Source organism: Leptodactylus fuscus, chromosome 9 (genome assembly GCF_031893055.1).
Source record: "Leptodactylus fuscus isolate aLepFus1 chromosome 9, aLepFus1.hap2, whole genome shotgun sequence".
Lineage (NCBI taxonomy): Eukaryota > Metazoa > Chordata > Amphibia > Anura > Leptodactylidae > Leptodactylus > Leptodactylus fuscus.
In genome coordinates, this window is record NC_134273.1 from 54,013,448 (window position 1) to 54,082,518 (window position 69,071).

Sequence of the window (69,071 nt, forward strand, 5' to 3'; positions counted from 1 at the left end):
ATATTTATTAAGACTGGTGTATGGCATGGCTGATTTATGAAGAGGCCCAGGCCTTAGTTAATCAGGAGCTTTACCAATTCGCCAGATTAGAGACCTATGCCAGTTAGGAACTAGCGTAGATTTCAATGATAATTTTATATATAAAAACTTTAATAAAGTCCATCCATTTAAATTATGCTGTATACATAGTTCAGTGAGCTGGTGCCTGAGATAGTATATGCAGAAGGAGCTAAAACTTTTGACTTAATGTACATCAGTGTCAGTTTTTTTATACACATGGTGTTCCCCAATGACATAAGTGAGGGTGTGTTTACTGTTTGACCCTTTTCATGACTTTTATTCTTCAGTGAGAAGACAAGTGTTGCCAATCTGCCAAAATCACACAGAATAAATATGGCTCTAGGGAAGCTGAAGTAATTGGAAATCGACAGTATAGTCAGTTGATTGTTTAGCAGAAAACTCTGCCAACTAACCTGTCCTGTTTTCAGAGGGATTCTGCTGCTGGAAATTTCAGGAATTCCTGTACAGTACACAACAGTTTACAATGAATGAAGTTAATACAATGTATAATTGAATACTTGAGACTCTTAGACCCTGTGCACTATTAGAAATGCATAAAATACAGCACACTATGGCCCCATACACACAACACATTTTCACGGTGTATAGGTCAGTGAGCAAATCTCTAGACAGGTCCTATTACTGTCAGTTTTGTGGCCCAGGAACACTGACCTCACTAAATGGAGCCAAGGCGGCACGGGCGGCAAACAGAAGTCATCTATGTGCCACCCGTGCCGTTTAATTACAGCCTGACGAAACGCCTTACTATGTGTTTATTGTGATCTAATCAGATACATATCTGTAAGAGAGAATGAAAGATGTCAATCAAAATTGGAATATTTACAGTACTTTATTAAATCTTTACAATCAAGTCAAATACACAATTATATGTACACAAGTATTATATACACACTTTAAAACCAGGCTCTTACAGTACATAACAGAATATTGTGCCACTGTACATTTTTTGCCAAACAAATGCCTGTTTATAAAATAGAGGTGAAAATTAAAAATGAATTTATAATCAAATGTGTAAAATATTGCTTTACACAAACGTGGACTTGGCGAGCTTTAGAAGGTAAGGGACTGATAGTGTCTCAATATACATCTTATGTAACTTGAGTTTAGGTCCAATGTGAGTGAATATAAATGTATTCTCAAGAATAAAGTATAGACAATGCTAAAACGCAAACTTCAAAGAGTCCACTTAGGGTAACTCCCTATTAAAGAAATGGAGCAAAGAGTTGCCAAGCTATATACTGAATGAGAGGGTAAAGAATCATTAAAAGGCACAGCAAAACTATCCAGAATCTGATGTAATACAAAACCTATGCGACATCTACACTGTCTGGGTCCATCATAAGAGATGCGGCAGTCTGTTCTATTTCTATTTATTATGCTTATTTATATAGCGCTATCATATTCCACAGCGCTTTACAGATCTTGTCAGTCACTGTCCCATACAGGGCTCACAATCTACATATAGGGCTCACAATTTATAGGATTCAATATTGAATCTTACAGTATATGTTTACCTGCGATGTCCTTTAAGGTGAATGCCAACCAGCACCTACTTTTACAGAGAAATGTTAAATGACTGGAGATAGAAGCTTGGTCAATACATTGCCAAAATGTATCAAATAGCTGCAATAAATGTAGATCTCTAGCTACATAGTCCATTAACGACCACTGGGAGTAAACCAAAAACAGAACTGGACCTGGTAGATACAGACGCCGAACAAAACCTTCACCGAGGGGCTAGTTAACCCAAATTAATATTAATGGTCAGATGTTACCACTGAAAACAGTTAACTTGACCTAATGGGAAATGTTCTCTTCTGTTCAAAAGGCAGTGACCAGGGAATAAGACAGTCCGAGAGTTGGGCAGACCTTCTGAGATCTAGTAGGGCTTTGGGATCTACCGGGTCTGGCTTCAGTGGATGAAAAATGCAAAGTACATCTCTGCTGAAATGAATGGGCGTTTACAAAACCTTAAAAGGGGTTGTCCAGGCAAAACTTAAACCAAAAGTTAAATGTGCTGTGGGTAATGGGAAGAAAAAAAAAAAATTATATATATAGTATATATAATAATAATGCATAGTCACCTGTCCCCTTTGCTCCAGTGCTGTTCTGAGACTCCCAGTTTGTCTGCTGTCCTGTGTCCCTTCCCGTGTTGTGCTGAAGCCGCTGATTGGACTCTGCACGAGGACCCGTGAGGTCACAGGTAGTGACCTTCAGGCCCTTCGCTGATGGGCCTCAGCAACTTCAGCACAACACCAGACGATGCCACTGGAGTAGATGAAGCAGGAGGCGCGGGAGGACAATGGCGCAATGGAGACAGGAGAGTATGCTGCTTTTTTTTTTTTCACTGCCCCCAGCTTAAACTTGAAAAGGGTTGTCCATTTTTGCCTGGACAACCCCCCCTCCCCCCTTGAAAAAAAAAAAACCCACGCAAAAATCATAATTTTTTTTAATTAAATAATTTAACAGGCAACTAAATATTCTTAAATTTACATAGTTACAGAATATTTTTTTAAAAAAGTTTTTAAAGCCAGTTGGATTCTTTTAGTGTATTTCAGGGTAGCGATCTAATTTCCTGATGCAGTGCTTAACAAGGGCTGGCCCACCGGGGCAAACCCCTTTCCATAGACCCCAGAGGGATGTCTGCTCTTGAGGATCCCCTTGTATAGGGCAGAATAGGCAGATAGATTGAGCAGGTCTGGTGGACTATGCTCATCCGCGTATCTGAGTAGGTGCCAGAGAATGAGGAATTAGAGAAGCCGCTTGTGCACAATTGCCTGGCGGCTTTATTCTGAGAAGATATTGTCCAGGTAAAACAACCACATATTACTAACGGTGAAGAATAAAATAGAATGCTATTGTAAATCTAGATAGATAAAAATCTCACCTGCAAAACGGTTAACTTCCCATTGTCATAAAGTATAATGTAAACATCGATAGATCCGATTCCATATACACGTTAACCCTTTCTGGTACTGAACCAATTGAGGTAGACAAGAGTTTTCTTTACAACCTCAACTATGTAGATACTTCACCACTTCGACAGGACTTATGTACAAAATATCAAAAAGACAAAATTACTGAAGATTGCCTTTTGTGGCAGTAACAAGCTTTTGTACAAGATTTGCCTTTACGCTAATGTAATCTGTAGTATGAGAGAAATGAAAGGCATTGGATTAGTGCATGCTGATAAAGCCACTAACAGTGTAACCAAAACCTAGAATTAAGACAGATATTTGATTCCTACTACACATTGATATGATGTACAAATGTATGCCAGCGAACCTGCTGGCACAACTCAGGTCATGCTGAACGGGCACATTAGCTAAATGCAGGCAAAAGGGAACGCAAAGCCAATACCAAGACACTTGTGACTATTGCAAGTATAAATGCCAGGCTGCAGCCACTGAGCACTCGGTTACCTGTCAGAAATGAGAGTCAATAACAGTATGCAGCGGTTTAGGAACAGTTCAACAGCACCATGCAAGGCATTACCATCCTAATAAAAAGAAATGGTAAAAATATCACACACTGAACCTACAATGTACAGGGATAGTGATCAGTATAAACAGATTTAGAAAGGGACAATAGCATAGATACACAGTGTCAAAAAAGGAGGAGGACACCCAAAACTGGGCAAAGAAAGCGGAAGACATTAGATAAATTAAACAGAATACAAATCCCTTAATCTCTAATCCTACAGCCAATAGTCCAGCAACTGCTCGCAACACAGAACTTAACATTTAAGAATATGCAAGGTTAAGTGTAAATGCCAGACAGCAGATTCTCCGTAACACACAGTTTAGGCTCTGTACACATTGGGGAGAACATTATCAGTTTTCTGCCAGCTTCTGGCATAAAAAATGTTGCATAGACATGCCTAATGCCAGCTTTCTGTAAAGTGGGGGTATTTATTAGCAGGGGCCCAGCAGATTAGTCATAATTTATTACCAGAAACTGTTATACATAATGGTTTAAAGCCGTGTTTGAGTTCCTGGCACACAGAGGGTAGAAGATGCACCAAGTGTATTAGGAGGCACGCCTCTAATAAATTAGACATATCTAATATATCATATATTAGGACGTATACATATAACAAAGGCTTTGAGGCCATACAGTGCCACTCATAGGACCCCAGTCTGCTGCACTTTTCTATACAGTTGAAAAAACTGCATGCCAATGTAAACCAGCCAGATGGAGACCAAAGGACGGTATGAAAACATTAAAACCTGTGTTACGACACTGCGGCAATGCAATGTGCACGTCGTCTACGTACCGCACTGTTAGTGGGAGGTCAGAGTTTCTGCTGTCAGACACATGACTACTTACTAGGAATGTGAAGACACAGAGGAGAGCGGGGGTTCACTTACAAATGATACGAGTGAGGTAAATGGGAATGTATGTACTATGCAGACTGTCCTATCTGAACTTAAGTATATTCTGAATTACAGCAGGGGTAGCACAACTTTAAGAAGGTTACCTTCAACTATGACGCTACATTTCTGATATGCAAGAGAGTGGGATTTCCAGACTGACATGCAAGAAGAAACGTTTCTTGTGTAGCATCACCCTAGCCCATTCATGGCAAACATGAGCCACAGCAGCACTTTAAAGGTAATGCATCACCAGTGTTTTAGTTCTTAAAATCAGATCATGAAGAAGTCTTTTTTCAGATTTTTTACTCTATTTTCTGTACATGGTAGTTGCCATCTTTCTTGAGTTCTCCTCTGCTCTGTTATCAGCCACTTAGTGATATGCTTTACAACAATAGACTGGAGCCAACTCATTTACGTCTATAGGACAGTGACATCTAGTTACGAGTCTGTAACGATGAGTCAGTGGTATCCCGTCTATATTAATCCTTTTTATAATGTGATGACTGCCGCAAAGAAACTACAGAATTGGGAAGCGTCAGCCTATTAGGTTTAGTAGCCACAGCGATCACAAGACCTTTCCTGGTGATACATTCCCTGTAACTTTATGTTACGGTCGTTCACAGGGGTCAACAAAGTTGAAATATGGTTATATGTTGGCAGGTTCGCTCTGCAGACATCTGATGTTCAACTTGACTAGACAGACATTTTTAAAGAGAACCTTTCACCAACTCTATTCTTTCTCTAGCACTCCTGCTCCTGAGCAATAAGTGCTGTTAGTTTTGATGGATGATATGCTATTTAGATACTGAACTGCCGGATGTGTCAGGCAGGAGCAGGTGTGTGATTCTGGACTGACACTGGCTGCCCCTGATTGGAGCTCACATGTCCCCTTATCTTGCTCCTGCCTGAGCATCTAAACCGCATATATGGCACTTATTGCTCAGGAGTGGTGGGAACTACAGAAAGAATCCCAGAATCAGTGGAGCAGCAGTTATTAACAGTTGCTGAAAACTGGAGTTGGGGGAAGTGATGAGAGGTCTAAATAGGAGCGTGTCTCGAGCCATGGACACCACAGCAGACTCTGCTGCAAAATCCCTGGAAATATAGGTCATGTCGCTTCTTTTTTTCCACTACTAGCTAGCAGAAAAAAAGCAAGCAGCTCCCATTTTTGCTGGCAGATTTTGTGTCAAAAGCCACCTGCAAAAAAACTCCGTGTGTACATACCCTAAGTGTACCTTCAATTCTAAACAACTTTCTATTAGTCAACAGTACAAGGGCAGATAACATATTTTGTGATATATCTTACTAGAGAAAAGCCAAGCTCCCTCTCATACCACCCCTAACCTCTGTCCTGAATTCACTATACAAATCTTATTAAATGAAACAGCTTTATTAGGGTGACCTAAAGATAGAGAAGATGAGGTTCCCCTATGTGTGATGTGTATAGGCCATTATCCCTGCATGGGTGGCAATTGGAACTTGTTCAGCCACTGAATTCATAGATCACATCCATCTCCAGCATCAAAGTGACTGACCAGGGAGCTGATAGCATAAGATGCATCTCAAAGTTTGTTAGCTTCTCTTGGACTACTGATTTACTAAAAGTTGTTAACTGTAGGTTTCTAAGCCTTAAAGTGTATCCTCCAGAGTAATGAAAAGCCGCATCTCAACTAACTAGACTCCTGTGAGGTGGCTCGAGAACATGGAGGGAAGATATTGGAGCCAATTGCAGTAACAAATTGTTTCCAAGATTTATATGACGTTAGATTTAAAATTGCCGGTTACAAACACCAATATCAATAGTTCCAGAATTAGTATTAGAATTTAACTTGAAAAGTAAATATTAAAAATAAAAAAATCCATATACATTGGATTTCAAATTGCTAACAATATCACCTGCAAAGACGCTAAAAAGTGTAAAATCTGAGAAGTAGCCTGGCAACCTTTATATATAAAAAAAAAAAAACAGCAATGGATTCAATACATAGAGACTAGTTTACTAGCAGATAATCTGTGAATAACCTAACAAGCAGAAGAGTTCACATTTATGGGGGGCTTGGATGGCACCATCATTTTGTGCATACTAGATTGTCCACAAGAGAACCTGTAAAGGTATAAAGATGAACACTTGAAAAATAAATCCCCCTGCCCATACACAAGCATCTTGAATACTCTTGAATATTCTTATTGTTCTTCCCTCCTCTGGGTCTGACACTAAATATATTGCACAGAGACACCTACACAACAGGATGCATTTATTGGAGGTTAAATACCTTTAGAAACATGTATTAAAACCCTTGCCTCCTATGTGTGCTGCATGTTGATCAAAGCCAAATGGATTCTGACCGACCCATGGTAAGAAAAAAAAATATGGCTTCAAATGAACTGAAAAATACTGGTCCCTATAATCCACATCTAGAAGAGCTACTTGAGTTATTGCATGGATGTCTGAAGATTGCTTACCGGGCAATAGCAAAGATTGAATTTGCTGTAGTAATAAACAATTGTTTAGGTCCATATCTAATAAGAAAACCTGACTAAGCTGCTGTGAAATTCATATGCACAAAATTATTATAATAAATAATTCTACCCACATCGTGTACCCCACAATTTTAGTGAAGAGAATGGAGATTGTTCTCATTAAATGAGTATAGGCATTCGCTTCCTTACTAAAACAAAGCCCTTTGTAGATCTTCATAAAAATAGAAATTTTATCTTTACTCTTTTTTTTTCAGCTGAAGTCACAGGATCCGCCATGACATTAGAAATGGACAGGCCTGTGCATCCGGTGAAAAATCTACATAAGACAATGCCAAGTACTCTCCTTCACATTAGCTGTTCACAATGAGCTCGTTCCCTTAGGGAAGGCAAGTAATAACCTTTCCATTATATACACAGAAGTTCGAGAAATATTTTTGGTCATAGTTCATCTTTTTCCATCATTTCAAATGCCTCAATATCTTCTTTCCAATCTGCCAATATAGACTCTATTGGCTGCACTTTACTGTCCCACCTCTCACTCTTGGATTCTTCTGGAGTTTCTGATGGAGTCTGTGACTTCTCTACAGAATTCTGGCTAGCTTCATTAGAGGGCTGCTTAATTTCTGGTGAAAGATCTCCATCTGTAGGATTACGAGAATGGTCTCTATCTGAGGAATGGGGGGCATCCACTGGAGAGATTGGGGAGGAGTCACCTTCAGAGTCCTTTGCGTTCACCAGCTCCTCCTGAGGTATTGATTGTTCTTTTGAGATCTGTTTTTGCGAATCGTTTTCTAAAGATCTCTGCTCTCCACTTTCGCCTTCCAGATCTGGACAAAAATTAAACAAAAGAAAGGAAAAAAAAGTTTTAGGAAAGACAATAAAGATCTACATTAGTTCTTAAAAATTGTTATCCAGGGCTAGGCAAATAATTCTCATAAATGTGCTCACACTAGTAATACATAATGCTATTACACTATAGCTTTGGTGCAACCTGCTTAAAAATATATGGCTGATCTATGCCAGAAATTTGCTTAAAGGGAGTCCATCACAATAGTCACAGCAAATTGCTCAGCACCGTCGTATCTTTACAGATGCACGACTGCTATGAAAGTCATTTCAATTGATATGCAAATAATGTCCACAAGAAAAGAAAGGGGCACATCCGAGCACCTGACTGCATGTAAACCTCATTTGCAAGTTTGTAAAAATGGGCGTTTTAAAGGTAATGGTGCACCTATTTCACTTTCCAAAGGTATGACTGTCCTCAGCATAATGTCACCTACAATGCACTGTGGCTGGTGTGATACCAAGTTTCCCGGTCACAGGCTCCCTTTAAATAGACATACAATAAGGAATAGAACTGACATGTTTATACATTTATCAAATAGCTAATAAAGTTTATTTTAGAAAAAACAGTGTGTTCAGGAGGACCAGTGTATTTATGTGACATGCAGCTTTACATTGCATCTCCACCCCTTTTGTAAGGATCAAGAGGAAGAAACTGATCACAAGCAAAAGACCGGCCATAGAGGACAGGCGTGCCATACTCATTTACACCAAGCGTCACATCAGCCTTAAGTTTGTCTTTAAAGGGCAGTAATTCTGCGACTGTATAAACGGAAGTTACATTTATAGTCTGCTGAAGGCATCCAAGGCTGATTATTGTTAAATAACACAGAACAGGACTATAAAAATGCCCCCCATAGGTAGTAGCATCCTAATTACCTGCATCCTCACATGTAATAGTCCCCCATACGTAATGTGTCCTAATTATCCCCCTGCCTATAGGTAATAATCCCCTTATAGGTAATAGTGGTAACAGTGGGGCGTAGTTTTAAAAGCGGCATGAACTAAATAATTGACATTAATCGTAATCCAGGTAAAAATTCCTAATTATTTGAGATTTTGATTTAGATGTAGTGGATCATGTGGTGGGGAAGGCTGGAAAGCATCCGGCTGAAGACTGGACAAACTGAGTGATGTCATGTGACGCAGCTTAAGAAGTTCCTATGCAGTCAGCAAAACACGAGGCCTTGGGTTTGACACTTATTAGATAGGAATATATTGAAACTCTGCATTGAGATCCAGGGAAGAGAAGTTCTACGCCACAGAATTGTCACTTGCTGACCTGAGGGTTCAGAGGTCATGCAGTAATAATCAGATTCGGCTTCCCATGTCTCTGCATAGTCAGAAATATAACAGAAAATGTAAGGAACGCACAAATGTAGTCAAACCGGCATCTGCACATTCAGATCGATTTGCTGGGCAGTGCTGAATATTTTTGTGCATTTGCTGCATCGTGCAGTTTTGGGGAGATTGCTGATTCCTTTTTGAGGCCAAGGTCCAGAAAGAGAGAGGAGAATAACGGCATTGTATGTCAAGCATAATATGGCGGAAACACACTTGCCCCTAACTCAGTGCAGGACTAAGCCCAAAAAGAGGGTAGCCATTATAGTATACGGTCCCATCTAAAGTGGTTGTCTGGTCACTGGCAGGATTATACAGTCTGATATTACTAGTGATGTTCTTAGTGCTAGCAGAGTGCTATTGCAACTTTTTGTGCTCTCATTTAGAATGAGAAATGTAGGATACTTTAAAGAAGTTGTAGAAATTCTAAAATCTCCAATCTTTAGGGTAGGGGATATCTTCATGATTGGCTGGGATCCAACTTGCTCAGTCTCCTCCCTAAAACTATATTACACATTTCTTTAAAGCAGGTAAAAAAAAAAAACCCTGTACAATATACAATTAGGGCTCGTTCACACAGGGGGTGGATTTTGGCACCGAGAGCGATGCAGGGAGCCGTGTCACTCTCAGGTCAAAACCCGCCTGCCTCGACCGTCACGGTTTCCCCCTCCAGAGTCGGCTCAAATGAATGGGCCGACACCGGAGGTTGCTGCCGCCAGGCAGAAGCTGCGGCTCAGCGAGCAGCGGAATCCGCCTGAAGAAAGGGCAGCTCGCTTCTTTTTTCTGCTATCGGCAACATGCGGCTAGTGGAAAAAAGAACGCTAGTGGTCTCCATAGACCACCATTGTATGGAGGCGGATTTTGAGGCGAAATCCGCTGTCAAAATCCACCTCCTTGCCCCTGGGTGAACTAGCCCTTAAAAGGATTTTTCCTGCCATTTTAAGGCCGCAGTGAGTCAAGAGTAGCCACGTGTACTATGCTCTCCATTCACTTCAATGGGGCATCTGAGAGTAGCAGAGAGTCCCTGCTTTGCAAGTCTTGGAAGTCCCACAGAAGTGAAAGGAGGTAGAAGCATGAGACAAAGATGCCCGTTGTCAAGCTTGAGACCTGTTCAGAGGGGGCAATGCACACCGATAATACGTATGGAATAATCTGTGGGAAAGCGCCTTTAAAATAATGGCCACATTCTGCTTTCTCCAACAGATTTCAGGACTGAATATTAAATCCACATTTCTCTGGGATGATGCATTGTAGCTTGAAAAGACTCAATCTGAATTTACATGCTCAAATGTTCACAAATGTATCAAAAGAAATGCAAGTACTTACTGCTCTCCATAATGTAGTTTGGAACTATTTTACCTTTAAAAATAGTTGCTGAAATTCCCAATGCAGCAGGTAAAGAAAGAGGAAGAGACAAGATGATAAAAGTGATCTGTATACCTAGTAGATAATGAGTGACAGATACCTACTGAAGACACATACTTGTGTGGCAGTGATCTGTTAAGTCTATTAGTGTGTGTATGTACGTGTGTGTGTGTGCGTGTGCATATACATGTACTTTTGGGTACAAGTCTGGAAACGACAGATCTGAATTCCATTACTAGAAGACCAGATCATGCCACAGCTCGCAGAACATATTAATGGGTATTTTGTCATTGATGGCATGGCTGACACTATTGCACAGGTATGGGAGGACGGCAAATGTCAAGAAGAAGAGCCGCCCCCAGAAGTTAGTGAGGACCTGTGCATAGAAGATCTGGACAGGAAAACAGAAGTATAGTGGGGTGGCAGGGGTTAAGGATCAGTGATGTTTAGCCCCCAACGATGAAGGTAAATATACATTTTTTTGTAAACTACAGCTAGAAAGTAGGCGAGGGGAGGGGTTTTAAGTTTAGAGTAGAAATATCATTTTATCCTGGACAACCCCTATAAAGGATAAAATCATGGTCTGCAATAATAGCTGGATGTCAGGTTAAAACATTATGGGCTACAGGAAACAATGGGAAAGATTTATTGAACTGTCTAAAAGAAGAATTGGTCATACACTAGGTTAACCCTAGCGCTCGGCTTTCAGTCCTTTGGGTCCGCTTGGGGACCCAAAAATCGGAAAAAAACAACTTAAAAAGTAGGTAATTATACGCAAAAACCATAGACTATAATGAGGTCTGCCAGATTTCCGCTTGCAGGACTTTTCTCTCTGCTTTTAAGCGGGTTTGGGGATGGAAACCCTGAATGTATACCATGCGCTAGGGGAAATCCAGCCATAGCTGTTAATGGTAACCAATCATAATGCGGCTTTCACTTTTCAGAAGCAGAATAGATAATTAAAGCTGCTCTCTCATTAGTTGCAATGGGCAACCAAGACAGTTTTAAAAAATCTACCCAAATGCATTCAATATAAAAGTAAACTTTAAATGTAAAATTTGTCTTGTGCAAATGAGAATTTTGCCATCACTTTGGACTATTCTCTTAGGAAAACGGATGGTAAACTTATGTCAATGTGTTAAAGAAATACTAAGCAGGTTTGCCATCAGTTTCTGCAAAGCTAATTCAAATGGTGACTACCGATGTGGCCGCACTTCCTAATGTGAACTTAGTCTTCGTGCTCCTTCACACGAATGTGCCATGAACTTGGCAGTGAAAGAGTATTTGAGGGTAAGCAGTTTTTACAGATCCCTTATAGGACTTGAATCTATTGATCCGTGAAAACAACCCAGAAAATGCCGTGGTCTATTATTTAACGATCGGTCACACAGGGCGCTAAAAAAAATTGTCACATGAATAGATCCTAGTGTCTGAAAACCTATTTAATGACCAATGTAGACAGAGCACATCGGGCATCTATTATCATTCACTGGAAAGTGAACACACAAAAACACCACAATATTTTCTGTCTTTTTATTTACTTTTCAAGCAGAAGATAAAGTCAGATGTAGAGATGTGACACCCTGCACCTCTGCTGACCCTGTACTGATATCCATGTAAAACAAAACAAGGTTGCAGCTGTCCAAGTGTTGTGGAGTGCAGAAAGTAGGACTCCCCCAATCTGATATTGATGGTTTATCCTAATAAAAGGCCGATAGATTTTTTTTTTTTTATTATATATTGTAAAACCATAACGAATAATGAACAACAATTTTGGCCCTGTACAGCAGATCAGAGAGTCATGCACAATCCTAGCTCCCAACAGACAACATCCAGAAAGATTAGAACAACGAGTAATTAACTCCGTCCCGTCGTTGCTGTTAATTTATAGGGATTCTCTAATGACTGCTACAGTGCCAAGGAACAAACACAAGTCTAAGGTGGTGTCCATTTTCATAAAGGGCTATAGGTCTTCTCCAGGTTATTACAGACTGGCAAGTTTAACATCCACGGTTCAGAGGCTTTTAAGTGACTATATACAGAAGATGTGACTGTACATAATATGTAAAGGTGACAGACAGCATAGTATTACTAAGGACAGAAGCTGTCAGACTAAGTGGATTTGTTTTTATGAAGCAGTGAGTTGAGGTCTGGACATTGGGTAGGCTGGGGATATAGTGTTCCTGGACTTTGCAAACGCGTTTGACTCTGTCCCTTGAAGACGTTTATAGGTAAAATCAGGTCCATTGGTTTGGAAAATACAGTTTTTAATTGGATTGAAAACTGGTTAAAGGATTGTATCCAGAGTGTTGTGGCCAATGACTGCAGCTCAGACTGGCCCTCTGTTATAAGTGGTGTACCCCAAGGGTCAGGGCTGGGACTGCTGTTATATAACATATTTATTAATGATAGAGAAGACGGGATTAATAGCACTGTCTCTGTTTGCAAATAACACCAAGCCATGTAGTAGGGTTATAAGCAGACTTGAACAGACTAAGTGTCTCACCTTATACATGACAAATTAGGTTCAATGTGGACAAATTTAAAATTATGCATTTGGGTAAAAATCTGCATGAACAGATGTCCTAGGGGGAGTAAAGCTGGGAGAGTCACTGGAAGAAGGCCCTGGGTGTACTTGTAGATCATAAGTGAAATTACAGCATTCAATGTCAATCTAGGCCAGCAGGATACTGACTTGTATTAAAAAGGTTAAGGACTCTGGGGACAGGGATGTAATAGTACACACTCTATAAGTCATTGTTGCAGCCCCATCTGGAATATACAACTCAGTTAATAGAAAATATGTCCTAGAGTTAGTTGGAAAAGGTTCAATGGAGGACCACAAACTGATAAAGGGCATGAAGGACTCCGGCTGTCCAGAGCTTGCTAAGGGAAAACATACATCTCCCATATCCTTGGGTTCCCTACTAGGATAATTTCTCCTGGTCCTCACGAGAACTATATTTGAGCTAGATATATGTGGCAGCCATCATGCCTTCTTACTCAGATTCTACTTGCCAGAGGAATGGCTCTCGTAGCCCAAAACGTTGCTCTCACAATATCTACAACCTGTATATGATATATTGGTCTAAAATGGAATAAACTAAAACTAAAAAGCAAGCTCAACTACCTGGAGTGCAGTCCATCCTATCCGGACCGCCCATAGACTATAAACGTCCGGATACTGGTTGCCTAGTTCTGACAGGACGTACCTGTACGTCCAATCAGAACACCGCAGCTGCACGTAGATCGTGCAGCTGCTGAAGCTGGGAGCCGGCTATAACTTCAGCCGGAGCTCCCAGAGATGGCAGGGAAGGTTTATTTCCTTCCCTGCCTTCTCGATCACTGTGTATACAGTGCTCAATGAGGGCTGTGTACATGGCTATGGGCGCCGCCATGATGCGTCCTGCCTCTGACCCGGCGGTCACGTGATCCACCAGGAGCAGTGTCTTACAAGAGCTGCTGGGTCCTACAGGACCCAGATCAGCTCTGTGAGTGTAAAGAACAGTGTGCAGGAGGCTGGATTCCTCCTGCAACAGAGGCTAAATATAGCAACCTCAGTTATAGGGGAAATCAGCCTCCCTAACAAAAAAAAAAAAAAAAAAATTTAAAAAAATAAAAATAAATAAATAAAATACCCTAATAAAACGCCTTTATTAAAGAAAAAATAAAAGAAAAAAAATAAAGTGAAAACCAGACACAATTTCCCTTCTATTATGTTTATATTTTCCCAGATATATATAAAAAAAAAAAATTAAAAAAAAATTTAAAAACACATTCGAGACATACGAGAAAAATGTTACAGCCCTCAAAACCGCACAAAAAAAAAAACAAAAAAAAAAAAAACAGAAAATGTGTCTGGTCCTGGATCACAAATTGGCCCGGTACTGAAGTGGTTAAAACAGGCGTGAAGGACCTCAGTTATGAAGAGAGACTAAAGGAGTTAAGTCCATTTAGCCTGGAGAAGAGGCATTTAAGGGGAGATTCAATAAACTTGTATAAATATATATATAACCCACACAAGAAATAAGGGGAAAACATGTTCTATGTAAAATCTCCTCAAAAAGACAGCAGCTCTGTCTGGAGATAATAAAAAAATAAAAAAAATCTCCAGAGGAGATAAGGCTTCTTCATGGTAAGGACTGTGAATCTGTGGAATAGCCTACCCCAGGAACTGGTCACTGTATCAATAGCAACTGCTTCAAAAAAGGATTAGATCCCTTTTAGAGAAAAATAGCATTGATGGTTATGGAAATGTATAGAATACCATGCCCATTCCCTGCTTGAACTTGACAGACGTATGTCTTTTTCAACCTATTTTACTGAACGCTACAATACAGTGGAAAGCTATTTTTTTCCTTAGATTTCTGTACAGCGCCTACAGTAAAAACTACATTTCCCAGAACGCTAATCCACAGACCAAGCCCTGGGCGCACGCAAATAGCAAAAATAGATCATACACATTTTATTGATATAGCGCAAATATAAATAAGTGAATTGAGCCTGTTGAGTGACACAAATTACATCTAGAAACCATTTTCCTGCTGTGAACCAGGCTAGTAACTTAAATACAATGCTTGTAAATAGGGATTATTTATCAAACTAAATAAGAATGTTATGTGGTTGGTCCATTATCATCCGCATTTTCTGGTATGAGTGACTGGTGTGAATGGTCATCTATACACAAGTATCTAAACTCCAGTATAGACAAGGAGATACGCAGTTTCTGCAAAAATAAGGATGTCCAGACCACTTATTTTTCAGGTTTGGACTCTGGCAAGAACTCTCATTGACTTCACAGTTTGTCAGTTTGCAGCATGTTCTGCATAATCCTGACACACAATACTGCAGAGAACACAGAGGTTTTATCCTGCTGATCAGTCCATTTGGGGAGGTGGCTATAGGGGCACAGAGAGCACAGCAGGGATGATCCTACTACTGCCAGTTGTGTTAAGAGTCAGAAACAAGACAGTGAAGAGGATTAAAAGGAGTGGCAGAGATAAGGTTGATCTCCTGGGTTAGAGAAGATTTCTTTACAGGTTTCTAAGCTTTAATTCTAATATGAAATAAGAAAAGGCCAAGGGAAAGGAGGAATGAAGTGTTGGAATATTGTTTTATTTTTGCATTACTTGTGTTTAGTGCTTCAAGTGATCCTTATAATGGTAAGCAAGGACACTAATGTTCTATTTTATAAGAAAATACAATAAATCTTTAAAAACAATAGAGATATGAACATAACAGCCTATATGCTGACATGCATTGCTTATAGTGTTGGATGGGTTTTGAGAATCCCATTATGACTTCTAAAATCTTGAGTTTTGTAAAAAAAAAAAAAAAACAAAAAAAAAAAACCCACAAACAAAACAAACCAAATCGTCTGGCTAGGAGAATCTGTTAGCAGCGGTCTTTATTTTGCATGCAATATTATATTACCTCTGTCTTTGGCTTTGTCAGAGAGAAGAACCTCCACTTCTTGGTATTCACGAATTGCATCAAGAATTATATTTCCTTCCTTGCTGAATAAAAACAGCATGGGGATTGTTATATCATCTGTGTTTTTTCCATCCCCAGCCATTTGGAAGAGTGGCGCTGTATCACTGCTGCTCCCCTCATTGTCATCTGAAACCGTAGAGGAAAATATATAGTTAATGAACAGGAGGAGGGGGGGAGGCAAGATCCAGACATAAGACCACCCTAGGGTCAATCTGCATGGTTAATGGACAGATACTTTTTTTTTCTTTTTTTTTTTTTAATGTTTGGGACTGCAAAATTGATGTATGAAACAGTACCACTGCCAGTATTGCTTGTCTAGCTCCGTTTGAACTAGGATTAGACATTTTTGCTGTGGGTCTGTGCTTTTTTTTTTTTTTTTTTTTTTAAATGTAGATTGTGAACCCCACATAAAGCTCACAATGTACATTTTTCCCTATCAGTATGTCTTTTTTTTTTTTTTTTTTTTGTTTGAATATGGGATGGAAATCCATGCAAACACGGGGAGAACATACAAATTCCTTGCAAATGGTTTTATGCCCTTGGCGGGATTTGAACACCAGTACTCCAGCGCTGCAAGGCTGCAGTGCTAACCACTGAGCCACTTGGACACTTTGCTAAGCAGAGGGTGAAACTGGCAGCAAATGGGTTTGGTGCAGAGTACCAGTCAGAGGCAGCCAGTGTCAGAGCTCAGAATCACACCCCTTACCTGCTTCTGTCTGACAGTACAGAGCCTGAATATCAGGCACCAAAACTAATAACATTAATTCAGGCACCAAACCTAACAGCACTGATTGGTTGGAAACCAAAGAAAAAATTCCATTTGTGTCAGAATCAGTGGAGCAGAGCATGATGTAATGATCAAATTATGCAAAGCTGGACTTTTAAAGGGTGGCAAAAGGTGCAGTTTCAGAATCATGTGGATGGCAATATTAGCAAACAGCTGTAAAGGAGGCCGCCCACCAGAATGAACTTCACTGGTGGGATGTAGTTAACCTAATCTGAAACTAGAGGCGGGGTGTACCCCAAGTGTGACAAGTCCCTTCCCCTCAGGGATCCTTCTCTTTTACTCAGCAGTTTTGACTGCAGGATTAAAGGCAAAAGATAGATAAAATTTAGTCATATCAGGCTGAGGATTTTCTTTGGAATTTTAATCAAACCAATAAACAGAACTGAAAAAGCTTTACATTTCATAATCTAGATTTCCTCCGTATTCCATAAGTGTTTGAAAGTACCTACCTATAACAATTCCGCCGATCGCTCCAGACCTCTGTACATTCCTCGCCTTCTCCGCAAACATGCACTGGCCCCGCTGCATCAGGGCAATTTTCCCTTTAATGACTTCAGTGTTTGTTATCTCCGAGCAGCCACTGTATGGCTCGGTTTTGGCTACAAAACCACGACACTGTAACAAAGAAGATTTCTTCATTAGAGATGAGCAAGTACTGTTCGGATCAGCCGATCCGAACAGCACGCTCCATAGAAATGAATGGATGCACCTGGTACTTCCGCTTTGACGGTGGCCGGCCGCTTAACCCCCCACGTGCCGGCTACGTCCATTCATTTCTATGCGAGCGTGCTGTTCGGATCGGCTGATCTGAACAGTACTCGCTCATCTCTATTCTTCATCCATTACTCAGGATTACATTGGCATTCATCACAATTACACTACTTTTAAGCTGATTTAATTCTCAAGTTGATTTAGTACAATAAACAGCAATTCTGGAAGCAATGTCAGGAAATATTTCTCTGAAAGTAGTGGAGGCTTGGATTAAACTTCCAGCAGATGTGGCAGAAAAATCTACAGTAAGTGAATTTATTCATGCCTAGGATAAACGCGTCTATTCTAAGATAAAGTGGTAAGAAGATAAAGGCTAAGTTAGACACCATGTGGTCCTTGCAACTGGTAATCTATTTCTCTTCCTCAATATCAGCTCCAAGTTCTGGTCAGAATCTGGAACCCAATGTTTTCAATCGGATGCAGTGACAAATGCTGACAAAAGAAATGTCCTGCTTGATCATGCTGCAGGACAGCACACCGCTAGTTCGGCTGCAGAAACCATGGTGCTTAACCCCTTCCCGCCGATGGCACTTTTTGACTTCCTGACCAAGCTCGATTTTTCAAAACTGACATGTGTCACTTTATGTGGCAATAACTTTGGAACGCTTTAACTTACCAAAGTGATTTTAAGATTGTTTTATCGTAACACATTGTACTTCATGTTACTAGTAAATTTTGGTTGATATGTTTTGTGTTTAATTATGAAAAAATAGGAAATTTGGTGGAAATTTTGAAAAATATGCATTTTATAAAGTTTGAAATTATGTACATTACATACAGATAGTCAGACCGCCAAAATTATATCATAAATCTCATGTCCCAGATCTCTGCTTTATGTCGGCATCAAACTTTAGTCACCCTTTTAATTTTTACGGATATTAGAAGGTTTACAAGAGAAACAACAATATTCAAAATTTTCAAGAAATTTCCAAAACCCATTTTTAAGGGACTAATCCAGTTATGAAGGGGTTTTGAAAGACCCTTGTATTAAACCCCCCCATAAATCACCCCATTTTCAAAACTGCACCCCTTAAATAAGCCAAAACAACATATACCTAGTAATTTAACCCTAGAAGTGCTTAACAGGAATTAATACAAAATGGAGCTGAAATTTTCAAATTTGATTTTATTTTACTAATATTTTCGTTTAGCCCAAGAATTTGCACATTCACAAGGGGTTAAAGGAGAAAACGCATCCCACAATTTGTTATGCAAGTTCTCCGGACTACCATAGTACCCCACTTGTGAGTGTAAACTAATATATGGACGCACAGCGAGACGCAGGAGGGAAGGCGCGCCAAAGAGCTTTTAGAGGGCAGATCTGGCTGCGATCAGTTTCAGGAGCCATGTCGCATTTACAAAGCTCTTGAGGTGTCAAAACAGTGGAAACCTCTAGAAAGTGACCCCATTTTGAAAACCGCACCCCTCAAATAATTTATTAAGTGATGTAGTAGCATTAGTAACCCCGAAGTGAATATGTAAGCTGTGCGGAGTAAACTGGGCACACCAAATCCCATTATATTTTCCCACTAGCTCCCATGACACGGACGGGGAAGAGGAGCATTCTGGGGGATCAGCGCTGGTGTATTATCTCTCATAAGCTCTAAATATGGGGGGTCCCCTGAAAACGCTCGTACAGCTTATATATTTCCTTCTAGTCGCAGCCACTTACGTCCTAATGATTTGGCGACTTTTAGGGTTTTTGTCTTCACATTGTACAAGCTAGATTTTTATTTTCTGGAAATGTGGCCATATGAGGGCTTGGTGTTTGCGGTATTAGATGTACTTTTCAATGCCACCATTTTGGGGCCTGTAACTTATTGACTACATTTTATTAAGTCTTTCTGGGTGGGATGTAAAAGAAAACCAATTCTGGCATTGCTTTTTAGCATTTATTTTTTTTCCTGTGCAGCGTACAGCATAAGTAACATGTTACCTTTATTCTGCGGGTTGGTACGGTTACGGCGATACCTCATTTATATTATTTTTTAATGCGTTGCTATTTGTGCAGAATAAAATTCAATTTAGGGAAAAAAATCAATTATTTTTGCATCGCCATCTTCTGAAAAGCATAACGTTTTTATTTTTCGCTACACAGAGCCGGTTGAGGCTTCTTTTTATTGGTACCATTTTGGTTTTCATCTGACCATTTGATTACTTTTTATTGAATATTTTGTAAGGGAAAGGAGGTGAATAATCATTATTTTGTGCAGTTTTCTACTTTTTTTTTTACGCCGTTCGGGTTAAATAATGGTTTAACTTTATTGTTCAGGTTATTACAGACGCGGCGATACCAAATATGTAATTTTTTCTTCTTTTTTTCTTTATTTATTTTATATGGGGAAAAAGGGATTTTTGGGGCTTTATTTCTTATTTATTTTAAACTTAATCTTTTTTATTTTTTACTTTTTCTTTTACTTTTTTTTTCTGTCCCCATGGGGGATTGAAGCAGTGATCGGCTGATCACCGCTTCACTACATATACGCTGCAATACACGTGTATTGCAGAGTATAGGAAGCTGTCAGCCTGTGTAGACGCACAGGCTGACAGCTTCCTTTACGGCAGGATCAACCAGGTGCGTGAAGGGGGTAAGTGATGGGGCAGACCCAGGGTCACTGATCAGACCCCGGGCTGCCCCCTACGAACTCCGGCACCCCCCGAAACCGGCGCGGGGGGTGCCGATCGGCACCATATCATAGTGAAACCCCGGAGATGCCGGCGGTCATGTTGACCGCCGGCATTTCAGGGGTTAACACCCGCGATCGGACCCGGTTCCGACCGCAGGTGTTACGGGGCATTGTCAGCCGTAACATACGGCTGTCACCCGCAGCGCATGGTGCGCACACAGGTTCTGTGTGCGCACCATGCAGCCGCAGTAATAGTACGGTGGTTTGCGGGAAGCCCTTCCCGGCAGCACTGTACTATTACGGCGCATGTCGGGAAGGGGTTAATTCGGCTATCCAGCCAAATCGTGGCTGAGACTAACCCGTCAGTAAACCCACAACAGAAAGCCAGAGGCCTGCTTCAGCTGTCCAACACATGTCCCACAGGGATGAGACTTGGAGGGGAATCTGAGGCGGAAACTCCAGGGGTACATCAATCAACTGTACTGTACTCAGCAGCTCATACACAGAATGGAGCAAGAAGTAGAATAGCTCCACTCTGTGTGGTGGCTGGACCAGGTTACTGCAGTTATAGCGCCATGCACCTGAATGAAAGTTGGGGGTCCTTGGGAATATTTATTCATAAAATAATTTTAAAATAGAACCTTGATAATGGGACATTTCATTTATGTGATTATTTTGTGTGTATATATATATATATATATATATATATATATATATATATATATATATATATATATATATATACACACATATACATACACACACACACACACTTTATAAATCATGGTTATTTGGTTATTTAATTTTTCTCCATTATTTTTATTCACTGTTATGTATATTATATAAAAAGCGGATTTATATTACTTTGGTGAACATAGATTTCCAGTTTACACCTTTTTTTTTTCTTCTCCCTTTTCTAAACATTTTATCATTTTTAAAATGTTGCCGGCGTCCAGATTTACAGGATCTAACCCTGCAGTTCTCAACAGTTTCCCCTCCCCCTACACCAAATACCTTTACTTTGGTATATACAGATTTTTTAACCTTAAAGAATTTGTTCTGGGCATATTATCTGCTCATACCATGAAAAGGTTACACTATAGGATAACGGTATACTGGAAATATATAAAATCTTCCTATTCCCATTTCTGCACCTTACATTGTACATGTATAACAGAAAAAGATTAACAGACCAAGATTAATAATAGCAACAAATATTAAATCCGTAAGCAACTGTAGTTTGTAAATACTTACTCCTGCAACATTCTTGGAAAGATCCATTCCAAACTGTGCAGGTCCTGCAGTTAGTACCACTCTCCCATAAAACGGGTGAGACACGATTTGCACAGCACGTGGAGGTAACTGCTGCTCCTTCTGTTGCTGGCTAGAAAGTTCAATCATCTCTTGCATAAAACGCAAACCATCTTCTGCATCTATGGAGCTTGCAGCCTGGAAGAAACCACTTATTACATCAGAGATTTTCTGTTATGTGCGTTTAGATGGACCAAAGCACAATGAAAACATGTGACATACAATATATACAAAAACAAAGCTAAATTTTGTATATTCTATGGCAAGGCAACACTCATCGAGAGTTAGTCTGTATTCTAAACCAGAGCTGCATTCATTTAGAGTAGGGGTAGGGAATCTTCGGCTGCTGTGAAACGAACACTGCCAACATGCTCCATTCACTTCCATGGGAGTTCCAAGAACAGCAGAGCAAGTGTGCATGCTGGGAGTTGTAGTTTTGCAACAGCTGAAGAACCAAGGTTCCCGACAAGCTCTGTGCAAGACACTAAAGACAACGACAACGCTGAACTCAGCAGCTCAGAAGAATTTTATAACTTCGTTCATTCGCCTGCATTGCACGGATCTAAGCTTTAGGCCTGATAAAAAGATAATTACCCTACTGAAATTGTACAGGGCTGATCTATTTTCACAATTGAGTAGCAGTGTACTGCCGATTCATTTTGGATCTGGATCTTTAAAGAGGTTAACCCCTTTATCTCTGCCTTTCCAAACGTGCTGGAAATGGCACATAGGATGAAAGAATTTGGTACAGATAGTCTATCATCATTACATTAGTGACTTTAGTGCAGTAAGTCAGACGTCACTGACTGTATGTGTACTTTATAAAGGCCATTGGCATTTTAACATTGCCCTCCCTCTCCACTTTCCAAAAAGGCACCGTAGAGAAGGCATGCAGCAAGAAGGACCAGTGGCACTGCAAGATTTATCATTACGTATGTCAGTTTCTGGTGTCAACGATGACTAAAATTTACTCCTGCTCATGTTTCGTCATTAGAGTTTTTATTGAAAATGTTTAATTAACACGTGAGAAAATACCAATAAAAGGAAAGGAAGGGGGGGGGGCAAACCTGGAACAAGAAATACAGGAGGGGCATCAGTATAAGGATATCAGGAACAAAAAAAAAAGGGGGGGGGGAGGGGGATGACAAAGTACTCTGACGCAGCAGAGTCAAGTTACAATCATGTACAGAACAAACTAAATCAGGTGAGTAGAACCACAGAAGGAGAGCAGATACCAAGAGGAGAAACAAAATTAGGACACAGAAGGGAAGAAGGAACGAAAATCGGCAGAATAATAGAAATGGTTCCAAAGGAGCCATGTCTGGTGCAAGCTATCGTCCTGCTGAAGCGCAGCTACCAAGCCTTCCATGGTACATAAAGTAAGGATCTCCTTCAGCCAGGATAGGAGCGTAGGGGGTGTCAAGGTCTTCCACAGTCTGGGGATAAGCGACCTCGCTGCGACTAACGTGAACCCCACGGTGGGACTTTGGAAGTCGCACGAAAAAAAAACAAAAACGAGAGAAGTAGAGGGGCAGGGTCGTCCAACAAGTCTACTCCCGTCACCTGTAGGACAACTCGACGAACTCCAGACCAAAAGGGGCGCAGAAGAGGGCACCCTCACCAGATGTGAGCAATCGTACCTCGCTCAGAGTGATACCTCCAACATCTATCAGATGTGGAGGGATAAATTTCATGGGGGACAGCAGGACCTCTGTACCACCTAGAAAGTATCTTATAATTAGTCTCCTGCGCTTTACATGAGATGTGCATCCTCTGTTGGCTCAAGACCAGTGAAGAAAATGTTGGTCTTAAAGGGATTTTCCCAACTCAGTGTATCAGCCAGTCTGCCTGCAGTGTCTGCTTCTCACTTCCTGTATTTCTCCTCCTCCCTGCTGAAAAGTCCACAGAACACTTCTGCAGATCAGATAATCTGCAGATGCTTGTTCAGAACGGACTCCGTGTTATCTGTGTGTTTACATAGAGAGAACAGACTTTTCAGTAAACTGCAATTAACTGAAGGATTGTCCTGCACTGAGTAAGTGACATCACTTGTCCTATCTCCAAGGTCCGTGGTTATAGCAACGCTGTGTAAACAATGGGGGGAATAAGGTCAGTGCAGGCAAAGAAAGCAGAATTTCTAAAACAGTATATTTAGGAAAAGACTTCAATTTGGACAACCCCTTTAATAAATCTACCCATTATTTCTCTTCTACAGACCTAAACCTACATTGTCCAACTGTACCCCCAAATCCATCATCCATTTCCTTTATGAGAGATAGTCTTACCTGATTAGCATGTTGGACAAGCTGAACCCTTCCATCTTTCAGATGAATCAGACTCACACCCATTTTTTTCAGGATATCCAAATGTTCTGGGTTACTAGCCATAAAATCTCTAGCACGTAGCGGTGGCCTGTTGCCATTACCAGAAATCTCATCCCTAATAGAGATTAAGGCAAATTTCTTATTTACATTCTTGTGAGACTTGCAAAACTAAAATGTGTTAAGCAACGCTCTATAATTAATTTAAAAAACAAAACAAAAAAACACAACAAAATGTTCAAAAGCAGGTACTTTGGTATTAATGAATAGGGAAGGGGAGGTCCAATAAGTAGCACCCCAAAACAACAGTGATGTATCTGATGTACTACCCTTCCCCTTCACAGTCTGGAGATATCACATTCACCCATCAAAAGGCCTATACTCCTATACTGCATCTGGGTCCCATTCAGACTATTTGCTGTGCTTGATAAGACGCTGCAGTCGGCCCCACAGATAATCTGTTGGGGTGAAAGGAGTCAGAACCCAACTCACATATCAAAAACATATCCTACGGGTAGAGTTCCAGAAAACTTCTTAAAAAATAACTCCTTCCAGCCCAAGTAAACTGGGAGAATTATCCACACCCACTAACATACTGCTCATGGTAAAGCATTTGAAGGGCGTCTACCCCACACCAAGTATATTCAACTGCCTCCACCATGCTACAAAGCATATAAGAAAAGGTATAAAGTTTATCATAGTTATGTATGTCACTTCTGTAGCTTTGGAGACAAACATAACAAAGGTATAATGTCCATTATTATAAGGTGCTCTGTAATGGTGGCAGTGGAATATACTTTGGGGAAATAGACTTCCTTTAAAAATTAGATTAGATTAATCATACTTTTTAGCCCAAATGCAGTCTGAAGGGAGTTCCATTGCTCAGTTACGAGGATTATGGAGCATGGACTAACCAGCTCTGTGAAAACCTATTGAAATGTAACATAACTCCCACTGAAATCAATACAACACAGAAGATGCTCTGATGTCTTCAGCAAGCTTTTCATTAAAAAGAATCCCTCGGCCTGTCCCACTTGGCCATGTGTACGAGGCCTAACAAAACACAACAGGAAATAGATCTTTATACACAAGTACTTACATTCTTGAAGTAGTACGAGGACAGTTCTTATCAACCACATTTTTTAAGGGTTCTCTGATGCTCTGAGCATACAAAGGATCGTTGCGAAAGAGAATTTGAGTATTTGGACAAGACCAATCAAAGTTGCTGTCGTCAAGTTCAGTGTACTGGGATGTCTGCAAGCAAAAACAATGTAGTAAATATAAATAACCCCCAACCCTGTAAAAACTTGGAATGGCCATTCATTAAATCGATACAATAGTCCATGTTGTATTCTGTGTATTCTAATGTTATGTCCTTAGGTCATCAACAGGTGTGTGAACATACACAAAATTATCTATAGCCATCAATAAAAAAAAGTTTAATAACTTAATACATATTCATAAATATTTTGTATTGATCTTGTATTCTACTCTAGAGCTGAATTCACAATGTCTTGGTATAAAGCTGTATATCAAAGAACTAGTAAGCAAAAATGCTAGGAGACTTTAGTTTTGGATCCTGAAGAAGAGTCATTGCAGCTCTGGGATATAATTCAGGCAAACACTGAATGAGGAGAGAAGAAATGCAGTCAAGCTAATGCCCTATTAGGCTGATAGTCAGGACTATTATCAGTACGAATGCTCCTGGTATTGTTTCTCCCCCATTCCATTGGCCTGTGTAATCAGATTGATGGAAATAATGGGCCATCATCACGTTCTCTCACTGATCGCCACTTGAGGTGCTGAGATCTGGCTGAGTAATACAACCTTTAACAGATCCAACCAGATTGAAACAGCTGTCCTCGATTGAGAGACTATACCTGGTATTAATCCCAGCGTCATTGCTAAACAAAGGCCTCTTGGAAGGTCGGGCATGAGGCTAAAGGGAGCAGCCATTATTGGGTTGTTTCACTGGAATCCTGTCTTAAGACAGGCTTGCACATTCCAGTGAGCGCCCTCTATTGGTTTGCAACAATGAGGCAGCAACTGTCTTCCTAATTACATCATGGAAGGCAGATTTGCATATTCTTCCCATAGTTCCTTGCAAAGTGGAGTGCTAAAGGCTTAACAAGTCTCCACACACCTATATGGTGGTCTCTCCCTAAGGAGTGACAATATCCCCCGAACCCAGATTTTACATACTAATATGAAATAAGTAGATTGTGTATATGATTTTAAACAAAATAACATAACTGATGTAAAGACAAAACATTAAATACATACTTTGTTTTTCTTTACTTGAGTGTGATTTGCTGTGGATAACCAAAGTGGTAAAAGATGAGCTTCTGTAGTAAAGATATAATCCTCTATATCAAAGAGAAGGTCTTCCCTCTCAGAAAATAGCAAGTACAAATATTTAAACATCTCTGCCAGGAAAAAGGAGTCCATCCTGAAATACAGAAACAGGTCATCTTAGTCTACAATACTACTTCACATTTCATATACATACAGACTTCCCTATGGTGTACCCATCAATTCTGTGAAAAGTCAAATCAATTGTATATGCAAACACTATAGGCCTTCTAAATGAAAATGGTCTCTTCCATAACTAAACAGAGGCCTCTTTCCCTATATCTGCTTTATACTCTCTGGACCAGAGTTTATTCAGATACTTTTTAGTGAGTGCAGAGTATCAACAATGAGGTACAAAAGAGCTTGGGGTACAAGGTTTCACTGAAGGATCACATTGGGCTCTGTTCACATCTGCATCATTGTTTGTTTAGGCGAGAAACCACAATGTGCTGTGCTAGCCCTGTCATGTGAAAACTGTTGGAAATTACATTATACAGATAACACTGGGCAGAAATATTGCAACTAATTGAACGCATAGGTCTGATGGCCTATTGTGATAATTCACCAGAGGTGATAGGTACAGTGCCTGTAATGCGAGTCAAATCTAAACGTGACTAGCACTAATTAGGTTATTTAACAACTGGACACAACCGACTGCCAGGGTAGGGTTTAGCAGGAGATAAGTGAAAGTAGTAATTCCATAGCCCGTGACTGCATGGGCAGCAATAAACAATCTGGAGCCTCAGTGTAACATCAAACGGATGACAGCATTTTTAGGCTAAGGCCCCACGTAGCGGGCAGCAGCGAAAAACCGCATTGTGGTTTTTCCTGCAATGCTTTTCACAAAGTCTGCAGTTTTCGTGTATGGACTTTCTGCTTCAATTATACCTATAGGGAAACCATCGGAGTTTCTGTAGGCATGTAGACTTGCTGTGATTGACAAAAACAAGATGGTTTTCAAAATTGAAGCCTTTCCGCTGCATTTTTTTTTTCTATAAAGTTTTACACGTTGGGTTATGCCACGTTGTGCCCCGGCCTTAGGGTTACTCTAGCATGCATATACAGTACAGCTGGAACATTCTACCATTGCCAGAAATTACCATATTGTTTACCCTAGATATTGTAGAACGTTGGATGATGCTTAATCTTGTTAATGTTGGGTTAAAGGAATATATTTGCTAAAAAGCTAATTTTAAAAGGTAAGTCATACACTGTAATGCACACATACCTGTCTTCATGACTTCCAGTTCGCACATCTTTAACAGCTGCAAAACCACAAGGGACACGCGCATATTTGTTCAAATTTTCAATGATAGTTTTTCCCACTTCTAGATAATAGGGATCACTAGTTGCCTGTAATAGTTTATTAAAAAAATAAATAAATAAATTATTAACAACTAGCTGTTACCCGCGACTTCGTCTGCGGTGATTGTAGAAGTGGGTGTATACAGGCGTGGGTAAGGTTTTTGTACTGTGTATAAGGTATGGGATATGACATGTAACTTTGTATCTTGTTTTTTCTGTAATTCAGAGAATACGTGAGACTTTTGTGTTGAAGGTAATTTGTATTTGAGCTGCTATATATACGGTGTTGTGAGAAACTTTACATAGTGACTTTGGGACAGAAGTATTTGAAGTTAACCCTTTCCCGCCGATGGCATTTTTGGATTTTCGTTTTTGACTCCCCTCCTTCTAAACCACATAACTTTTATTTCTCCGCTCCCAGAGCCATATAAGGTCTTAATTTTTCCTGGGACAAATTTTTCTTCATGATGCCACCATTATTTATTCTATATAATGTACTGGGAAGCAGGGAAAAAATTCAGAATGGGGTGGATTTGAAGAAAAAATGCATTTCTGCGACTTTCTTACGGGCTTTGGTTTTACGGCGTTCACTGTGCAACCAAAACGACATGTCCCCTGTACTCTGTGTTTCGTTACGATTCCGGGGATACCAAATTTATATGGTTTTATTTACATTTTGACCCCTTAAAAAAAATCCAAAACGGTGTTAAAAAATTATTTTTTGAAAAGTCATCATATTCTGACAGCCGTAACTTTTTTATACGTGCGTGTACGGGGATGTATAGGGCGGCTTTTTTTGCGGGACCGGGTGTACTTTGTAGTTCTACCATTTTCGGGAAATGTTATTGCTTTGATCACTTTTTATTCAAATTTTTATCAGAATCAAAACAGTCAAAAAATGGCGGTTTGGCACTTTTGACCATTTTTCCCGTTACGGCGTTTACCGAACAGGAAAAATATTTGTATAGCTTTGTAGAGCGGGCGATTTCGGACGCGGGGATACCTAACATGTATGTTTTTCACAGTTTTTAACTACTTTTATATGTGTTCTAGGGAAAGGGGGGTGATTTGAATTTTTAATCCTTTTTTTTTTTTATATATATATTTTTTTTACTTTTTTTAAACTTTTTTTTTTGCATTTATTAGACTCCCTAGGGGTATTGACATGGGTGGGCGGTGTCGCAGATTGTCACAGCGGTGGGGGTCGGCAAACATGGCTGCTCCGGAGCGTTAAAGAGAGACTCCTGGAGTATCGTTAAGGTGAGGGGCAAAGTGGTAAAGTATATGTATATGTGATTGTGTGGGGTTAGGGGCGAGGCTGTAGAGGGGAATATGAATTTTGTGGCTTGCTATGGTCCAAAGTGTGTGAGATTGCAGAGATGGTGGTGTGAGTTTGGGTTTTGTGGGGGTCCTGGCACAAAAGCATGTGTGCTATTGTGACGAAAAGTAGCCTATTGTTTAATCGGGTGTATTAACTATGTTTGTGGAAAATTTCAGCCAAATCGGTGGAGCGGTTTTTCCGTGATTGAGGAACAAACATCCGAACATGCAAACATCCAAACACACAAACCCACAAACTTTCACATTTATAATATTAATAGGATAAATTCATATATAAAATTCTCTAAATTCTTAACACTATATTGTAAACGTTCTTACCTTGTACAAAAAGTAGGTGCTCTCTGCAAATTCTGGTCTCAGTGGATGCTGCGCCCAGTGCACTCTGAAATCAGTTGTAAAGGCCTGAAACGTGTATATATTCGTATTAGTACTAGGATTATTTACTTTGTAGATTACCATAGGTTACCTTTTTTATTGAGGCTTATAAATTATTTGAAATTAATCTTATAAAACCATCAGTAAATATCGCAGTAAAGTCAACACTAACTAAAATCAAAGACAAACATCTATATTATCAAAACAATACTCTGAGGTGGAGAGGTGACAATATCAGCAGAACTAAGAAGGTAGATATTTGTTATGTCACATGCAGGTCCAGAATGTACCGGGCATGGTGTAGTTGTCAGAACCTCATTTATATGTATTGGGAAGGAGTCACCTAGAACATATCCAACAAATCCTCCACATCTGGCTGTAAACATTTCATCGGTGACTTATCAGTTTAGTCCCTTATAAATTACTCAGGAAAACCAAAATGTGTCATAAGGGAACCTGGGCCCACAGACTGGGTCTGCTATTATGATACTGACATTCATATGTATAAGTTTAGTGTTCCATAAAAGACTTTGGCAGTTCAATTTCCAAATGTTAATTGGCGCAGATTTAAAAGGTTTTATTTCCCTTCAATTCTTTATGAACTGTAACGTACATTTAGATTATGCAATAAAAAAAACAAAACTTGTACATGTCTCCTAATGAAATGAATAGAAGACCCTTACTGCGATTGTGAATGGACAACAAATTTGGGGTGACCACGTGAACAAGCCTATTGTGCAAACTGTCACATTAGGGTGTGCTCACACTAACTTTAACACCTGTTGGTCTTACCTGTCAAAGGATGAGAGCAACGGACATTAAAGACAAACGCAAATGACACCCCATGTTTACATTCACTGTTTGACAGAAGTAAAAGTTGTGCATGCAGGAACAAACTCTCCCCTTACTGTACAGCTCGAGCTTAAGGTTGCATTTTGCTAGAATCAACATATCGGTTGTTACAATTGACCAATGAGCAAACGTTATCTTACCTCTGGCAGGAAATTATGTTTTTTTATGACTTGATATAACATTTCATGGGTTTCTATAGCAGGCCTTATGTCTCCTTTTAAGACCTAATAAAAAAATAAATCAATAAAAACATAGCATCAAAACAAATATGAAGGCACACTGGAATTAACAAAAACAGCAATTCCTACAAGTAAAACAAGTTAAGCATGTGTAAACTGGGACATGTAAGCTTGTAAAATGCAGGTCATAGAATTGTTCGTTATAAATAAGTATTTATCCTGAAACTTGTATATCAAAAACCTAACAGACAATGAAAAGGTAAAATGTATTGTAAGGCATTAATTAAAAAACAAACAAAAAAACAAACAAACAGATCTGCTGCATGGACTGCAGAAGTGTGATATGAATGGGGCCTTATTCATGATTTAAAAAAGTGGAGGAGCAATAAGACTAAATATTATGGAGAAACATTACATACAAGACAAAATACAAAGGGACTGACCTATCAAGGACAAGAAAATTGTGATCCAATACTAAGACCTGCAGATTTTTTAGAAAGGCCTCGGTAGGGTTTTCCCTCAGATTTAGGGTTACTTGCTCACAATGCTCCTATTTATAAAAAGTTGAATTGGATCACAGCGAAAAAAGGCAATCTGCCATACACTACGTGTTTGATTTATACATGTTTATGCCGACACGCTACCTTTAAGGATTGTGTAGTATGGCCATACAGCTACGTACAGGATAGGAGTGTATTACATAACCACTTATCCCTTTAACATGTAAAGTCATCCCCATACATCCAAGTCAGTTATACAGATTTATTTTAATACATGTTGTTGGCATTGACATAGATAGCTTAAATATCTTAAAGAGTTGAATGGCGTTAGAAATAAGTCCAATCCCCCCCCCCCCAAAAAAAAAATAACATGATGGGAGGAGTCTGCCATTACATGCACCATTCAAGCTGCCACACTGAGCTCAGGCCATGGAATAAAGAAGCTTCTATTGCTCTCACTTATAGTAATCATGACAAGGGCTACCAAATCACAGATCTATCATAGAACTATATATGGATGTAGCTAGGAGAAATATCACCCAGATAATGTCTAACTATAAAGAGACTGGACTCCTTCAACCTAAATTCATCACTGGAATTAGATATGATCTACTAAGTAAAGGTCAGGACTTTACAGAGATTTCTTTATTGTATATATTAATTCATACCTGAAGTCCAGGGAAAAATGCAAGTAGGGAATCCATCCATGTCCGAGCTGTGAGCATTGGTTTGTGTATATGAACATCAAGTAGAAGTGGAGGCTGACTTATATACCGCATAATGGCATCATAATGCTAAACATTGAGAAAGTAGATAAAGGAATTTAAAAAAATAAATAAATACAATCCTTTCAATTAGGCTACAATCTGTGAGGGGCAAGTATAGCCATGGATTTCTATAAACTCAATTTCATATAGGTCATCCATTTTGTATTCTAACACATATACTATGAGGTGAGGTCACTCAGAGTGAGAAGGAATGTAGGCAGAGACTTTCTGTAGGCTATTGTGTGTTATCTCGAAGGCTCAGTCTGGGAGTTGTCTGGCACCCAGCATGCAATATATACATCTGAACACAGCGTGGAAGAGGTCAGCTCACATATTAAGCATCCTGCATTCTTCTTTGTTTCATGAGAAAGCTTATCCAGCTCAGGAAAGTTATAATGAGATGCAAATTACATTAGGCCTCATCCAATAGTCATGTGCCAGGCTTATCTTATAACTCTGCAACCAATCATGTTATGCTAATTAGAATAGTACAACCTTTCTTTGTCTGTATTGTATAAAAACTACCTGTTTCCCACCATTAAATCAGAGCACTTTTGATATACAGCATGTGAGTGGTCTGTATTGTGTTCTCCGGGCGCTTGTACCCAACTTTCCCAGTTTTGGATACCGGCAACATCTATTCCCTGGGGTGTTCCCCCAACAAATCTAATCAGCTAATCTGGCAGATTTTAATTTCATGGACCTTTACATTAACAAATACAGATATGCTGCACATTCCAGACTATATTACATCATTTTAGGCCCCGCAACAGTCAACGCTGCCATGTAGATTATTCTTACAGTGGCATAAAGAAAGCATGTTCATTTAACGTTAAAGGCGGAGGACCCACATTGTGGAAATGCAGGTTTTTTTGTTGGAGAAGTTACGTTTTTTGGGTTTTTTTTGTGAGCCAAAACCCAGGAGTGGATTGAGCAGAAGGTAGTTGTATAAGAGCTTTCTATACATTTCCCAACCCCTTTGTAGCCATTATTGGCTTTGGTTAAAAAAAAAAAAAAAAAAAAAAACAACACGCAAGTAAACTACCAAAATCATAATAAGGAATCAATATTTTTAATCCACCTACTGTATTAAATCTTTCCAAGAAGTTGTCATCACCAAGTAGCACGTAAGCCTTCAGTAAATATTCATAGTAAGAATCTATTCCAGCACCAACTCCACTGTCTTAAATAAAAAGAAAAGATAAATATACTGAAGGAAAACAGGTTTGTGGCTACATAGTTAATGTACACAGCACAAGGCAGCAAAATAGTACTCACTAATACACCAGGCAGGCGCTGCAGAAACAGCAAGTGAGCTGCTCCATGTGTGTAATGCCTCTTTATGCTTAATCTCTATGCTGTTGTAAGCTTGGCTCATTAGACTCATGGCTGCTTTGCAAATAGAGTCCATAACACAGACTACATAATATGGCTGCATTACAGCAGTCTAAATGAGCCCTTAGTATATGCAATATCAATAGAATCATTTTATTAAGCCTTTGTAGAATATTCAATAGCTGCAATAGTACTGTTACACATGAAACACAATTCAGGGGAAAATTACTTACGTATACATAAACTAAAATTAGAAATAAATTCTGACAATCCAAGACACTGATTGAGATAGAGAATATATATATATATATATATATATATATATATATATATATATATATATATACACATATATATATATATATATATATATATATATATACACACACACACACACACACACACATATACATATACATACACACACTAGAAGTTAGTGGAGAGAACAAAAATCAAACAAACAAACAAAAAAAAAACACCAGACACACACTGACAGTAAATAGTCACTATAATGTAAAAAAAAAAAAAAAACCTTTGAGTGTGTAGACTCATTTTCTGGAAAAAAAAGGTTTTTACCAAACTCATCTGTTATTGTTCATCAAATCATAAAAGCAGAAATGCAAATCGATTTGATCAAATGTCAAAGGAGGAAATTACATGTGGCATTGGGAAGCACTATGATCATAGTTGCCTCTTTTCTTGTAGTTTTAACCCCGTATTTTGAGCTTATTTGGATAGTCAATTATTGAAATAATGAAACAATTTTAACATTTTTGCTTCTCTCTATCCTCAATTTTGAAACACACAATCAATAAATAAATAAATAATAGAGCCACTTGACCTTTACCAGTGTGTTATCGGGTGCATTGAGTGTTCATATTTACCTTTACGCACCCAGTCTCCTGTGTGAATGTTTATTGTTACACCCACCAGATTACTACTGCGCTGCCTCTTCTCCCAGATAAAATCTAAGGCCTTTCGGGCATGCTCCTAGAACAATATAAAGAAAAGTCACAAGAAATTTAGTGCCAAATATGGCATTGCAAATGAAACCATAAATTCATTTCTAAAGCGGATTGAAGATAGTCACACGTAATAATTATGAACAAGCAAGGTTTCTTTACATGAATGAAAAGACTGTTCAGTCATGTGAACAATGAAAGAAAATACATAAATAAATGCTGCATGGACAAACCTCAAATATGGCTATTCCCGTAAAGCGGCTAAGAGCTGCAAACTCCAGGATCAGGGTCCCAGCGCAGGCTGTACAGGTGTCTGTCTCAGTACCTGTACGGGCTTCCGGCTTTCCAACTCCAAACTTCAGATTGACCTGAAATAAAGAACAAAATGAGTAAAATTAGTTATTTTATTAAAATCATTGACTTCATTTTCACTGAAAGAGGTCTTAAATACAAATAACTTTTTTCGTGGGACACAAAGTGTTTATCGATTCCATATTGTAGTGCATAAGATTTTTTATGTTTTGGTTTTTTTTTTTTTTTTTTTTTTTTGGGGGGGGGGGAGATGGCAAATGGAAAAAAAAAAAAGACCATTTTGTTTTGTCCTTCTGATCTGAACAAACATCCTCACATGGGGCTCGTACAGACTGACTTATATGTTAGGCCAGTATTAGACCCACAGATAGACCTGACTTGGAACATACACGCTGTTACCAGGCTTTGGACACTATAACTTACTCTCGGATAAGGAAGACCACTTGTAGTGTTGAAAGCCGGGAGAAGTTTGTAGCCTAGTTCTTTAGCCATATGTAGAAGTTCATCATTGTACCATAACATCCGCTCGCCTTTATCTTTCAACATGATAGCAACTGAATGTCCCCCAAGCAGACCCCTGGGAAAGGGAAAGGAAAGTAAACACTGATATTCTATACAACTACATAATGTCCAAGTCAGCAAAGGAATACACAAAATACATATATAATTAACAAAACAGTACTGTGGGAATGTTATGGACACTTCTCCCTTATTCACAGGACAGGGGATAAACATCTAATTGCTGGGATCATCGGGTCCCTTGGTGATCAGGAGGTCAGCGGACTGAAAGTCCTTCTAAAGTCTCCTTGTGAAGTCAGCACTTGCATGACTGCTGCTCCATTCACCTCTAGGAGTCTGCAGGCGCCTCCGAAGATTAGCCCCCATAATAGTCTGACCTTGTATCAGCCGTATTAATATAGTGGATCACAGGAGTGTACAGGAGGTGAATACTGTATTAAACAAAGGAAAATAACAGACGTGCCCAAAGTCACATCATTTAATGGGGTTAGTGTTTGGTTAGTTTACCATTACTCCTAATAGATAAACCACACCACTCAGTGCAGCATCCACAATATGACCGAGAACTATCACTGCCATCTCCATTACTTATTCAGGATCGGTCCATTTTCCCTGGTTCAGGACCAGACATTTGTGGGTTTTCAAACATCTGCTTGTGAAGGCTATAACTTTTTTTGAGTCATTCAAATAATTTTTGAATTTTTTTCAGTGATAAGGGATTTTTATGTTTTTATTTCTGCATGTTTCTTTTTCTTTATTCTCATATCTAAGAAAATGCATGGCAATTTTTGACACTTACTGTTGCAGCTTCTTACAGTTTACTGTAGCTCTGACCTGGGCTGAGCCCGACGTGGAGCCATGTCATAGCCATGTAGTAACACCTGGCTCTCCGTTAACCCCACAAGGACATATATTTAGAGTGGACCGCCCAGTCATATAAAGTCTAGAGGCAGTGCGGAGGCAGTTGAAGTTGCCACGCTTCTTTACTGCATTGCAGTAATCTATGCCTGTCCCAGAAGATCAGCCATTCTCCCCTGCTCACTATCCTGCATCTTCAACAGGAGACTACCCTTTCTATTGTATCTACAGGAAGGACCTACTTCTGGGCCCCGCATACATCTCTAAAATCAGCTTCCCCCAGCCTTCATACCCTCAGTACACACCCAGCCATGACCTCACTAAGAAAACTTTCAGCTATAGTCGGGCTGTAGGGAAACACTATACCTCTGAGCTACACCATTTCCATAAGGCTGGTCTTACATGGCTGTAATGTAAGTCCGCATATAGTCCACAATTGAGGGTTTTCAATTGCGGACACATTATATTCAATATGGCCTCTTACACCATCGGATATTTTATCCGTGGTGTGGCCGGGCCGCAACCGTGGTCTGCAATTTATAGGACGTCCGTAACGGCCGTGAATTGCGGCACTGCACGGACTTGCCCATAGAACTCTATGGGCGAGTGCGTCAGGACACAGACATCTGCGGAATCTATGTTGCTGATCAGCAACTTGCGGACCATACATTCAATACGGTCGTGTAAGACCAGCTTAACTCCCATAGGTGTGAATGAGAGTTATGGAAACAACATAGTTCACTGTCCTACATAGTTTACAATACTCAGACCTGGGGAGGCTCATTTTAGAGACAGCTGCTCCTGTGGATATGTCTTTTGTGTGAAAACCCCTTTAACTGCTGCGTGTGATTTCTACATGACTAAAGAAAATGCATACTAACTATATGGGAAAATGAATCACTCCTTATTGATTTTTCAGTTTAGTATTCATTTAAAGAAAATAAAAGGTTTCTGAAGAGTTTTACTGTGCACAGGTAATACCTCAGGAATTATTCATGGTAGGCTGAGATGCTGACACTTGGCTTTTACCACTAATTTATGTTATTTACAGCAAAGAGGATGAAAACACTATACTGGGAGAAGAATGTGTCACCATAATTGCGGAAGACACTATTACATTCCTATAGAAGCTTACCCCAGCACTCTAATGTTGGTCTCAAATACAGAAACCACAATGTCGTTGTCCAAGTTGACATCATTTATTACTTTTCTAACAGCATCTTCAAACTCCTGGCTTCTGTTCAATACCTGTGAAGAAAATAACAGTTACATCAGATCGCAACAGTTCATTGTCCTTTTTTCACAAATACTTGGCCAGTTCCTCTTTCACATGATGTGTGTCAGTGACCCCATTTACCAGCTGGCAACCCACAGCTGTGGAGCTGCTGTTTTCTGCACAAAGTGTTTTTAAGATTTTCTTAAAGAGTCCCTGTACACCATGCACCCTAACTGCATGCACTGTGTGAATTGCAGGGAGGCACCTGCACTATTATGAGAGAGCAAAGAGCACCTCCTCCTTAGGGACCGCCTTCAGAGCACTTGTGGGAGTGGAAGGTGATTTTCGAAGGGATTGTGATAAAACAGTAAACATGTAATTCTACTACATTTCCCGATCTCCTACCTAGGACAACTATGGTGTGCTCATTTTTAACGTAGCTTTATTCATTATCGAGCTATTTATACGTTTCTTATTGTTATAGACATTGACATGTCGCAGAGGTTAACTGGCAAGGAGCAGACAGACATTGTGTTGATGTCTTGTGAACACAGTACCCAGGTCACTGCAGCACACTTCAATGCAAGAAACCCTACGAGACCACCCATCTCCCATACCAGTTAGCAAACTGCTCGCCAAATTTCATGCAACTGGTTTGGTGTTGGAAAAGCCCCAATCTGGACATATGAAAACTGTCACCAATGAGGAAACATTGTGGCTGTCCTGGCAGCATTTACCAAGAACCCACAGCGTAGCACTCGCTGTATGTCCCTGGAGTGTGACATCAGTCAAACGTCCATTCGACGGCTACTGGCTACACACAGATGGCACACTTACAATATCCAGCTGCTTGTTCTCAGTGTGTCAAGAGTGGGAAAAGAGAATCGCGTTGACAATTCAACACAATGGGCAGCACTTTGAACACATCCTTTAGTGGGTTACTGTCGTTGCTCCATGTAACAAATGTGTCAATAACTTGATAATGAATAAAGCCATGTTAAAAATCAGCCCACCATTGTTTTTCTTGTGCAAGTCTCCATGTGTCTATTGTGTCACATGACCCCCTCCCCATTAAAAAAAGTAAAGTTGAATCCAAAATTGCGGCTTTGCAGATGGCCGCCCCTTGGCCTCAAATGTTTCCCCCCTCCCATGTACAAATATGCCACAAACGGTAAGGTGATATCAGCAACCACTTCCATTTTATCTGGATGTATCCATACTTATGGCCCACCCTGTACATTAAACATATCTACAAAGGTTTATAACTTAACATTTGAAAACAAAAACACACTTACAACCAATGTATCCAGTGTATCGATTAATGTTAAAGAAAACCTACAACAAGAAAAAAAAAAAAAAAAAGAATTTATCACCGTTATACTGTGCTTCACTTACATGAGTTTTATTACATTTATGTTGTATAGTCTACAACAACTGGCAACAATACAGTCATACAATAGATATGAACAATGCAGAGGAAACGTAAGATACGTGTACAATACATATAGTATATGGAAGAACACCTAAAGGAATTGCCATTGACTGCATCTTTAAGGTGGTGGGGGGTGCACAGGACAATCTGACATGCTGTGGGTTGAGATGAGGGTCGAGCAATTAATAAAAAAAACCAAAAAAAAAAACCACAACCATATCAGTTTGATTAACTACTATTAACTACTTAACTGCTATTATACACTGGGGTCTCAGAGGCCAATGAAAGGTGAGCAAATATAAACCGTGTTGCTCAACTCTCCAGGGCTCCAACGAGATTCCTTTTCTTCCAGCCTTCGGACTGACAGGGATCAGAGGTCGTGTAGGTCAAGTGACGTTGTGACACTTTCATCTATGTCATAACACTGAGGCCCAATTACAGCTTATTGTACTTACTTTCGGTTCAGATGTGTTTGGTCCAAACAAAACCACCAGAAAATTCGCTCAACACATAGTCAAACTTTAAAAGGTGTGTGGTTTTAAAAGTCGTGGCCTGAAAAACCACTATTAATCGTAATCGAGGTAGTTGCGATTTTGATCTAGGTCACAGTCAGGTTGAGATATCATATACTATGTAAAATCTCCTATAATATGCTGGTACTGTACAAACAGAAGCTTTTCAAGGTGTTCAAGCCCACAAGCCACTTCAGTGACCTCTGTACAGTGGCCGACCACCACAGCACAATGTCCAGAGGGATAGTGTCCCAGTAGCCCAAGTGTCAGGAAACCCCCCAGGCACAGAACCAAAGCAATGCCAGCACAGCACTATGTGTCACCAAAGCTATTGAATGTCTCAGGTTTGTGTGTCCTCGTTGCCCAGGGGAACGCTATATAGAAATTGCCATGAAGAGACTAATGGGCTTACACACCTCGAATAAGGCCCCCGTTCACACGGGGGCAGAAGGGCGGATTTTGGCACAGAGAGTGATGCAGGGAACCGTGTCACTCTCGGGCCAAAATCAGCCTGCCACGATTTTTGACAGTCGCGGCTTCTCCCTCTGGAGCAGGCTCAAATGAATGGGCCGACTCCGGAGGTTGCTGCCACGAGGCGGACGCCGCGGCTCGTTGAATCTGCTTGAAGAAAGGGCAGCTTGCTTATTTTTCCGCTAGCAGCAATAAAAGAACGCTAGCGGTCTCAACAGACCACCATTGTGAGGGGGCGGATTATAATGTGGATTCCGCACCATAATCCGCCCCTTCTGTGTCCGTATGAACGGGCCCTAAAATGTCAACTAAAGAACATTACATCCATTTTTGCAGATTTTGCTGAGAAGTTATATAGTGTATAATATTGGCTGCACAGGGTTCATAGCTTCTTCCTAAAATATTGCTGTGCTTACGTGGTCTGTTCCCCCTTTAAAAAAAAACGTAGTAAAGTAATAATGCTTATAAATATAAAGGGTGACCACATACAATAGATGCAGGTTAGTCAAACCCAATGACTTCAGTAGGACTAGCAGACCACCCAAAAAGTATAGGGTCCATCGACATAAGCTGCAAGGATAAAAGCAGCATCAGACATGTAGGATTTCAACATGCCTGATCCTTTTGGCACCAGGAGGAATAACTTTCCACCAGAACATACGTAAGCCCAGATAAGCATGCAATAGGTTTAGAGCAACAGGTATCATGTTTAGCCAGCCAACGTAAAATACATATGCATTTATAATCTCATAGATAGGAATAGGTTAATGACGTCTTAACAGATTTTATTTTTTTCGGCAGGCAGCGGTCCAACAACTAATGTCTTACCTATAATCCTGAAGGATTGGATAAAAGACGACAATGTTCCTCACAAGGGACATGAAAGTTGTTTAACTACTTGGCTGCAATTCCAAAGCCAATACAAAGAAAGCTATTCTGCCTCGCTCACGTTCATTTTATGATGCATTGAAGTTAATGAATAGAAAAATGAGCCTCAATTCTTTCCACTGACAATCCTGGTGCCAACATTACACTGAATATCAGCAGGTCAACCAGCAAGAAGACAGTTAACAGGCTGAAAGCAATGCCAGAATCCTGATGTTGAATTACATTGTAGGAGGTGAATTTATTTCTACATCAGTCAACTGAACAGCGCAGGTTGTAAATATTTTATCTCTTGCAATGCAAGTCAACAGGTACATTCTCTATATACAGCAGAGCCAGACCAAGCCAGCAGGGTTATTGCCACCCTCGTGGCAGATGTAGCAAACAGTTATAAAGCGTACCAGTCATCTTCTTGACTGACCTTTCAATATAAGGCGTATACATTTATTTATTTATGGCCAGAATGTGGCTTGTATTCTGCATCATTTAGCAGGTTCTATTTGTAACATGCATTTGTTTCCAATTTGGTAGGTAGAGACTAGCTACCCTAAAGGATATATAGAGAGAAGTATGGAACTGTACGGATGTGAATATAGTACACTGGGTCATGTCAAAAGCTCCTACCTAGATAGATTAAACTAGACCTGTGTTTCACTCTCGCTGTCTGTGCTCATAACCCCCCCACCCCCAATCGACAGACTTCTATAGTATTTGTAATCTGACCTGTAGCTGATCTAAAAGGTGAATATAGAAGAGCTCTGCAGAGTGAAAGTCAGTTTAGTAGAGGAAGAGAGACCAAACATCCCGGTGAGATAAGACATGCAAAGTCGCATATAATCACCTGTACAATTGGTTTCTGCAAAGTTTTTTTTTTTTTTTTTTTTTTTTAAATGTAGATTGTGAGCCCCACATAGAGCTCACAATGTACATTTTTCCCTATCAGTATGTCTTTTTTTGGAATATGGGATGGAAATCCATGCAAACACGGGGAGAACATACAAACTCCTTGCAGATGGTTTTTTGCCCTTGGCGGGATTTGAACACCAGGACTCCAGCGCTGCAAGGCTGCAGTGCTAACCACTGAGCCACCGTGTGGCCCCCTGTTTCTGCAAAGTTTATTGAATTGAGAGTGTCTATTAAACATCACCTGAACTTTTTTAAATAAAGATGTTCTGCAGGGGCTTAGTTTGTTTTACACCGCTAAGAGACATTCTCATAATACATTTCTGGACAAATAAATAAGACATGATTAACATCTTACTTTCCCAAAGCATCATCCACATCTCCTCTGCTTGGTTCCTGGCCACGTATTCTACCACGACAGGTCAAAGGCATAAGTTCGTCAGCAGGATAAGCATGTTGCTGAGTGGACAAGAGAGAAACATTACAACTCTTTCACAGTCACTGAATAAAGTGTTAATAATTTAGATACAATTACAATATTAAATTTGATCTAGGATAACCATTGCAAGTTGAATATATGGTAACATAAGACTGAAACGCTGTACATCTAGTAATTGTGCTAGCAGACACCTAATCTACAAACTGTGATTGTAAAATGTGCACAATCATCCCTTTAGATACCACAGTTGCAGCACCTAAAGGATTGTATACTGGCAATTCTCTTAATTGGTGCCACGGTTGACAGTAGTCATGACAGCTGGGCAACGACTGAGGGACATTAAAGGGGTTGGCCCATAGCAAGGATCCTATCTATACTGCTCGTTTACGTGGATATAAGACTTTTTCTAGATACATTGCTTTACCAAAACTGCTTTGTTTAGCCGCTATCTTAATTTATTCAATTCATTGTTTACATGCATTTCTATGACCATGGGCCCTGGACTTCAAGTGACCTAGCTGCCTGCTCTCAGGAGGGGGGAGGGGCTGAGTGCTGGGAGCAGCTCTGAGCTGTGTATGTCTCTGCCACAGACAAGCTACGCAGCTCCTCAGATAGGGGAGGGCAGAGGTGAGAGCTTCGGGATTTCTGAGCTCTTATCTCCTGCTTTTCCACTTATCAGTCGGTTTAAATGAATTTGGCTGATAAGGGCTAAGATAGGGAGTCCAGTACCTCTGTATGTATTACAAACTGACTCAAATCCAGCTCTGCTTCATCAGCTTCATACTGTGGTAATTCATTTACAAACAATCCCTCATTACTGACTGCAAACATAGCAGATAGCAGAGCAAGTGAAACCCTGCCCACCAATGTGCCAAGAAAACCAGGAAGTGAAGAGAGCACACAGCCTGCAGGTTGGTGAACAAGCGTGATGGGAATAAGCCTTTAAGGCCTTTAAGGCCAATGAATGGGCCTAGTCCGGAGGAGGGAGTGTCTTCAGGCAAAGGCGAGGCAAATCCGCCTGAAGAACAAGCATGTCGCTTCTTCTTTCCGGGAGCCGGAATAAACAGCTCCTGGAAAAAAACTGATTGGCAGAACCAAAATTTCGGTCAGGATTTTGAGGCGAACTCGGCCTCAAAATCCTGACCAAAAAACTGCATGTGAGCTCAGCCTTAAGTAGCCTGTAATAGTAGACCAGCAAGTCTATAATATGATGGAATACCTAAGTTTTGCAATATTTTGTGCAAGTGATAAAATTATTGCATGATCAGGTCCTCTACGTGGACTAAGAGAATTAAAATATATATATATATATATATATATATATATATATATATATATATATATATATAATCTCTCCCTCCCACCATCTGGAAAAATGCTGCATACAAAAATGAAAAGTCAATGAACCCAAAAGAAGACAGTTCCTTAAAGGAAAAATAAAAACAATCAAAGGGGCATAGACAACCCTTAAAGGTACTGATAAATACCAGTGGCTCAGTGGTTAGCACTGCAGCCTTGCAGCACTGGAATCCTGGGGTTCAAATCCTGCCAAGGGCAAAAAAACATCTGCAAGGAGTTTGTATGTTCTCCCCGTGTTTGCATGGATTTCCATCCCATATTCCAAAGACATACTGATAGGGAAAAATGTACATTGTGAGCTCTATGTGGGGCTCACAATCTACATATATATATATATAAAAAAAAAAACGTAAAGAAGCTGATCCACCAGGTGTCAATGTGGCAGCGCACAGGCAAAGGACAAGAGAGAACATGTAATACTGTCCTGTAGTCTAGAGGCGCTACTAGCTAAAGTTCACTCACATACGTCACCATTTCCTTCCCTGTGGTCACTGACTGGCCTCAGTAAGTCATATGTAGCGCAAGAGTTCTGACAGCAAAAACATGGCGTGTGCTGGACCGAAGCACTGGAGACAGGGGAGTGTGTGGTTTGTTTTTGTATTTTAATATATAAATGTTTCACCTTCCCTGACTTTTGACAACCCCTTTAAACGGTGTTCACATGGAGCAATTTGCCATGGATTTGGGGGCGGATTTTGCCCCTGAATCTGGTGAGGTTACTCCCAAAATCCACCTTCTATTGTTTTCAATGGGAAGCAGAGATTACAGCATCCTGCTCAATCTTGCCTCCGACACTACTGGTGATTCAGCCGCAGAGTCCGCGGCTTGAGACTACCAGCAGATTAGGCCAATTCATCCAGGCCTAATGAGCAGAGGGATGCTGTGACCGTATTCTCATGCACTGCATCAGCGTCACATCACTGCTAGACCGCACCGAAAATGTAGAGGAATTCCTTTTCATTTTCCACTGTCTGAACATACCCTGAAAGGGGATGTCAAGGATACACCATTTTTTGCAAGGTGACAAAAACAAAACCCATACCGCACCACACGTGACCACTGAGGTCCCGTGTTCTTTCCTTAGGCTGCTAATTGGCCTCAGCAGTCACGTATGGCAGGGACTTCCTCTAGAACAAAACCCCAGGAGCAGCAGGACCGGTCTAAGGTGGGAGACAACAGGGACAGGAGAGTTTTTTGGTTTTTTTTTCTCTTCTTCTATCACCTTCCATCTATTACTCACTAAACTTTCCTCATATAAATACTCGGAAGGACACATCATCAATGCGTAACATAAATGTACGTAGACCAAGCCTGCTATACACACAGGCTAGACCTTACATACAATGGGGTAATGATCTGTTGGACCACTTCGTGCCACAGCAACAACAGCGGCGGCTGACAAGTGAATTTCACCACAAATATTTGCACCCTCCACAGATTTCTCAGGGGACATGTGCTGAGAAAGAAAGCAGGTGCATATGTAAAAGGCCAACGGAATAAAACGAGCCATCAACAAATGAGACCTTGGTATCAGCGCAAGCAAGTTTCTACCCTTCTGGAAAATTCGTGTGAAAAACCATGAAGTCAGCCTTTATTTACCGTACATTCATTGTATGCACACCACCCCAAAAACAAACACATGAAATACACGAAGCGTGACCAATACAAGAATCTCTCTGCTGCATCAGATGGATTTGGCTTCCACATCAGTGCTGCATCCTACATAAGAGAAGCCTGCGGATTACACCAGACAGAATAATGGAGGAACTGCAGCAAACAGTAAGTGAGCCCATGTAGGACTTCTGAGGACAAAGACAAGAAAACGACAAGTAAATGTGCCTAAACCCATATCCTGGTCCTACACTGTAAGCACTGTCTTCATAACTTTTTACAATAGAAAAGAACTCTCTAGGCACTAGGATAAAACCAATGGACTGATGAGACCAATCCCAGATGCTCAACCACAACTGTTTATTAACATTTTTAATGCAGATTCAGCTTTCTTCATGTATCTTAGTATATCTTTATCGCAGTAGGGGATCAGATCACCAGTGTCAGAACAATAGCCACTCACACCTTTAAAAAATAAAATAAAAAAATTGTAATAAAAGTGCTGCTGTTCAATGTCTATGCAGAAGATTAGCAAGGGGTTGTTAGGCTGATCTAAAACATGGCTGAGATTACTTAGGATAGGAGACGCCATCACAGCTTACACCAAAAATCATAGCAAGAAAGACCTGCATGTAAAACGGTCATCCGATAAAATGACTGACATAACAGATAGCCAATGAAAACCATTGTAGTCTATCAGAATCTGCATCTATCACATGAAGGACTCGTCCCTATTGGAATTTTAGTTTTGCTGTTCCTATGATGAAATTCCTGACAGATGTGAACACAGCCTTAGATCACACTATTTTCTGCGTCTATGCTATACCACCCACAGGTTTTTATAGACTGGAGGTTTAGTGTCCCAAAACACCCTGCCAGAAAGTCATACGTGTCTGCAATAAAAGCTTGCTTCATCCTCGCCCTTTCGCTGTACTCCCTGTGCCATTGCAGTTCTTCACCGAAGCCAGAGGAGTACACCTCTGTTTCAGGACGCATACCCCATACCTCCAGAACTATACAGGGGCTGAGAGCACCAGAGATTAGTCCAATGAGATTTGTTGGACTCATCTCTAGACTAATACAGTCCTATGAAAAAGTTTGGGCACCCCTATTAATCTTAATCATTTTTAGTTCTAAATATTTTGGTGTTTGCAGCAGCCATTTCAGTCTGATATATCTAATAACTGATGGACACAGTAATATTTCAGGATTGAAATGAGGTTTACTGTACTAACAGAAAATGTGCAATATGCATTAAACCAAAATTTGACCGATGCAAAAGTATGGGCACCTCAACAGAAAAGTGACATTAATATTTAGTAGATCCTCCTTTTGCAAAGAGAACAGCCTCTAGTCGCTTCCTGTAGCTTTTAATCAGATCCTGGATGAAGGTATTTTGGACTATTCCTCCTTACAAAACAATTCAAGTTCAGTTAAGTTTGAGAATTCTTGAGAATAATGTTCAAGAATCAGTGATGAAGTTGAAGTTACGCCGGGGATGGATATTTCAGCAAGACAATGATCCAAAACACTGCTCCAAATCGACTCCGGCATTCATGCAGAGGAACAAGTACAATGTTCTGGAATGGCCATCCCAGTCCCCAGACCTGAATATCATTGAACATCTGTGGGATGATTTGAAGCGGGTTGTCCATGCTCGGCGACCATCTAACTTAACTGAACTTGAATTGTTTGTCCAAAATACCTTTATCCAGGATCCAGGAACTGATTAAAAGCTACAGGAAGCGACTAGAGGCTGTTATCTTTGAAAAAGGAGGATCTACTAAATATTAATGTCACTTTTCTGTTGAGGTGCCCATACTTTTGCATCGGTCAAATTTTGGTTTAATGCATATTGCACATTTTCTGTTAGTACAATAAACCTCATTTCAATCCTGAAATATTACTGTGTCCATCAGTTATTATACATATCAAACTGAAATGGCTGCTGCAAACACCAAAATATTTAGAACTAAAAATGATAAAGATTAATAGGGGTGCCCAGACTTTTTCATAGGACTGTATAAAGGAGTTTTTTTTTTTTTTTGCAGATGGGGTCACAGATGGATTTAAAATAGGGTGATTTGGGACATAAAGCCTCTGTGGGTGGTTGAGTGTTCCAAATCGCCTGTGTGTGATTGACAGGTTTTCTTTAAAGGGCATCTGTCACTGGCTATAGTGATTTTTAACTAAGCATATATTTGAATAGCCTTTAGAAAGACTATTCCAGACATACCTGTTATTCATTAATCCTCCCAACCGTTTTTAAATTATCCCACTTTTATTGATATGTTAAGTACCCACCACGGTGTACTCCGAAAGACTCTGAGCTTCCCTGAGCACTGCTTGTGTGATATGTGTAAAGAAGGGGGAGGTGAGAGCAGGGAAGACTGAGGAGTCAATTAACATATCAATAAAAGGGGGCTAATTCCAAAACGGCTAAAAGGTATGCCTGGAATAGCCTTTCTAAAGGCTATGTAAATAAATGCTTAGTTTAAAAAAAAAAAAAAAAAAAAAATCACTATAGCCAATGAGATCCCCTTTAAGGGTAGACATAGACAATCATTTTCTTTATAAATCAGCAGGTCAGTCACATTTAGTTAGTTTCTTGTCTTTCAGTATCCTTTACATATCTTTAGCACAAATTGTTATACTTACCATATAATTGCCATAAGCATGATCAAACATCTCCAGCACTTGCACCCTGTATAAAAAAAAAAAAAAATTAGCAGGCATTACTACAGTCATTCACATCAAAGTATGAGAACACTCAGTAAGTTACTTAAGACAGGTAGATTTACTTATTTATCAAGTAACTGGTTATAAAGAAACTGTGGAGATATCAAGTTTTATATCAGGCATTCAGTAAAAAAAGAAAAAAAAATACAAAAAAAATATTTGCACCATTGTTTAGAGAGTCTGCTAGTACACCAATGTTTATTGTATGAGGGGCAGATAATGAGGACAGGGGCTTTTAGAAGGATTTGCCAAGCTTAAAGATTATTATAGGAAAAAAGCAGATATTTTTAAAGATCTGCAAAATCCAGTGGCCCCCACCAGTTTGTGTTTACCCAGATCTATAGTGAGCGGCAGGTGACCACTTAAAGGGGTTCCCAAGACCTAAAGGCCTAACATTAGGATAGATCATTAATTTGTAATAATTGGTGGTTAGCCAACTCCGGGGCCCTGCATAGACCCGACATTTTAAGCCCAGTTTACAGAACTGGAGCACACGGCTTTATATATAGTGCAAAGGCCAAGTCTCCCGATCACATTTCACCTCCTAGGCTGCAATGGCGCTGATGGGCCAGTAACCAATTCTGTCTAATTTTTATTGGCAACAAGTGATCCTAGGAACATTCATTGCCAAAAAAATGCCTTTGTCTAAAAGCGAAGCCGACCAGCGACCGACCTGTGTAATCTGAGCATTGCTGTTTGTAATCCATGGTGTCAAATGGGAGAGAAGCGATCGCAGCCGGGGTCATTGAGTTTACAATGGCCTATGGAATCAGGCTGATGCAACGAATGACCATGCTGACCGGGTTCACATCTGGCTGTGTAGTACAGCATTAAGGTTACACCACCTATTAGACTTTGATCCAGAATTCTGAAGTATTTTTGGAATCAAAGTGTAAAGAACTTCTGGCAGTATGTGCGTCATTAATTTGTATCCTAATATACTTTATTTACAGATTTGGCTCCTTTCTGTGAAATCCTGCAGTTCTTTTTCTTTTCTCTTGCTTCACTATTGAGAGCTGTACCCCAATGGGTTACAGCTATAAACCGTTATATCTCAGGCATTGTAAAATGTAGAAACTTACTTGTGGCGTCGTACAAGACAAAAGATTCTCACATTTCATAAGACTATAAGCAGTTCTACCTATATTATTTATAGCGATATCACTGGTTGAAAAAGTTGGGACTGGAATATTTATATGTAGCTGCTTCCAATCCCGACTGTGTTTTCAACCAATGATATTTTGGGAACTAGTACAGGTAGAGCTATAACCTTAGTGTCATATACAGGATAATACCACCAATATCAAATCTCCTGAGGATGTCAGTCAGTCTCGAAAACTTCTTTAGGCTAAGGCCCCACAGAGACGCACTGAGGGAAAAACTGCGAAAGCAATGAATCGAGGTTCTTCCCGCAGTGTTTTAAGCAGAAAGTTTGCAGACTTTTCAATTATACCTATGGGAAAACCGCCGGGGTTTCCGTAGGTTTAACTGATATGCTGCGATTTCCAAAACTGAGCCGGTTTTAGAAATCGAAAAATGTCCGCTCCATGGTTTTTACCACAAGTTGAGAAGGGGATTTCCTAGACTCCCAGCCATCTTACCCTCACTGTAAAACGCCATGATTTTTCCAACAACATTTCCGCCATAGGGTCCAGGTTTTAGGCTGAGCCACACAACAGAAAAGCTGTGGTCTAGCCACAGAAAGGACAACGAAAGATCCAACTTATGGGGTCACATTTGAGACCACACAAAAATTGTGACAGCCCTGGCCCTAATAAATGCCCCCTGACCGTTTCCTGATAATCTCTGTTAGAGCAGGACACCTTTTTCCACTAGCTAATCTTTTCAGGTAGCAAAAAAATGAAGAGTCTGCCTCTCATTGAAATTAATAGGATGCAGAATTTATATGCCAGATTCTACTACACCACATTTGCTGTGTGAACTTACTCTTAAAGGGGTTGCTCAATACAAACAACACTTATTGCTTATCCATGTGTAGGGATAGGGGGCCCCAACAATCAAGAAAATGGGTTAAATGAAGCAGTGGGTGCACAAGAGCACTACTATCGCTCCAAGCAATCTCTATAGGACAGAGCGAGCCCAATGCAGTGTTCGGGTATCTCTGGTAGTCCCACAGACCATGAATGGAGGGGCAGACAATATAAGCAATCTCTTCGTTCAATCGGGGGACACAGGAGCCCGTTCTTGTGTCGGGTGGGTCCCTAGCAGTCACACGCATATCCTTATCCTTTGGGACAGGTCCAGATTAAATAGTTTGTTATCAAGGTAGACGCTCAGTTCAGGACATCTTCTAAAAGTGGGTGCATATACAGTTATCTGTCTAGCCCGATCTATAATCTTTATACAGGGTGTGCTTCAGGGGATCTGAGAGGTTCTCGACTTAAAGGGAGTTTATATTGAGCGTTTTCTTAAAGGAAATTTACCACCAACTTTTATTTTCACAAGGAAGTTTTTAGGTGGTAATTTCCCATCTCCCCTACCTAAACATTGTCAGCTTAAGATTCACTTACATGCCATGCCTGTACTGCAAGACAACCAGAGGTAGAAAGGTTTTTTCAATGCCCTGCAGTTACAATAGTGGAATAGTCCATATGACTTATATAATGCCCTAGTACCCATCCTCCCCCCACCCCCAGGCTGTTTGCTGGATGAGGGACATCCCATAGACTGCTATAGTATGGTGTGAGATGGTGAGAATAGGATCAGCTGGTGCGGACAGATCTTCTACCACAGGACACCATCCAGCCGCCAGCTATGGAGCCAATCCCAAGCCTCTGCCATAGCCCAGGGAGACGAGCAGGCACTTACCTCAGCTGTGACTTCTCTTCCTTGGTCATGGCGGCATGCCCCGCTCCCAGTAAGGCTTGGCACACCAGGTAGACGACCAGCTGTGTCCACATGAGCCCCCGGGCGCGGGGCTTCTCCACTACACAGCCCATAGCGGAGTACTGGAGGGAGGGGAGGCGGCCGTGGACGCTAGGCCTTCTCAGGATACATCCCGCGCCGGTAAGAAAGCTACTAGACCGCACGGCCTATCACTAGCGGCGGCGGCCGGTGGCTTTGTGCCGACCCCCAGTTGTCACACTCAGAGAAGCCACTGGCTGGTTCCGGCTTTCAGCAGCTAGCATGACGCGCTGGCACAAAACGACTCCCGGCCAATGAGCCGGCCGGTCCTGTAGGACGTCACGTGCATGACGTGGACCGGAGATCCGGTGGGCGTGTCTGCTTGTGATGATGGAGGAGCTGAATACTTCCGCCTCCGCATCTGGGCCCAGACACCTTTGTACTCTTAAAGGGGAACTCCACGTGAATAGTTGTGGAACGTGGTGGAGGCAGGTGGAGAGCTGGGGCGGCTTCCTACAGGAAAGGAATATTCACATCAAGCAAGACATATGCAAAGAAGTTATCCTTGATAGAGAAAGGGCTATCCTGCTCTAGCGCCACCCTCTGGGAGATAGTTCAACATATATTAGTTTCCTGTGCTTATATATCTGCAGCAGTGTACAGATATGGTCACCACTCACTGTCCCAGATCAGGCTCACAATGGGAAATGGGGCTGAGTTGCTTTACCTGGCACAGTAAGGTATGGGGGGGGGCTAAATTTAGGAGCCCAACACCTGCACAATTTCTGCCCAGTTTCTGGTCCTGTGGCCCCCACATAGAACATATAATGCCCCTCCCCCACCACAGTATAATGTTCCACTATGGGGTAACACAGTATAAAATACTTTTCAGTGGCCCCACATGGTGACAGGCGAATGCTCCACTTGACCAGTGTTAGTGTAAATTATGCATGAGGAGGTACTAGTGTGGAATTATAGTGTGTGTTGGGGGCTTACTAAGGAGCATACTGCTTGGAGACACAATAATGGGGCATTATATTGTGTGGAGGGCGCTAATGGAACATTAGTGCCCCCCACATTATGTATAATGCTACCTAATGTCCCCAATCACCGTATAATTCTCCTTAATGCCCCCCACTGTATAATGCCACATTAGTGATTCTTGCACAATATACAGTGGGTACGGAAAGTATTCAGACCCCTTAAAATTTTTCACTCTTTGTTTCATTGCAGCCATTTGTTAAAATAAAAAAAAGTTCATTTTATTTCTCATTGATGTACACTCAGCCCCATCTTGACAGAAAAAAAACAGAAATGTTGATATTTTTGCAAATTTATTAAAAAAGAAAAACTGAAATATCACATCCATAGAATCCGCTCCTTCCTCACCCCTGAAACTACCAAGATGCTTGTCCATGCCCTCATAATCTCCTGCTTAGATAACTCCCAGCACCCTCGCCCCCCTCCAGTCCACCTTAAACTGTGCTGCTCGCTTAATCCACCTCACCCCCCGATCTTCATTGGCTGCTCCCCTCTGCCAGTCCCTCCACTGGTTACCTATAGCTCAGCGAATTGAGTTCAAGCTATTAACTTTAACATTCACAGCGATCCACAACCTGTCCCCTCCATATATCTCTGAACTAATCTCCCACTACCTGCCCACACGTAACCTCAGATCCTCCAATGACCTCCTACTCCACTCTGCCCTCATCTGCTCCTCACACAACCGTCTCCAAGACTTCTCCCGTGCATCTCCCATACTCTGGAACTCCTTACCAAGACACATAAGACTGACCCCCACAATCTCAGGCTTCAAGAAGGCCCTGAAGACTCACCTATTCAGGAAGGCCTACAACCTACAATAACACTATCACCGCACCGCCATCTGAACTGTCTCCCCCTCTCCCTCTGTCTCTACCCCATCCCCCATAAATTGTAAGTCCTCGCAGGCAAGGCCCTCTATCCCACTGTGCCAGTCGGTCATTGTTAGTATGCACTCACATCTCCCCGCCCTGTACCCACCCACACTCTCCTAAGTCACAACAAGCCCCACCTTCTCCCAGCATCAGTAACACTAGCCTAGAGAGGTGGGGACGCGCACGGCGCTCTGTAGGTGTGTGAAGAGAAGAGAGGACTGAGAACAACGGGGAGCGGCAGTGGTTCTGTACAGGTAACCGGACAGCAGGGGGAGACTAATTAGCTGGCAGATTTTCTAATCACTACACAGGGTGGAGTCCAAAAATTGAAGCCTTCAATTTTTGGACTCCACGCTGTGTAGTGAATAGGATCATTTTTAAAATCCGATTTTCGATCATTAAAAAATCCCATTGACTTGCATTAGAATCGGGATCAGGTTCAGATGGAAAATGATCGGAAATTGGATTTTAAAAACAATCCTGAAATCTCAAGATCGGCTCAACTCTAGTCAGCATCAGCCACTTTGACAAATCTGGGGCAGTTTCAGACTACCTGAATAAATTTACAGGAACTATTAGTAAATCAGGGCCACTGACGAAAATGAGGTGTCACCCCTTCTATTATTAGAGACACCCCAGTGGCAAGGCACTTGGGGGGGGGGGGGCAATGAACAATTACAGTCCTATGAAAAAGTTTGGGCACCCCTATTAATCTTAATCATTTTTAGTTCTGAATATTTTGGTATTTGCAGCAGCCATTTCAGTTTGATATATCTAATAACTGATGGACACAGTAATATTTCAGGATTGAAATGAGGTTTATTGTACTAACAGAAAATGTGCAATATGCATTAAACCAAAATTTGACCGGTGCAAAAGTATGGGCACCTCAACAGAAAAGTGACATTAATATTTAGTAGATCCTCCTTTTGCAAAGATAACAGCCTCTAGTCGCTTCCTGTAGCTTTTAATCAGTTCCTGGATAAAGGTATATTGGACAAACAATTCAAGTTCAGTTAAGTTAGATGGTCGCCGAGCATGGACAGCCCGCTTCAAATCATCCCACAGATGTTCAATGATATTCAGGTCTGGGGACTGGGATGGCCATTCCAGAACATTGTAATTGTTCCTCTGCATGAATGCCTGAGGATTTGGAGCAGTATTTTGGATCATTGTCTTGCTGAAATATCCATCCCCGGGGTAACTTCAACTTCGTCACTGATTCTTGAACATTATTCTCAAGAATCTGCTGATACTGAGTGGAATCCATGCGACTCTCAACTTTAACAAGATTCCCGATGCCGGCATTGGCCACACAGCCCCAAAGCATGATGGAACCTCCACCAAATTTTACAGTGGGTAGCATGTGTTTTTCTTGGAATGCTGTTTCTTTTTGGACGCCATGCATAACGCCTTTTTTTATAACCAAACAACTCAATTTTTGTTTCCAAAATGAAGCTGCCTTGTCCAAATGTGCTTTTTCATACCTCAGGCAACTCTATTTGTGGCGTACGTGCAGAAACGGCTTCTTTCTCATCACTCTCCCATACAGCTTCTATTTGTGCAAAGTGCGCTGTATAGTTGACCGATGCACAATGACACCATCTGCAGCAAGATGATGCTGCAGCTCTTTGGAGGTGGTCTGTGGATTGTCCTTGACTGTTCTCACCATTCTTCTTCTCTGCCTTTCTGATATTTTTCTTGGCCTGCCACTTCTGGGCTTAACAAGAACTGTCCCTGTGGTCTTCCATTTCCTTACTATGTTCCTCACAGTGGAAACTGACAGGTTAAATCTCTGAGACAACGTTTTGTATCCTTCCCCTAAACAACTATGTTGAACAATCTTTGTTTTCAGATCATTTGAGAGCGGGCTGTCCATGTTCGGCGACCATCAAACTTAACTGAACTTGAATTGTTTTGTAGAAAGAAATGGTCCAAAATACCTTCATCCAGGATCCAGGAACTGATTAAAAGCTACAGGAAGCGACTAGAGGCTGTTATCTTTGCAAAAGGAGGATCTACTAAATATTAATGTCACTTTTCTGTTGAGGTGCCCATATTTTTGCACCGGTCAAATTTTGGTTTAATGCATATTGCGCATTTTCTGTTAGTACAATAAACCTCATTTCAATCCTGAAATATTACTGTGTCCATCAGTTATTAGATATATCAAACTGAAATGGCTGTTGCAAACACCAAAATATTTAGAACTAAAAATGATTAAGATTAATAGGGGTGCCCAAACTTTTTCATAGGACTGTAGATTATACTTGTCTCTTGGGATAAATAAATTTGATCCGGGTAGAAGTATATGTTTGTTGATGATAGAGTACGTGTCTTTGGATAGATTCATGACCTCTACTTATTATATGGGACCAGACAAGGAGCTAGTTTCCCAGGAAAGTTTCCATCGATTTGGTGCTAGGAGTTTTCCGGTGCCCGACATTCTCATCAATGATAGTACTTACCTTCTTTAACGTATTGCATTAAAAATAGCAGAGGAATAGCTTCTCCGTATGAGTATGTGGATGTTGAAGCTCGTGCTTTTAATTGTAAGCCTATGCTCCATCTGGGTAGTATCGTTAGATTGACCCGGAAGATACATTTCAGCCTTGTGGCAATGCAGTGAGTAAGATTTGCTTAACAAATCCTGTGATTACGAGCTGAGAATGTAGGCAGTAATCCCTATGAGTGAATATTCATTTACTTCACACAATACAACGGACCCCGTTTTTTCATAGACAAGCTGACACTGTAATGGAAACCTCTGTCTCACATTGTCTAGCTTTTAATAGCGCGAGTCAAAAGCTGTTTTATGTGAGAAATGATTATAAAGTAATAACATTACTGGGAGTACAATGATGTGAGGGAATAGTAGACACTTTGTATATTAGAAAGCGGGTATGAAGCTGTGTTGCTATTGTTAATCACATGACTTGTAGGTCACATGACTTGCAGGTCATGTGTTGCTATTGTGAGTCACATGACTTGTAGGTCATGTGCTTGTTTACTGATCTTTTGATATGTAGAGCAGTTCGTCTGGCTCTGAAATAAGGCTGGCAGGACAGAAACAGTTTAGTTTACTATCACAATCTGTGAGTTTTGTGACTACTTGCTCTTTGTTTTATCTCAGCTGTGAGGACCGTCTACTACCAAAGACTCTCTGCCCACATCCCAGACTTCACATCTGCAGACAAGAAGAGGAAACTCTACATCCTACTGGGAGAAGAAGAGGCCGCTGTGGAGATCGCTGCCCAATACGTGTCCAGCTGTCACCAAACAAGAGGAAGATGAGATGCATGGACTATCAAACCACCCATCCCCCATGGACTATTAAGACCCCATCACCTGTCTACCCCATACCCACCGACACCCAAACGCCCCAAACAAGAACGAGGAGACCCTAAAGACACTCAAACCCCCAACCCAGTACCCATCCCCCTCCACCACCCCCAACCTTCTTTCTGCTTTGGCAACACAAAATGCTTTATTCTTTGGTAATGCTAATAAATATATTGTTGTATCTTGTATCTTATCTCCGGGATGGAGGAGAGACAGATAGCGTACTATAACTACTGCAGGTATGAACCACGTGGGGGAGGGGTGTGGCTAGCTCATACCTCCCAACTTTTGAACAATAGCAAGATTGGAGCGGAAATTTTTGCTAGAGGTGGAGTGAAGTCCTTTTTAAGGGTTTTGTTTGGCAGGGCAACTCACCGCTGACAAACAGAGCGGTCTTTCTGGTGGTCAGACGCCTTACTGCTATCCTCTGACATGATTGAAGTAGCTTGACTGCTTCTTGTAACTACAGATTTTACTGCAAAGATATTGTGAGCCCCTGAGGATTCCCATTGTTGATGAAACGCGTAAGGGCTCGTTCACATCTGCGCCCGGCACTCCGTTATGCAGGTTTCTGTTTCCTGCATAAAACAGAGCAGGAGACGGAAACCTGCAGGATTCTTTCTCACCCATTTATTTGAATGGGTGAGAAAGCTGAGTGGCGGTGAGCGTTTTATGCTCTCCGCAGCAAAACCAGGTTTTTTAATCCGGACACAGAGTCGAACATGCAGTACTCTGTGTCCGGATTTTAAAAAACGGTTTCGCGGCGGAGAGCATAAAACGCTCACGGCCGGACCCGGTCTGTGGTTTCCGTCTTCTGGCATACAGAAGACGGAGACCAGAACGCAGGTGTGAACCTAGCATAAGGCTTATTGTTTTGAGGAGTTATAGTGGAGATTGATGGTATGCACTCTGCCATTGTTTACTGTCAATTAAGAGCAAATAGGTGTTTCTCCTGCCTTTGATGGTGTGGTGTTAGGCCACAGAGGGGGTCTTACCTTTGCTCTAACACATTATCCTTGTTGTACCCCTGGGTGTTTATCCACAAACTCCTTATTGAATCACCAGGGAGATTAGGGCATTTAGCAGAAAGGGTCTAGCATACATCTTAGTCTCTTGCCCTTGCTCCTGGTCTAGCAAGTTGCTGTACAAGCAGAGGATCAGCAACTGATCGCTTCAATTTTTAACCCTTTGTGTGGTATCAGTCTTGCACTTTTTATTTCTGTTTATCAATAAAAGTGAAGTTTTAAAATATATTAGTTACCCTTGGGAAAGTGCTTTTCCTGTCCGTGCCTTTATTAGTAAATCACGACTGATGGGGTTTTTTGCAACCAGGCAAATCATGAAAAAAACAAGGAAAAAAATCCCTTTTTTTGACCTGTCCTCTCCTTCCTCTTGTAATGAAAAAGGTATAGGAGTGGCTTACAAGGGACCTCTCTATTCCATATCAGTTTGTGTATTTGTATGACAACTTCCCAGTGGTGATAGTAATTTTTTCTCTTTTCATTGAACTGGATCATTTGGCTCTATTCTTTGAAAAGAGCCAACTCTTTTGGCTCTGAAATGGCTCCCTATTCTTTATTTTTTTTAAACTGTGGTTTTTATTAAAATTTTCTAGAAAATTGGTACAGACAAATAAACAAATATAGAACAGAACAGCAGTCAGATCAGTAGTTAAGTAAAACAAACCAAGAGGTAAAGGAATGGGGGGGGGGAGATAGGAAAGGGGAGGGAAAAAAGAAAGTCAAAGACCACGGAAAATGCAATAGGAGTACCAAGACGACCACACAGCCCGGAAGGCATCCAAAGTGTGGTTAAGGGAGGCCGTCAAGTATTCCATACTGCGGGCATCCTTTACCCTAGCAACTGGATCCGCACCAGAGGGAGGAGAGGTCCACTTCCAATGAAGGGCTATAAGCGTCTTGGCCGCTGTGCATATATACAAAAACAGTTTAGAGGTCTGCTTGCCTATGTGTGGAGGGGGGAGATTAAGCAAATAAGTAAAGGGATCAATCGGGACACCCTGAATAAAAAGAGCATCAAAGAGTGATTGAACCTCTAGCTAAAACGGCTGGATGCCTGAGCTGTCCCAAAAAACATGACATAAAGAGCCTATATCTGTCTGACAGTGCCAACACAGGGGGAAAATATAGGATTAAGGGAATGTGATAGGGCAGGGGTATGGTACCAATGCATAAGCAGCTTGGACTGGGTCTCACAAAATGAAATACAGGTAGATGACTTAGCTGCCCGAGACCAAATAACTTACCATGGCCGGGTGAGATCTGCCTACCTAGAGCTCCAGACCATTTAGCCATTTCAGATTCGGAAGAAGGAGTAAATCTGAAACGCGTCAGTCTGATGCATTTGCATTATGTATACCATTGCGTTTTTGTGACAACTTTGTAATCAATAAAGAAGAAGAATTTTTTATTCCACCACGGACCTTGCTGGATCTCTTTGTGTTGAGGAATTTCATTTAGCCATATACTGGTGAGGAGAGGAGCCTATAGATAGTCGATATGAGGCCCACTGTAGAGGTACCTGCCCAGTACACCTTCTCAAAGGCAGTAGGCGTTGAGACTCTCCCAAACAGGGAGGAGACAAAATGAACAATCTGCTGGTAGTAGAACCACTCCATGGCTGGCAAGTGCAGGGTGGAGGTAAGGTAATCGAAGGGCCTGAGCTCCATAGTCAGTGGGTCCACCAAATCAGCTACATGGAAGAGGCCCAGTGCACTCCAAGGTCGCACCATAGAGGCAGTGAGCACCCCGGGGAAAAGCGGGTTGTATAAGAAGGAAATCATGGAGGAGCATGGGGATGCTAAGGTAAAAAGCTTGGAACACTGAAGCCAAATAGCTCGCGTAAAGCGAATAGGTCCTAGGAAAGGGGCTGGGGGGGGGAGGGGAGCGAGACCAAAAAACACATGAGCTTTTCGATCTCGACCCATTTCGTGCAGGCCCGTGAGGCAGGCCAAAACGGGATACAACGCAAATAGGAGGCCCAGTAATAATGCAAGATATGTGGGAACACCAACCCCCCTCCTCTCTCCCCAATAGCATCACTAAGCAGGAGATACAATGATGTTTTCTATTCCAGATAAACTGGAAGATTGCTTTGTGGACAGCGCACAAATTCAACCGCGGGACAGCTACTGGAGAGTCTCAAAAAAATAAAGAAGTTTCAGGAGATGGGTGATCTTAACAGCATTAATATGACCGATAAGAGAAATATGGAGGGGACGCCATTTATCTAGAAGGGCTCACAAGTCGCCAAACAGCCGGGGATAATTGACTGAGTAAAGGGTAGAATAGGAAGGGGACAGGTGAACCCCTAGGTAACGGAGAGAGTTGGTACGCCACTGGAAGTTATAACTGGATTTTAGGAGCGGCTTCTTTAGCCTTCCTATCCTTCTTTTGCTGGGTAGCTAAAGCTATGCAGTGACTCCTCATGATAGCTTTATGGGCTTCCCAAAGGGTAGACGCCAAGGAGACCAAATCTGTGTTGAGTGAAAAATAGTCCTGAAGGTGAGAACACAGGGTGTCGCAGGAGGTAGGGGAGTGAAGGAGTGACTCATTCAGCCTCCGGTGACAACGTTTGTAGGGAACAGCAGCAAAAGAACGTGAGCATGGTCCATTATCCACATCCATCAAGAGCTGGGTATTACCAAAAAAGAGAAGAAGGCCTGAAAACGGTGTAGCATCCGCTTAAGGGACGGGATATGAGAGGAGTTAGGGGCATATAGATTACAGAGGACAACAGGTTGACCTTGAAAAAGACCCTCCAAGATGGCATAATGTCCATCCGTATCTAGGTGGGAGGCAGTAATTGAAATAGTAATCAGAATTGCCATGCCACCCTTGCTACAGGTATAAAATGCAGAGTAGGCAGTTGGGAAATAGTGCCGGGCAAAATTAAAGTTACCTTTGTTGTCAAAAAGAGTCTCTTAGAGAAAAGCCACATCTGCCCCGAGGGAGCACAGCTCACAGAGTACCAGGCGACGCTTAGAATTGGAGCCCAGACCCTTGACATTCAACGTCACACACTTTGCCATGGGGAAGCAGGGGAACAAATATCAGCATATGTGCATAAAAGAATGTATAGACAGATCTCACCCAGTCCAGGGAGGAAGAGGCCACCAAAGGGAGCACGGGGTCATTGGCAAAGTACAGGAGATTCCAAACCTGAACACTGGGGGGGGAAAAAGAGGAAAGGAAGGTAAAAAAAAAAAAGAAAAAGTAGGGGGCAGTAATCAAACAGCAATTCAAATGTAAATACAACAACCCAAAGGGTCCAGAGGTACAACACACAACTAGGAAAAGCCCCTATAGACGGGGGGTGGGGGGGTGGAGAGGGACCATCTGCAGATGGACCAGTTATTGGGAGTAGTAAAAACTCCACAAAACTATGAGAGTATGAGGGAAGATAGCCTCCTAATGCAATGGTGATTTAAAAAAAAAAAAAAAAAAAAACACAGCAAAACAGAGGGACCTGCTAAAGAAGAGAAGTCATACATGGGGTTAAGAACAGAACAGTCAGAATCTGTCTGCTCTCAACATCAGTCAACTCTCAAGAGTCCAGAGCGGGACCTAGGGAAGGAAAACATCAATGTAAAAGTCAGTACGGGGAGGGTGGATGATCCACCTGCCGGCGTTGGCCAATTGCACCAGGAGAGGGTGGTTGTCTTCTCTGCTTTCTGCTGGGACCAAACCAGAGGAGGAGGAGGAGCAGTCATCTCCCAATCAGGCATATCCAATGGGGAATCAATGTCCAGAGTCGAGCAGAACTGTTGGAGGTCCGAATAGGAGTATAGAATAGCCGTGCGGCCATTAAGCCTAGCAGATAGTGCAAAGGGGAAACTCCAGAGGTATGGGATCCGTCAATCTTGTATCAATCTGAAAAGAGGGCAGAGATGTCTACGTTTCTGGGGGGTTATGCAAAAGAGGTCTTAGGAAGCAGGGCTCTGTGCACACGATCAAGCTTAATTTTGTATGTGTGTGTGTGTGTGTGGTGGGGGGGGTTTCCTGCAAAATGGAGTTGAAGATAGCCTCTAAGGTAGCATGTACGTCCTCCTCATGAGTCGCCTCAGGCAGACTCCTGACACGTATGTTATTCCTCCTACTCCTATTATCCACGTCTTCGATATGACGCTGAAGGTCCAGTGACAGGTGAAACTGAGACAGAACCGAGTCCTGTAGTTGAGATACATAAGCACGGGTCTGATCATGATCATTTCCCAGGACCTCCACTCGTTTTGCAATGTGATGAAGGTCCTGCCGCAACCCCGAGATTTCAGCCCAGATTTCCGTGCGGATTTCGTTGCAGCATGCTGCCATGAGCTCAGCGATCATAGAGTGAGTAAGGAATTCAGCCATTGCGGCGGGGGAGAGGATGAAGGAAGCTCAATCTTTTCCAGTTGTTGCAGCTGCGAAGTCGGAGGGGGGGATTGGGAGGATGGGACAGCATAGGGGGACATGGAGGGGGTAGTCCCAATGTCCAGTTCATTCCCACATAAAGGTGCAGGTGAGTGTGTCGCTTGGTGCAAACCCTGTACAGGAGGAATGATGAGTGGAGAGGGAGCAGATGTGGTTGCAGATCCCCAGGACAGGCAGCTAACATGGGTGCAGGCAAGCTGGGAGCCAGAAACATAGAGAGACCAAAGGGCTGAGGACCATGGGACATATAGGAGAGAGCATCTTGAGGTACTTGCAGCGCTGTTGAGGATGCAGGAGGAGCACCAGACAGCAGCACCATATTGGGATCCAGAGCTGCGGCAGGAAGAAGGCCAGAAGAGGACATCGCCCGTCCAGGAGAAGAGGAATCCCGCTGGAGAAGGCACTGGAGAGGCAGCTGGAGGCAAGGGCACACTGGTAGTGATGGAGTAAGCCCGTGCTGCGCCCTGCAGTGGTGCAGAGGAGGAGAGGGAGGACAGCACGGCCTGTAAAGATGGCTGCTGCCATGTGGTAGGCAGTGAAGAAGGAGCTGGCGGGACAAGATATTCGGAGATCCCGGGCTGTCTGGTGGCAGTCGGAGAGACAGCAGGTCCAGAGGAGGGGGCCACAACACTTTTCATCCCCATGAGGCCATGGATGAAGCCGAAGGAGGTAAGGCAGGAGCTGATATCTAAAGCGTCCTACCGCATTGAGTCACAGGCCACACCCCATGGCTCCCTATTTTATATACTCGTTTATTCTGAAGACAGACACACAAAGGTTAAAATGGGCGGGGTAGTGAGTCTGTGAGGTGGGCCTAAAAGTTTAGGGGTGGGGTTACCTAACTAGAGAGCAGGGGATGTAGAAAAAAAATAATCTCTCGGCACTTAGTGTTGTCATTCACTACAAAGAGCTGTCTTGTTCACAAACAACACATTACAAACTTCCCAATGGCTATCATAAAAATCAGACTAGTGTTTCTGGTATTTCCGGCAGTGGGTGAGTCTTCCAAGAAGATATGGTAGACTGAAGGTGTACATTGGCCTGTGCATGCCTCTCCAGACTTCATTTGGCATGTACTTGTATGCTTACTAATCCCAAGGAAGTGTAATGAAAATACATGAAGCAGGTACAGACCTCATGGTGGTCTACCATCCTCAAAGTAAATGGATTTTTCGTCCAGACCTATATTACTAGCAGTTTGATTTCTTGCTGTACTTTATATAAAGTGCCCCCAAAGAACAAGTAGGATTTTTGTAAAAAAACATTTAATCACTGCCCACTACATATGTTCTTTACCTTGAAAACACAAGCTGACAGCTCACTAGAACCTGTCCAATACGGCTTCTTTTACATTCCTGAGGTCAGGGTACACCGCCATAGGTCAGTCAGAAACTCTGGTGTAGGTGGGTGAGAGTGCATATCACATTGAAAGCAATAGGTAAAAAAGCCTCCCATTGATTTCAATGGGTAGCGCGCGTATGCCGGCAACCATTGAAGTTAGGACGTTCTTATACTTCTACCTTCTGCTCAAAAAACTGCAGCAAAATCAGCAACAAAAAAGTTACCGTCATGTGGGACCTCAGCATTAAAGAGGACTTGACTGACACTGTGCTCATGATCAAATTTTTGGTTACCTGAGAAGAATCACACTAGTCTGTTTTTTGAGTCGACTCCTCACAAACAAACACTGAAAAATTAAACATTTTTTTTCACAGCCATTTTGCCTCCATGGGATTAGAATGGACCATCAAAAAAAAAAGGACAAGTGAATAGCCCTATTGAAATCAAACAGTATTTTACTGTCGTGTGTATGTAGGCCTATATTTACATTCACATGACAGTGATTAATCTCACAGCAGCATTAAATTCAATGTCAGCAAATGGAGATTATTCATATGACCGTTGTTTTGACAGTCCGTTCTCACGGACCATCAAAATATAGGCCGTGTCCTATGTTTGCCCATTTTCATGGATCCCTCCATACACTTAAATATAGTGGGTATGGAAAGTATTCTGACCGCTTTAAATTTTTCACTCTTTCGTTGCAGCCATCTGCTAAAATCAAAAAAGTTCATTTTATTTCTCAGTAATGTACACTCAGCACCCCATCTTCACAGAATAAAAACAGAAATGTAGAAATTTTTGAAGATTTATTAAAAAAGAAAAACTGAAATATCACGTGGTGATAAATATTCAGACCCTTTGTTGTGACACTCATATTTAACTCACATGCTGTTCATTTCCTTGTGACAGGGCCAGCGTTGGGGGGAGGGGGGGGCAAACTGGGCAATTGCCCACGGCCCCAGCCCTTGCAGGGGCCCCCTGTCGGTGGAATACTTTCCCTATTAATATAGGGAAAGTATATGTCGGAAGGACACTGTATAGCTTCAGCAGTGGCTAATAGAGCGCATCCTGCGCAGGAGCTGCAGCTATTGATTGAGGACGCTCCATTCAGCACTCTCAGGACGCTTCATCCCCCCCCCCCTTCTCTGGCTGCCTTCTGCGCATCAACGAGAGGGGTGAGGAGAGCCCAGGAGGCGGGGCTTATTGCTATACAGAAGATGGACCTGCCAAGCTCCTGCCGTCTGCGTAGTGCACAGAAGAGAAGGAAGAGAGGACAGCTCAGCAAAAGTGAAAGTAACAAAATAAAACACAGGTACATTCTGGGATTACTGCATCTATTAATGTCAGGCATTTGGGGTGATTAATTTAGTTTTAGTAACTCCATGTGCCTCATAGTAATAACAGTTAACCCCATCATATCCCTCACATTAACCCCTGTGTGCTTCACATAAGGGTTACTAATATGTGAGATATATGGGGGTACTAATAATGAAGATACTTAATTATTACCTGCATGTCTCTCACATATCAGTGTGGTCCTATAGTTGTCAAAAAACTGAGACCTTTCATGTCCTCAGAGATGGGTGGTATTATATACCATTAGAAAGATGCAATGCACTGAATTCACTGCACTGCCAGTTTTCATGGTACATGCCCCTGTGCTGGAGATATTGGCGCTATAAATTTCGACAGCAATATCTCTCCACTCTCAGAAGAGCGGGTCTTATAGCTCAGCGTCATTCCTGGGCTGTGAGGATCGCCCTCCTGACTGTACTGTTCCATAGCCTTATACTGTCAGAGGGGCGTTCTCTACCGCCAAGTGATGCCGCTAGGCTAGAAGGCTTAACTTTCCAACAGTGGAGAGATATCAGTGCTGAAATTAACTGCATCAATATCTCCATCATGGCAAATACCGGTAAAGTTGGCACTGCAATGAACTCAGTCAGCTTTCTAGCAGTATATAATAACGCACATCTCTGAGGACATGAAAGGTTCTCTTTAAATACACGTCATCTGCATCAGTAGTCCGGTTATCCAAGACCATTGTCCAATCTGCAGAGGTGCCAAGTATGTCATTGTAAGGTATCGGCACTTGCAAGTGAGGAGTACATGGCTCCTAGGAAGAACCTGCTTATTGCAGCGTACTATTACAGTGCAGGGCAGGAAGAGGTTAATTGCTGGCAGGAATTGAGGGGGCATCTGCAAATAAAAGGGGTCTGGTTATGTTCTTCATATGGGGAATGGAGGCAACGCTGATAGTCATGAAGTGTTTGGTGATGTGAGGGGAACATTATACAGTAAAAACAGCTATTTGTGGATTGTATTATGAGAGCAGAGGGTAATCTAGTAGTAAGTGGCTAATGTGAGGGTATAGCAGTCAGCGGGTGATGTGACAGTATTTAGTCCTGGTATAGTGGTCAGTGTGTAATGTGACTGTATTTAGTCCTGGTATAGCGATCCTATTTGATAACTTTGTATGTATACAAATATTTTTAGTCTGGGGAAGGGCATGTGCCCTGTTGTTACTGCACCTGATCTTTAAAGCAAATGCACAGATGCAACTAGTTTGCCTAGGCAAAAAAAATGTTACAAATTTACAAACAACCACTTAAAAGACATTAAGGCCCCGTTCACACGGGGCATGGGACCGCGTATCTTGGGTCACTTGCGTGACTGTCGCGGCTTCTCGCTCCGGAGTAGGACCAAATGAATGGGCCTAGTCCAGAGGGTGCTGTCACGAGGCGGACGCCGCAGCTGAATCAGCCGTGGAATCCGCCTAAAGAAAGGGCAGCTTGCTTCTTTTTTCCACTAACGGGAACAAACCGCTAGCGGAAAAAAGAATGCTAGCGGTCTGCTCTATTGTGAGGAGAATTTAGTGCCAAAATCCGCCCCCTCTTGCCCCGTGTGAACGAGCCCTAAGAACATCCCTGTAAGTACCAGTGATAGGCACTGCTGCACATTGAATTAACAGAATGTGACTATGTTGTATGTACGAGTGGGGCCCCTCTTTTAATTTTGCCCAGGGCCCCATTTTGTCTAAAACCGGCCCTGCCTTCTGATCCTCCTTCAGATGGTTCTTCTCCTTCATTGGAGTCCAGCTGTGTTTAATTAAACTGACTGGACTTGATTAGGAAAGGCACACACCAGTCTATATAAGACCTCACAGTCAGAGCAAATGAGAATCATGGGGTCAAAGGAGCTGCCCAAGGACATCAGAGAAAGAATTGTGGCAAGGCACAGATCTGGCCAAGGTTACAAAATCATTTCAGTAGCACTCCAGGTTCCTAAGAGCACAGTGGCCTCCATAATCCTTAAATGGAAGAAGTTTGGGATGACCAGAACTCTTCCTAGACCTGGTCGTCCAGCCAAACTGAGCAATCATGGGAGAAGAGCCTTGGTGAGAGAGGTAAAGAAGAACCCAAAGATCACTGTGGCTGAGCTCCAGAGATGCAGTATGGAGATAGGAGAAAGTTCCACAAAGTCAACTATCACTGCAGACCTCCACCAGCCAGGGCTTTATGGCAGAGTGCCCCTCAGTGCAAGACACATGAAAGCCCGCATAGAGTTTGCCAAAAAACACATTAAGGACTCCCAGAGTAGGAGTAATAAGATTCTCTGCTCTGATGAGACAAAGATTGAACTTTTTGGTGTTAATTCTAAGCGGTATTTGTGGAGAAAACCAGGCACTGCTCATCGCCTGCCCAATACAATCCTAACAGTGAAACATGGTGATGGCAGCATTGTGCTATGGGGGTGTTTTTAAGCTGCAGGGACAGGACGACTAGTTGCATTTGAAGGAAAGATGAATACGGCCAAGTACAGAGATATCCTGGAAGAAAACCTCTTCCAGAGTGCTCTGGACCTCAGACTTGACTGAAGGTTCACCTTCCAACAAGACAATGACCCTAAGCACACAGCTAAAATAACAAAAGGAGTGGCTTCGGAACAACTCTGTGACCATTCTTGAGTGGCCCAGCCGGAGCCCTCACCTAAACCCAATTGAGCATCTCTGGAGAGACCAGAAAATGGCTGTCCACCAATGTTCACCATCCAACCTAATGGAACTGGAGAGGATCTGCAAGGAAGAATGGCAGAGGTTCTCCAAATCCAGATGTGAAAAACTTGCATCATTCCCAAGAAGACTCATGGCTGTGCTAGCTCAAAAGGGTGCAAATACTCAATACTGAGCAAAGGGTCTGAATACTTATGACCATGTGATATTTAAATTTTTCTTTTTTGATAAATTTGCAAAAATATCTTTGTTTTTTTTCTAGGTTGCCGAGTCTACATTAATGAGAAATAATATGAACTTTTTTGATTCTAGCAAATGGCTGCAATGAAAATAAGAGTGAAAAATTTAAAGGGGTCTGCATACTTTCCATGGGGAATTTGTGAAAACAGGTGCCCTTTGGGTGCAATATGGCAATGAAAAATGAATGCACCTTGGTCAACTGAATGTAAGCCAAGGCTTATTTCATTCAAAAAAAAAAACAAACAAAAAACCAAAACGGCAGAATTTGTTCAGTGTGCATTCAGGAAAACACTAGGGCCCCATGACTAGTTTGGGATTTGATCCGATTGTTTTCTTGCATCAGTTTTTAATATCTGTGTTGCATCCAATTTTCTAATACGTCTTTTGGATGGATCAGTGAAATACACACAAGTGTCGTCTGTTTTCTTTTTCATTGATCCATGGACTCTAATGGGTGGCTCAGGTCAGGAAAAAAAAATCTGATGTGTACAGGAGACTATTGATTCTAAAAACTGTCGACAGATATGGCCGTGTGATCGTTGAATCATTTTTCTTCAGAATTTGTCAATTGTTTCCTGGTCGCGTGGCATCAGTTTTTCCTGTAAGTTTAACCTTTTTCCCGTCATCCACCGTAATAGCGCAGCAGATGTTGGGTCTTCAAATATGGCCCCTTAGTTAATGAATGTCCTAAAGAATGCAATACAGTTGTTTTGCAGTGTATGGGAAAAGTGATCTAGAGGGGGCTTGTTTTTTTTTACTATCCAAGGGAACTTGAATCTGGGATTGCTCAATCCCTTGTACCATATACTTCTCTACTTTGTATGTAGCCTCCGCATGTGTAATAGGGAAAGGCAGCCAGAAGGCTCTTGGTTTGCCTCCTGGCTGACATAACAACCCCTCTGATCCTGCGATCTCATTGTGGGGTGTACAAGAGGGTGAAGGGGGAACGCTCTTCTCCTATTACCACGGCATAGTTACAAAGCAGATGAGGTTGGATGAAGACAAAGGTCCATCAAGTCCAACCTATAACCCTACAGCGTTGATTGAGAGGAAGACAAAAAATACACGATAGTAATTGCCCCGTGTCAGGGAAAAATTCTTTCCTGACTCCAGATCTGGCGTTCAGTATAAAACCCTGAATACACTCTTTTTTTGCAAAATATTTAAAACAATATAAAAAAAAATATATAAAAAAATATAAAAAAAATATAAAAAAATATTTAAAACCTACAAGAAAGGAACCTATACATTTTCTTCGCTTACACTGAATCAATATGGGGAATAACGTTGCAGGAGTGTTAGTCCCGGCTGTATCACGCACGGCTCCTGCGTTGTATTATTACAGGGCTGAGCACTAAGTATACGCTCAGAGTAAGGGGTGGAGTGGGAAAGGGTTAAAAAAGAGACATTGTTTCCTAGCAACCCTCAGCAAAAAAACAGACTGAACACTGATGGCTCTCGCCTGCCGTTGTCTTTTTATCGTAACCCATTGATTTCAATGGGATGTGCATCACACACAACTCAGACAAAAGTAGCACGTGTTTTCTCGGCCCTGAGTGAGGGTCTGCAATAAAAGACTGACAGATGAATGTGTCAGTGTCAAATGTGAGTCCTGTCCATTGTATAAGAGCCCTAAAGCTGAGGAGGAGCTACAATGCCCAATATATCCGCATGTGAAATAAGTGTCTCAGATCTGCCCGGAAAACCGGCCAGTGGGACTCTTCTCAGCTATTCTGCAAACTGCTGGGGAGATTTTTACAGGTAAACAGGCAATGTTAGTGTATGTTCACACAGAGATTTTTGCAGGCTCAAAAAAATGTCTCCCATTCATTTCGATGGGAGTCAGTGGCATTTTTTTCTGAAAAAATCAGCTAGAGGGGAAAAAAAACAAGCAAAATGACCTATTTTCAGGCAGATTCCACCTGGAAAAACCCATTGAAATCAATACGTTAAAGTGAAGCTTCCAGGTCGTAAAAAAAAAGCATCATGTAAAAAAACGCGCCAAAAAAAGTTTCCTAATTCCTGAAGCAGATTTTCTCAGCCTGCAAAAAAACCCTTAGCAGAAAAAGCTGAAAAGGATATTTTATACCCCACCTGTCAGTGCTGGTTTAATGATGAAAATCCAGGGAACAGATTCGCTTCAAAATGCATTTCAACAAAGAAGTAAATCGGTCACACAAAGTGTACAGAATACAGTTTTAAGCTAAGGCCCCACGTTGCGGAAACACAGCCTTTTTTGTTGCATGTTTTTCTGCATTTTTGTTTAGTCAAAGCCAAGAATTGCTACAAAAGGTTAATTCTTACTTCTATCTTCTGCTCAATCCACTCTTGGCTTTGGCTTAAAAAAAAAAAAAAAAAAAAAAAGCTGCCTTTAAACGCGCGCTCACTTTTGCATAATACGCGTGTAAAAATCAGACTCCCATTGACTTGACATGTGTAAAAAATGTCATTGAAATCAATAGGTGTCTGATTTTTACATGTGTATTCTTTACACGTGTATTTTGCAAAAATGAGCGCACGTTTACTCCGCGTGTGCGGGCCCTTACAATCACAGCAAAGTGGATGTGATTCTAGCGAATTTCATCCACACTTTGCAGGAAAATTTGTGGTGCGGACACGTGGCGGTTTCCAAAACTGTCACTGTTTTGGAAACCTCAGCATATCAATTATATCTACGGAAACACCAACGGTTTCCCTATCGATATAATTGAAGCAGAAAGTCCGCAGAGGGAACCTTCTGTGCAAAGTGCTGCAGGAAGAACAACGATGCATTGCCGGGACGCCATGCGGGGCCTTAGGGCCCATGCAAACGATGTAACGAGGTGCTGATTCTGACATGTAAACTCGTGTCAGAGTCAGCGCTTCAAAACAAAATCCCATTGACTTAAATGGGTTC

General features: G+C 41.5%; 1 protein-coding gene across 3 annotated transcripts; it reads right to left on the minus strand.

Moving 5' to 3' along the window:
* Positions 1 to 2,541: 2,541 nt before the first annotated feature.
* EDEM3 (ER degradation enhancing alpha-mannosidase like protein 3) lies at positions 2,542 to 50,203 on the minus strand. Of its 3 annotated transcripts, none has more exons than XM_075286687.1 (21): positions 49,854 to 50,203; positions 46,944 to 46,989; positions 41,235 to 41,335; positions 37,969 to 38,008; positions 36,593 to 36,705; positions 34,504 to 34,657; positions 34,002 to 34,136; positions 33,691 to 33,796; positions 32,557 to 32,654; positions 31,373 to 31,498; positions 30,166 to 30,249; positions 29,117 to 29,200; positions 27,381 to 27,505; positions 26,084 to 26,249; positions 24,900 to 25,054; positions 23,765 to 23,918; positions 21,423 to 21,617; positions 17,220 to 17,385; positions 15,924 to 16,109; positions 10,485 to 10,499; positions 2,542 to 7,765 (listed from the first exon to the last, which is right to left on the minus strand). In XM_075286687.1, the coding sequence occupies exons 1-21, from the start codon at positions 49,982 to 49,984 to the stop codon at positions 7,377 to 7,379; spliced, it is 2,769 nt and encodes a 922-aa protein (XP_075142788.1). In that variant the 5' UTR covers positions 49,985 to 50,203; the 3' UTR covers positions 2,542 to 7,376. The 3 variants fall into 3 exon arrangements, with proteins under 3 accessions (XP_075142788.1, XP_075142787.1, XP_075142789.1); XM_075286686.1 differs by having other exon boundaries at positions 10,452 to 10,499; XM_075286688.1 differs by lacking the exon at positions 10,485 to 10,499.
* Between the last annotated feature and the right edge of the window lie 18,868 nt (positions 50,204 to 69,071).

What these genes read in the sequence shown, in the direction of transcription:
- EDEM3 (XM_075286686.1), bottom strand. Translation starts at nt 49,984, where the DNA reads ATGGGCTGTGTAGTGGAGAAGCCCCGCGCCCGGGGGCTCATGTGGACA. An exon ending in ACCAACATTAGAGTGCTGGG is followed by an intron (nt 34,658 to 36,592) that starts GTAAGCTTCTAT and finishes TCCCTTTCCCAG; the next exon opens with GGGTCTGCTTGGGGGACATT. An exon ending in TGACAAAGCCAAAGACAGAG is followed by an intron (nt 10,500 to 15,923) that starts GTAATATAATAT and finishes TGGGAATTTCAG; the next exon opens with CAACTATTTTTAAAGGTAAA.